General features: G+C 44.1%; 1 protein-coding gene and 1 non-coding gene across 2 annotated transcripts; one reads left to right on the top strand and one right to left on the bottom strand.

Annotated features, from left to right (window-relative positions):
- Nucleotides 1-33,452: 33,452 nt before the first annotated feature.
- Nucleotides 33,453-33,524, bottom strand: TRNAE-CUC (transfer RNA glutamic acid (anticodon CUC)). The gene has a single exon. It is a non-coding gene; the product is annotated as a tRNA-Glu (tRNA).
- A 7,236-nt stretch (nucleotides 33,525-40,760) lies between these two features.
- On the top strand, nucleotides 40,761-71,240 carry DNAJC27 (DnaJ heat shock protein family (Hsp40) member C27). The gene is made up of 7 exons (XM_049784492.1): nucleotides 40,761-40,993; nucleotides 48,816-48,898; nucleotides 51,793-51,862; nucleotides 58,065-58,229; nucleotides 59,733-59,855; nucleotides 68,623-68,783; nucleotides 70,577-71,240. Exons 1-7 carry the CDS (start codon nucleotides 40,907-40,909, stop codon nucleotides 70,707-70,709), a joined length of 822 nt encoding a protein of 273 aa, XP_049640449.1. The 5' UTR covers nucleotides 40,761-40,906; the 3' UTR covers nucleotides 70,710-71,240.
- The last annotated feature ends 598 nt before the right edge of the window (nucleotides 71,241-71,838 follow it).

The raw sequence follows: 71,838 nt of genomic DNA, 5'->3' as shown, positions 1-71,838 counted from the left end.
CAAAAATATCAACTCAATAAAAATGTATATGGATAACCCTACTTCCTGGCAAAAAGCCACAATCAAAGGGAAAAGAATAGATAATTTTATGCACAGGGAATAAAAACCATAATCTTAACTCTCAAGAGAAACTAGATATATCAAATCAAAAAGATTACAGAATTGGTTTAAACTAACAAACTGAGCAAAAGTATAATAATAAAAGGCAGCACTGGTAAAGTTCAAGAAGACAAAATTTAAAAGACTGCACAATGTTGCATTCATGTATTACTGTGATGTTTAATGAAATTTAGAAATCCTTAAATAATGATATATTAATCCTATTGTTAATAATTAATATTAACCAATATCATTATTAATAGATGTAATTGTTAATTGATATTATTAATACTACTTGATAATATTGATATTAAGATTATTACTGGGGGGTCACATCTGGCAGCACTCAGGGGTTCCTCCTGGCTCTACACTTAGCAATCGCTGCTAACAGGCTCAAGGGACCATATGGGATGCTGGGATTCGAATCACCATCCTTCTACATGCAAGACAAACACCTTCCCTCTATGCTATCTCTCTGACCCCAATATTAAGTTTATTAAACAATCCTTAAAGCTCTCATAATGCAAATATGACTGAATAATCTAGGTCACACCAACAAGATATAGGGTCTAAGGGATAGCATAGGAATTAAGGTGCTTGATTTGCACATGTTTGACCAATATTCAATCCCTGGTTACCCCAAATAGTTCCCTCAGTGCTCCAGGAGTAATCTTGAGGACAGCCAGGAGAAAGCCCTGAGCACTGACAGGTGTGACCTAAAAGCCTAGAAATAAAATAAAATAAAAATATTCACAATAAGGGGCACAGACCACATTTTTAAAAAGTATAATGTATATAGTCATTAAAAATAATGTGGAGGTGGGGCCAGAGAGATAGCATAAAGATAGGGCATTTGCCTTGCATGCAGAAGGACGGTGGTTCAAATTCCAGCATCCCATATGGTCCCCCGAGCCTGTCAGGGGCGATTTCTGAGCACAGAGCCAGGAGTAACCTCTGAGTGCTGCTGGGTGTGACCCAAAAACAAAAAAAAACTAATAATAATAATAATAATAATAATAATAATAATGTGGAGGTGGGACCAGAGAGATAGCACGGAGATAGGGCGTTTGCCTTGCATGCAGAATGGTGGTTCGAATCCAGGCATCCCATATGGTCCCCCAGCCTGCCAGGATTGATTTCTGAGCCCAGAGCCAGGAGTAACCCCTGAGAGCTGCCAGGTGTGACCCCCCAAAATAATAATAATAATGTGGAGGAGGTCAGAGAGATAGAAGGTTTTTCTTGCATTTGCCTTGCATGTAGCCAACCTGGGTTTGATTCCTTATATCGCATTCCCCAAACATTACCAGGAGAAATTCCTGAGTGCAGATCTAGGAGTAACTCCTGAGCACTACCAGCTGTGGCCTCAAACCAATGATGATGATGATGATAGTGATAATGTTGGGGCCTTAGAGATAGTACTGTAGGTAGGGCAGTTGCCTTGTATGTGGTTGACCTGGGTTCTATTCCAAGTACCTCATATGCTTCCTTAAGCCCCACCAGGAATAATCTTTGAGCACACAACCAAGAGTAAGTCCTGAGCACCATTGGATAGGCCCCAAAACGAAAGTGTGATGATTGTCAAAATGTGTATGTTTGGGTTAGAAGGTGACCTTTGAAGGGGTCTGAAGGTAGTGATTTTCCTGACTGTTCTAGTGAGGTTAGAAGAGACTTAGAGAGTGCTCTGAGTTTATGTGTTTTCCTTTTTTCTAAATTGAGAGCATAATAAAAATCCAAATATATGTGGACATAGATTATATAAAAGATAAAGAGTGATCTCTCTTTCTTGTTGCTTCCCAGGGGAGCCGTGAGGATGAATTAAAATTAAGTGGTTTGAACTTCTTAGATCAAAATATTAGATGCTTGAATGAGAGAATGGCTTGGTTCTTCCTTGGAGACATTTAAGAATATCCATCTGCCAACTTTCATGTTTTTTCCAAATAATTTAATGACATTAAAAATGCTTAAATTAAGCCCTTTTTTTAAAGCCTTTTTTTTTTAAGATCCTAAGGGGGCGTGGAGAAATAGCACAGAGTGTTAGAGTGCATACCTTGCATATGACTTGCACCTGGGTTTGCTCCAGCATTCCCAGGAATGAATCTTGAGTGCAGAGCCAGGAGTAGCCCCTGAGCACCACCAAGTATGGCCCAAAAACCAAAAACCAAACCAAACAAAACAAAAATTTAGTATTAAAATTTTGGGGGGAAGGGCCGGAGAGATAGCATGGAGGTAAGGCGTTTGCCTCTCATGCAGGTCATCGGTTTGAATCCCGGTACCCCATATAGTCCCCTGAGCCTGCCAGGAGTGATCTGAGCATAGAGCCAGGAGTAACCCCTGAGCACTGCCGGGTGTGACCCAAAAACAAAACAAAACAAAAAAATTTTGATCCCTTTCCTCTACAGAATAATTAAAATTGAATAGAAGGAACCTCCAAAACCAATATTGCATGAACCTCCCACAGGCAATTCATTTATTTTTCTGGGGCAATCTGGGTCACACCCAGTAGTTCTCAGGAACTACTCCAGACTATTCTGGTGTCTGGGAGTTGAACCAGGATTGGCTACAAAGAAGGCATTTATTTCTGTTTTTTTTGTTGTTTGTTTGTTTGTTTGTTTTGGTTTTGAGCCACACCTGGCAGTTCTCAGGGTTTACTCCTGGCTCTGCATTCAGAAATCACTCCTGGCAGGCTCCAGAGCCCATATGGAATGCAGAGGATCAAATCAGGGTGGCCGTGTGCAAAGCAAATGCCATACCCACTGTGCTATCACATGGGTCCAAGGCATTCGTTTTTTACTTCCCTTTTTTTTTCTTTTCTTTTTTTTTGGTTTTTCGGGCCACACCTGTTTGATGCTCAGGGGTTACTCCTGGCTAAGCGCTCAGAAATTGCCCCTGGCTTGGGGGACGCTGCGGTCTTTCCTTGGCTAGCTCTTGCAAGGCAGACACCTTACCTCTAGCGCCACCTCACAGGCCCCCCTTTTTCTTTTCTCTTTTGATTTCGGGGCTATACCCAGCTGTGCTCAGGGCTTACTCCTTGCTCTGTAGTCAGGGATTACTCCTAGTGGTGCTCAGGGGCCTATATGTGGTACCAGGGATTGCACTCAGGTAAGCCGTATGTAAGACAAGAGGCTTACCTGCTGTATAATCTCTCCATCCCCACTCTCCCATTTTCTTTCTCTATTTGCTTTCCCCTGCTACCCACTTACCATCCTGCCTCTATCTTAATGAATCCCACCACCCAGAAGCAGCTCAGTGGATTCACCAGTAATGACATAGTCGCATAATGAAACACTTTAAGTCTATTTTTTTCTCATGTCCTTTAATTTTTTTGTTTCTTTTTGTTCTGTTTTTCTTTGTTTATGGGGGTAGCACAGCTAGCAGTGCTCAGGGCTTACTCTTGGTGGGCTTGAGGGACCATATTGGGACAAAATTTGGATTGGCCACATGAAAAGTAAATGCCCTACCTGTTATCCTATTTATTTATTTTTTTTAGTTTTTGGGCCACACCCAGTGTTGTTCAGGGTTACTCCTGGCTCTGTGCTCAGAAATTGCTCCTGACTTGGGGACCATATGGAATGCCGGGGATCGAACCAATGTCCATCCTGGGTCAACTGCATACAAGGCGTGCAAGGCAAAGGCCCTACAGTTGCGCTATCACTCGGGCCGGTAATGTCCTTTTTATAACTTTGTATTTATTAGTATTGATGATACAACAGCCTGACCATCCACAGAACATAAAGAAATACAAAGTTGGGCCAGAGAGATAGCATGGAGGTAGGGCATTTGCCTTGCATGCAGACAGACTGTGGTTCGAATCCTGGCATCCCATATAGTCCCACCACCACCCCCAAACCTGCCAGGGGCAATTTTTTTTTTTTTTTGGTTTTTGGGTCACACCCGGCACTCTCAGGGGTTACTCCTGGCTCTACACTTAGAAATTGCTCCAGCATGCTCGGGGGACCATATGGGATGCCAGGATTCGAACCACCAACCTTCTGCATGCACGGCAAACACCTTACCTCCATGCTATCTCTCTGGCCCCAGGAGCGATTTCTGAGTGTAGAGCTAGAAGTAACCTCTGAGCACTGCCAGGTGTCACTCAAGAACCAAAAACAAAACAAAACAAAACAAAATAAAAAACAACAACAACACGGAGTTGCTAAATCACTTGGAAAATATCTTACAGGAAAATGACAAGTCTTTATAATAGAGGAGGAGCTAGAGTCGGTGTTTGGGTCACACCTGGTTTTGCTCAGGACTTATTCCTGGCTCTATATTTAGGGATCACTCCTTACATTGCTCACGGGACCATATGGGGTGCTGGGGATCAAACCAGGATTGGCCACTTGCAAGGCAAGAGTCTTGCTTACTATATTTTTAGCCTTCTAAAGGAATATATTTAAATGGCACATTTAAGCTTTTTTTTTTTTTGGTTTTTGGGCCACACCCGGCGGTGCTCAGGGGTTACTCCTGGCTGTCTGCTCAGAAATAGCTCCTGGCAGGCACGGGGGACCATATGGGACACCGGGATTCGAACCAACCACCTTTGGTCCTGGATCGGCTGCTTGCAAGGCAAACGCCGCTGTGCTATCTCTCTGGGCCCCATTTAAGCATCTTTAAAGGAGCCAGAGAGATAGCACAGTGGTAAGGCGTTTGCCTTGCATGTAGAAGGACAGTAGTTTGAATCCCGGCATCTCATATGGTCTCCCGAGCCTGCCGGGGGCGATTTCTGAGCATAGAGCCAGGAGTAGCCCCTGAGTACTGCCAGGTATGACCCAAAAACCAAAAATAAATAAATAAAACATCTTTAACATTTTGTTTATTTCATGAACTTTCTTGATTATATGACATTTCATCATATTGAGAGTTATTAAAAAGATTTCCCAATAATATGCTAAGAAATTAGAGAAATAATACTGTGGATGAAGCTCTCACTCCTGTACATGGTAGACTTAGGCTCCCCAAGTCTCTCCAGTATTGATCCCTGAGCAGAGTTAAGAATAATCTTAACTCTGGGGCCGGAGAGATGGCACAGCAGTGGGGCCTTTGCCTTCCATGCGGCCACTACAAGACAAACCCCAGTTGGATTCCCGGAATCCCATATAGTCCCTCAGCTTGCCAGAGGCAATTTCTGAGTGCAGAGCCAGGAGTAACCCATGAATGCCATTGGGTGTGGCCCAAAAACAAATCTATAATGAAATAAGTAAAGTTTAAAAAAAATGAACAAAGAATCAAAAAAGGGGGGGGTGGTGAGGTGGCGCTAGAGGTAAGGTGTCTGCCTTGCAAGCGCTAGCCAAAGAAGGACCGCGGTTCGATCCCCCAGCGTCCCATATGGTCCCCCCAACCCAGAGGCAATTTCTGAGCTCTTAGTCAGGAGTAACCCTGAGCATCAAACGGGTGTGGCCCAAAAAAACAAAACAAAAAAAAAAAAAGAATAATCTTTGAGCCCCTCTGGACGTAGCCTCTCTCTCTCACCCACAAGTTAAAACCAAACACGAAGCAAATTCCAGAATGGCAACCTATTCCCTAAAAAGAGAGAGGTCTAAAGATGTTAATTAGGTTTTAAGAATTGGAATACAAAGTTGTAGATGTGACATGAAATTAACTAGACAATCGACAAATGTCCATTCAGAAAAAGATTTTAATGATGATATTGTGAGCAATTAAAATTTTCAGCATGGAAAAAATATTTTCAGCTATATAATTTCCCCTAATTTTTTGGTCAGAAATGTTTAGCCTTGTCACAGAGACAATCAGGAGGGTTATTAATAGAAAGCAATTGCCCAGAGTCTGGAAGAAGGGCTGACGTCAGCAGGCCGACAGGGCCAAGAGGCTGCTGGCCTCCTAGCCTTTGTTAGCAACAACACGGGAGCAGGAGCACATCTAGGACCCGCTGCTCAAAAGAGGGGACCGGAAAGGGCCAAAGGAACAAATCACAACTGTAAAGGAAATGCCAGATGTGACAACATCTCATCATGATCAACTCTGTTTTTTGTTTTTGTTTTTGTTTTTGTTTTTTAGCAATAGCCCCACATGGAGGAGTAAGTTTGACTTGATCATACACCCGAGGGGCTAAGACAGGCCTCCAGGGATACAGAGTAGAGTGGTGGAGGGTAATCAAAAAAAAAAGGCAAGGGCCTCATGATTTCACTCATATATGATATATGGAGAAAGCAGAGACACTAAATTGAATCAATAACACTTTGAACAGTTAAAGTGAACACTTCACTAGAAGTGAAGGAGGAAGGTCAAAAGGGATGCCCATGTTGGTTTTCAATGCTGCTCTTCTGAAATCTACATGCTATGATGCAATGCTCCAGTAAAAATAGACAACAAAGCTGGAAATAGTGTAAGAATGTTTGTGTTTCCCTCTCCTAAACAAAAGTTATTATCTTGCAAACTTCACTGTCTCCACAATGTACTGTTTATATATATTTATAAGAGCATCTACAGATATCACACTTATCATGGACATTTAAGAGTATCCTTAGGCTGGAGAGCTAGTATAGGGCACTTGCCTTGCAAGTGGCTACCTGAGTTCAATCCCTGGCACCCTGTTTGGCCCAGGAAACCTGCAAAGAGTGACTTTTGAGCTCAGAGCCAGGAGTAAGTACTGCACACTTCCAGGTGTGCCCCAAAACAAAGAACAAACAAAACACACACACACACACACACACAAACCCCAAGAGTATATCCATAGCTGCCAGACAATATGTTAAATAGTTGGAAAAATATCTGTGTCTATAGCACATCTTCATTATACATTGAACTTAATTAAAATTTTGCTTGTACGGGCCAGAGCAGTGGCGCAAATGGTAGGGCGTTTACCTTGCAAGCACTAACCTAGGATGAATTGTGACATCTCATATGGTCCTCCAAGCCAGGAACGATTTCTCAGCACATAGCCAGAGAAACCCCTGAACATCACCGGGTGTGGTTCAAAAAGGCAAAAAATAAATTAAATAAAATAAAAATATGCTTGTATTCTGAATTACACTGGAAGTGCTAGGAGTTTAGTCCTGGTTCTGTGCTCAGGGATCACTCCTTGCAGAGATTGGGTGATTGTATGTAGTGCCAGGGCTTAAACCTAATAGATACAGGCCAGAAACTTACCCACCGGCTGTCATATCACCCTGACCCACATTGCACTGGAGGCAGACGTGGTCAGATGCACTCACCCATTCACTGGCGGAGCATGCAGTGTTCTCATCGAATGGAGACTATGAGTAAGCACCAAACACATGGTCTGCGGCCTTGCAACAGCACCCATAGTCCGGATACTCCCTGAGTCGTCTTTGAAAATTGACACCAATACTAGTTGACACGTGAATCTTAGGAATTGTTTTGGGTTTTGCTGTTTTTCTGTTCCCTCCCAAAGCCCTTTCCTCCTGGCATGAAACTGCCTTTGGCCTTGCTCAATAAATGTTCGTCTGGGCTAGGAAACTAATTCACTGCCTACAGTGCCGTTCCCAAGAGATCAATTGGCTCACAATAATGTGTGCTGTGTCTGATCAGTCCTAGCAACGTCCCACTTTTTTTGGTTGGTTGGTTTGGGAGACATATCAGCCAATGTTCAGGACATAATCCTGTCTCAGCACTCCCGGATCAGTCCTTTGGGATGCTGGGAATTGAACCTGGATTAGCCGCATGCCCGGCAAATATCCTATCAGCTGTACTATCTCTCTGGTTCCAATTGCCCTTCTTTTTGTTTTTGGACCACACCTAGCAGAACCTGAGGGCTACTCCCAGTGCAGAGGCGGCTCTTGGTACTCCTTAGGGTACTGGGTACTGGAGATTATACCTGGGAGTCCTGCTTACAAAGTCTGATCTCAGCCCATCGAACTCTCTATACACTGCACTTTGCAGATATATCACTCCTCAACTCTGCAGCATTCTCCAAGAATAGACATCCTCCTACATTGCTATATTATTACACACGAGAAAGCACATATTAATATTCCATTCCTCATCAACTTTTCCCAATTGTCCCTCAGATTTCCTTTCTAGCCATTTTAAGGTTTTAGTCAAGGGTCTCAAATCATTGCATCTCTTTAGTCTCTTTTGGTTTAGAAAGGCCTCCTCATATTTTGTTTTATTTTATCTCTCATAGTTTATTTTATTTCTGGGTTGTTTTTTTCCTCGGGACCCTAAATTGGAAGCATTTGAGCTAGTTCTTTAAGGATCAACTCTCACCCTCAGGCTCTGCCTGACTGTTTCCTCATGATCTGACTCAGAATACACGTTTTGGGAAGGAGATTGTGTCGAAGATATCCAGTGTCTCCACCTCAATCCATCAGAAGGTGTAGATAGAACATGGGCTTGAACTGGTGCACCAAACCTTTCCATTACAAAGGCACAATTCCTTGTAGAAACCTTTTATTGTATTTGGGGGGGGGGGCACACCCATTGACACTCAGGGTTGATTCCTGGCTATGTGCTCAGAAATCGCTCCTGGCTTGGGAGACAATATGGAACACTGGGGGATCAAACTGAGGTTCGTCCTAAGTCAGCGTGAGCAAGGCAGGTGCCTTACGACTTATGCTACCTCTCTGGCCCCTTATAGAAACCTTTTAAATCAAAAGAATGTCTTAGCCTCTGGGAACATCACAACCTTTGCCAAATTAGGGGTGGCAAAGCAGGGGGTTGAGAATTCTCTATTTTTTTCTGGCTAGCATCCTCTGTGAAGAGGTCCTCAGCCTATCTGCTGTCTCCCAAGCTTCCGGCCGACTCCTTCCACTCCATCTGCTGCATGCTCAATTGCAAATCTGGACACGTTCATGCCCTGTTGAAATTCCTCAACCTTAAACCTGCCAGCTTGGCACCAGCTCTTGGGGATCTGACTGTGTCTTCAAGTTCTCTTTCTCTATATCCCTTCCCCATGCACCCTGTTCAAATTCCCTATGCTTCTCCAAACACAGCTCCCCACACCACACATCCAAGAATTCTTCTGCTGGCAAGAAAATCTTTCCCACCTTCCAGCCTCATCTCACCCCACTTGTCTTTCTAGCTTTGGTTCCTGCTTCAATTCCTCGAAGTGGAAGGTTAATGAGATCTTTCACAAGTTCATACACTCTGCCCCTGTAGCCCTGTACTAAGCTGGGTTGCTTATTTCTCCCCCTGATTATGAGCTTTCTGTCGGAAGAAGGTTGTCTTCAAGTCTATGTGACAGGAATCCATCATAATGACATTTAATGAGCTCTCAGATGACTGGAGAAATTAATCAAAAGGACAAGTGCACAGTCTTGGTGGGGGGGCTGGGATCCATCCCCAGCACTGCAGGGCCTCCAGCATAAAACAGGAAGTAATCTTCCAGTTCTGGTCCCAAACAAACAAAAGTGTGCATCCAGAAAATATTTACTAGGGGCCAAAGTGATAGCACAGCAAGTAGGGCACTTACCTTGCATGCGACTGACCAGGGTTCAATCCTGGACGTCCCATATGGTCCCCCAAGTCCCACCAAGAGTAATATTCCTGAGTGCAAAGCCAGGAGTAACCCCTGAGCACCACTGTATGGTTCCCCAAAAAGAAACCCTCCAAAAGAAAAAAATATTTTAATACATTGATTCCTGTTTTATCAAGTTACAAAAGAATATGACCAGTTCTCAGAACAACCAAATTATAAACTCTTTAAAGAAAAGAAGCATACCTTACATCCCACTGTGTGACTCATTTTTATCAACTTTTTGCTTGCTAATTTAAGCAAGTAGGATGGTATTCATAAAATGAATGAGGGTCAGTCCTTTGCTTAGGCTGCCTGCATCAGTCAAATAGAGGATTCCATTCTCTTGGCTGTAATGATTGGCTCAGGTAATAGCACATGGTCTAAAGTGGGCCAATCAGTTGTCCCTGTGAGGTGTTTTTTTTTTGTTTGTTTGTTTTTTTTGGTTTTTGGGCCACACCCGTTTGAAGCTCAGGGGTTACTCCTGGCTATGCGCTCAGAAATCACTCCTGGCTTGGGGGGACCATATGGGACACCGGGGGATCGAACCGCGGTCCATCCGCTTGCAAGGCAGACACCTAACCTGTAGCGCCACCTTTCCAGCCCCTTCCCTGTGAGTTTTGATGGTGCTAACTGGAAAGACATGCAAGGGAAACAAAGCAATACCCCTTCTTGCTGGAGGTCAGAGGTCTTTCCACAGGTAGGGAGAGTCTTCTGGAGAATGAAGCCAACAAGCACAAAGAAACCAAAGACAGAGACCCCAAACTAATGGCATTATTCAGATCCCTAAGCCCAAAAACACCACGAGAGAGTCATGGTTTAGACTTCTTGATCTGTGATTCAACATATATCTTCTTTGTCGCGGTATTTTTTTTAATTTTTAAACATTTATTTATTTAAGTTTTGGGGCCACACCCAGCGGCGCTCAGGGATTACTCCTGACTCTGTGCCCAGAAATTGCTCCTACATGCTTGCTCGGGGGACCATGTGGGATGCCCGGAATCGAATCCTGGTTGTCTCGGATCGGTCGCATGCAAGGCAAATGCCCTAACCCGCTGTGCTATTGCTCCAGACCCCCTTGTCACTTTTTAAGTGGACAAAATTTTGATTAATATGAGATCTGATTCTACAAATTGTTGACTTTTGGTGAGTTAAGTAAACTGGGAATAAGAATTTCACCTCTGGGCAGGAGAGATAGCACAGTGATAGGGCATTTGCCTTGCAAGCAACCTACCCAGGACAGATGGTGGTTCAAATCCCAGTATCCCATTTGATCCCCCATGCCTGCCAGGAGCAATTTCTGAGTGCAGAGCCAGGAGTGACCCCTGAGCACCACTGGATGTGACCCCAAAACCGAAAAACAAAAAAAAAAAAAAAAGAATTTCACCTCTGTTTAGTTCCCTTATGTCTGAACTTCCAGTAAAAGAGAACCAATAAGAATATCAGTGGGTTGGGGGCCGGAGAGATAGCATGGAGGTAAGGCGTTTGCCTCTCATGCAAAAGGTCATCGGTTCGAATCCCGGCGTCCCATATGGTCCCCCGTGCTCGCCAGAAGCGACTTCTGAGCATGGAGCCAGGAGTAACTCCTGAGCACTGCCGGGTGAGACCCAAAAACCAAAAAAAAAAAAAGAATATCAGTGGAGGGCCCGGAGAGATAGCACAGTGGCGTTTGCCTTGCAAGCAGCCAATCCAGGACCAAAGGTGGTTGGTTCGAATCCCGGTGTCCCATATGGTCCCCCGTGCCTGCAAGGAGCTATTTCTGAGTAGACAGCCAGGAGTAACCCCTGAGCATCGCCGGGTGTGACCCAAAAACCAAAAAAAAAAAAAAAAAAGAATATCAGTGGAGGGGGCTGGAGAAATAGCACAGCGGCATTTGCCTTGCAAGCAGCCGATCCAGGACCTAAGGTGGTTGGTTCAAATCCCGGCGTCCCATATGGTCCCTGGTGCCTGCCAGGAGCTATTTCTGAGCAGATAGCCAGGAGTAACCCCTGAGCACAACCGGGTGTGGCTCAAACCAAAAAAGGAAAAAAAGAATATCAGTGGAGACAGATAAACAGACACACATATGCACACAGAGATAATAGATGTATGGGTAGAGATTTACCACAGGAATTGGCTCACAGGGTTAGCAAGGCCACAATCAATCTCCCACTCTGCCCTCTGCACACTGGAGCTTGCAGCTGCAGATTGGAACCAAACACCAGGAAATCAGAGGCACCAATTAAGATTTGACTTTTCATTTCTGGAAAGTTCTTAAGGGGGCCTTAGCGGAAGCGAGGAGGAAGCCTGGCTTTGCTTGAAAGCTGTCTTGAATATTTCCACACCAGGAGAGGGGAACAGGAGAGCCTGACTTGACAAAGATTCCCTCCTGGCAGCCCAAACAATACTGGCTGGGTGGTTATTTTTAGGAGAAAGAGGAAATAGCCTCGCTCCTTAAAAAGTCCATTTTCCTGACTCTAAATTTGAATGAGTTTAATTAGAAACTTTTCCCCTGCTAGGAGAAAACCATCCCAAGAGAACCACAGTTGGAATGGCATCAGAAATAGAGGGGCTATTTCATAGTCTGAACCCCCATCCCAGGAGGTCTGGCTGGATCCTGATTAAGCATCATAGGAGGATGCAACATGGGAATGCTGCAAAGAGTGATGTGTTTTGGGGAAAAGCACAGCTCAGAGTGACGGATTCTACTTTGCACCTTTGGGGTAGGCAGCCATTTTAGCCTCCATACTCTCTCACTCCAGCCACCAAACTTCCTCTCTAGGGGAGAGCTATAGAAATCTGCCTGGGAACAATAACTGGGTGGAACATACTGAATCAAGCTCTGCACACCACTTCCAGTGGCATCTCTAGGGGGCATAAATGTGCAGTAGCTTTGGGAAGCCACACCTTTTCCTAGTGGATTTTGAGTCTCCCTGCCACCCCACCTTGTACACTTGTGAAAGTGGGGAAGGTGTTCCTCTATTGTGCCCTAGACTCAGAAAGATTGTCTAATCAATTCCCAAAGATCAGCCCCCGTTTTGTTTAAACAAAACAGCATGGTGATATTTATGGCCTTTCCCAAAGATGTACATGTTTGACTGTTCTCCATTACATTAAATCATTCTTGTTGCAATAAAATGCAGTGTGTGTACATGCCCTAGGATAAACAGGCTTCTCTCCAGGGCAGAGTCTCATTGAGACGCCCAGTTAGTTTCTGGATACCCCTGACTCTGAACTGAAATAAATAAATTGGAAAAGGAATGAATGAATGCATGCAATAAAAATACTGTGCCAGTGGCCAGAGAGATAGCATGGAGATAGAGCATTTGCCTTGCATGCTGAAGGACAGTGCTTTGAATCCCAGCATCCTATATGGTTCCCCGAATCTGCCAGGAGCGATTTCTGAGCGTTGAGCCAGGAGTAACCCCTGAGCGCTGCCAGGTGTGACCCCCCCCAAAATAAATAAAATACTGTTCTAGGGGCCAGAGCGGTGGCGCAAGTGGTAGGGTGTTTGCTTTGCAAAGCGCTTACCTAGGACGGACCTGGGTTCGATCCCCTGGAGTCCTATATGGTCCCCCAAGCCAGGAGTAATTTCTGAGTACATAGCCACGAGTAACCCCTGAGCATCACCTGGTGTGGCCCAAAATACCCCCCCCACACACACACACACACAAATACTGTTCCATACTAAAATAAAATAAAACATGGTGAACAAAGGAAGGGGAGAAGGCTATCCAAGCGACCTGCTGCATGGCTGGATTCCCAGCGGGTTCCTGCATCATTGAGGTACCTGTAGCATAGCAACCAGAAAACAGCAGGAGTCGGGCGTTTCCCCTGGGGGGAACCCGGGCAGTTAGGGGTGTGCCCCAGAGTGCAGATGAGCTTCGTGTCTGCACCCGGGAGGGTTCCGAGGTGGTTCCACGGGGCTCCTCCCACGCTGTCTGCAGCCTCTTCCTGGGCCCAAGTCTCTGGATCCTGCCTTATTGAACCCGTGACCTTACATCAGGTCATCGCCTGGCTCCCTTTGAATGATGCACACACCCTCGGGCTGGCTGTGGGTTACTCTCAGAGGGTGAAGGCACCTTCAATGCAAAGTGTGGGAAGGAAAGAGGGGGAAAAGGTGAAGGTGCCAGAGCCTCTGGACTTGGAATCTCTAAAGATGCTCTTCCCCTATGACATCGACCCTCAGTCAAGTTCACATGCAACTGCCTGCGTTGCTGGTGGGGTTTGGGACCATACAAGATACCTAGGATTGAACCTAGGTCCTTGAGTGTAAAACCAATGCCTTTATATACTGTACAATTTCTGGTCCTAGTAGGGAGTGTTTTTTATTTATTTGTTTGTTTTGGGGTTGGGGCCACACCCGGCAGTGCTCAGGGATTACTCCTGGCTCTGCGCTCAGAAATCACTCCTGGCAGGCTCGGGGGACCATATGGGATGCCGGGATTTGAACCACCGTCCTTCTGCATGCAAAGCAAACAACCTACCTCTATGCTTATCTCTGAGGTGGAGTCCAGTGGAGTTTTATTTTAAAGACAAGGACTCTGGCATTTTTAAACTGGAAGCCTAATAAACACCCAAAGTGTTTCATTTGTTCCAAGACTACAAGTGTGGCCAGGAAGGACATTTAAATACATTCAACTATTTAAATTTAAATATTTAAAGAATTAAAATTTTAAAGGCTATTTAAAGAGTTGGTTTTTTTTTATAGGAAGTTATGTCCTAGGATGCATTATTTGATATGTGTTATAACTGACTGCTTGTAATAGCTTTGTATGGTAGTAAATTTAGACACACAACACGTGTGTGAAGACTGCAGCTCTACCGTCATACTTCAAAGTTTGTTTAATATTCTAGGCAGTTTTTCCTATCCTATAGGACTTAACATTAGCTTTCCATTAAATATTGATAACATGAAAGTAAAATTCATAAAGGAATAGCTCTCACATCATTTCCCCAAATTGGTATATGCCTGTAACATAAAGGAGAAATAAAAGTCAGTTAGAAGGAAATCATTTGTATTTAAGACACTACTGCTCAGGGCCTGGTAAATGAGAAGGCAGAATAAAACAGGCAGAAGCTCTTGCTTATTCATAATGAGTAGCTTGGAATAAGAGTAAAATGGGTCTAAGAGATAGTGCAGAGGGCTGGAGCACAAACTTGTATGGGAGCCTGGGGTTCAGTGTCCAACATTGCCTGTTCCCCTGAACACAGTTAGGAGTGACCTCAAAAACCAGCAGCTGTGTACCCAAACCAAAATCAATTTAAAAATAAGATGACATTCATCTGGGTACTGTTAATCTTTTATTTTTGTAGTTAATATTTAGAAATAAAGGTTAAAATTAATACGGACTTCTGACTCCATAAAACAGCCGTACATTGGACAGTCTGTTGACTCAAATCCTGGACAAATCTTATCACCAGTATTAAGATTTTATCAAACTTTTCAGAACTCTTGGTAGATTTCCCAACAAAAATATTTAGTCTCCTAATTTAACTAGTAATGGCTTTTGTAGAACAGTCAATCTAGGGTCTAGAGTGAAGATGAGTGAAATATAAGGTGCTTGCCTTACATGCTGTCAACTCGGGTTCTATCCCCTACATATCATATGGTCCTGAGTCCTACCATATGCAAGCCTTGAGCATTACCAGGTGTGGACCAAAAAACAAACACAAAGTGTAATGTGACAATGGGGTGTAGGGTGATCTCACAAATTTATTTTACCAAAAAGGCACTTTTTTGGGGGGCAGGGCACATCCAGTGATGCTCAGGGGTTACTCCTGGCTATGTGCTCAGAAATTGCTCTTGGCTTGGGCGACCATATGGGACTCTGGGGATTGAACCCAGGTCCGTCCTGGATTGATCACATGCAAGGCAAACGCACTCCTACTGTGCTATCACTCTGGCCCAAAAAAGGCACTTTTAAAATAGAGTAAAACCATGGAGATTTGGTGTGTACGTTTGTATGTTAAATAGAGCTTATGCCTGGAGGCCTGAAAAGCATAGATTTCCTCAGATTTTCTGGTGGGAGTTGGCAATTGTATATGTCTAGTGTGCATTCAGCAGGCCCAGTAACTCTGGCCTGAAAGCCACCAGCCTTCTCCCACCTGAAACAATCCCCATAAACCCACAGATTTCCAAAATACTTTCGATCTACATGGCAAATCTTCCAACATGGCTCTTTATCCATGTCTTTTTCTGCCATTCTGTGTTTCTTGAGATTTCATATGAATTTTAGGGTGGATTTTTCCACTTTGGAAAAAAAAAAAACCACTAGATTTTGATAGGAATTGCACTAACTCTGTAGAACATTTTCACTGCCACTGATATTTTAACAAGATTAAGTTAGGCTAGCTGGGAAGATAGTTGGGTCTGCATTTAATTACCAGCATTGCACTGTATGCCCCAGATTGACACTGCTAGCTGTGATCTCTATAATAAGGAAAAAGTTAAGTCATCCAGTCTAGGATTTCTTTTCATTTTTTTTTGTCCCTTGTACCTTTAGAAAAGTTTAATTATTGTATCAATTTTTTTTTCATTTGAAAAGGATCTTTTTTTTTTTTTAACATTTAGGATAAGAGGAACCAGAGTGATAGAACAGCGATGGGGCATTTGCTTTGCACAGACAACCTGGGATCGATCTGGATTCAATCCTCAGCATCCCATATGGTCCCCCGAGCCTGCTAGGATCGATTTCTGAGCTCAGAGCCAGGAGTAATTCCTGAGCAATGCCAGGTGTGGCCCCAAAACTAAAAAAAAAAAAAAAAATTAGGGTACTAGTCTAACCCTGCCCAGATTCCCACCCTTTCTCTTGGTTTTCAAAAACAGGAATTAGTGTAGGAACTATATCCAATAGTTCCCAAATTTGTATCATGTGCAAAACAGATCTCTCAGATACATACATTTCCCTGGTGGTCCTAAATGCTTCCCAACCAGTTTTTACTTCCTATCACCCTCTTTTTCCTCCTCTTTTTTCTCCTTTTTTAGACCTGGCAATCACCAAGTTTTCAAAATTTTGCTGTCATCTCTCTCCTGCCATTGTAGCCTGGATAACTCCTGGGCTTCTCATTGCTAACTACCTAACTGGTAGTCTTGAGACCATTCCCAAATGAACATTTCTAGAATGATATTGCATGCAAATCTGCTCTTCTGCCACAGAAAGTCCCATAGGCTAACTAAAATGAAAGCCACAGCTGCACAGCTTTCTCAAACCCTCTTGCTTCTTTTTCAACTTTAAGTTCTCTGGTTTACAGGGTTGTTCGCAATACAGTTGTTTTGGGATTTCAATGTTCCAACACCAATCCCACCACCAGTGTGGTGTCTCCAGTTTCCCCCAAGCCTGCCCCCTTAGAAGGCACAATATAATTTATTTTATATTACTTGTTACCACAAAATGGCTAATGGAGTTAGCAAAAAATAATCCAGTAAGAGAAAATTTGTGAAAATTGTTATCTCACTATGAGATTATTGAAGTCATTTTCTGAGGGTTTACTGAGCTGTCTGTTGAACCCTCTGTTATTGTTTTTATTGATTGAACTTAATTGGCTTCTTTTTTTTGGGGGGGCACACCCTTTTGATGCTCAGGGATTACTCCTGGCTAAGCGCTCAGAAATTGCCCCTGGCTTGGGGGGACCACCTGGGACACCGGGGGATCGAACCGTGGTCCTTCCTTGGCTAGTGCTTGCAAGGCAGACACCTTACCTCTAGCGCCACCTCACCGGCCCCTTAATTGGCTTCTATGCTCCTACTTTTCCATCTAATTTACTGTGAGTTTTGTAAAATTTGGAGGTGTCAATCCAGGCACTTTAGGATCTATAGAACTAAGATGACTTTTGATCATTCCCCCTCCTGAGAGGATTCCAGCATTGTCACCCTGAAGACCAGAGTACCTGTGAGTTTCAGTGGCTTGGCTTATTTCTCTTTTGAGATCAGTTATGAAGTCGAGCTTTTTCATGGAGGCAGTTATGGGGTGCGGGTTCAGTTGCCAGGGCTTCAGCAGGGCAGCGAATCGACCAACCCCCAGCCCAATGATAGACCATCTTGCCTATATTCCTCAACAAATATTTAAGTGTTTGTTCTGGACCAGGCCTCAAGCTACATCTGTAGGGAAATTTATGTGAACTACTGGGTCTTGGTTCTTGCTCTTAGAGCTGGCTGCCTAGTAGAGAAAAAGTTGATTAAAATAAGGCTTTTCCAGTGTAACAAGTAATCATAAAAGAAATTCATGGGGATCGGTGAGGTTCACGTCAAAAGCTCTCAGATACATACATTTCTGTGGTGGTCCTAAATGCTCCCAAACCAGTTTCTACTTTCTATCACCCTCTTTTTCCTTCTCTTCTCCTTTTTTAGACCTGACAATCACCAAGTTTTCAAAGTTTTGCTGTCATCTCTCCCCTGCCATTGTCGCCTGGATAACTCCTGGGCTTCTCATTGCTAACTACCTAACTGATAGTCTTTTTTGGGGGGGGGTCACACCCCCTGGAGTTAGGTGTCAAGCAGCTTCAGAAGCTTTTCTGTAGGGCTGGAGCAATAGCACAGCAGTAGGATGTTTGCCCTGCACGAAGGTTCGATCCCTGGCATCCCATATGGTCCCTGGAACCTGCCAGGAGCAATTTCTGTGCTGAGAGCCAGGAGTAGTCCCTGAGAGCCCTGGATGTGGCCTACCCCCACGCCCCAAAAAAGAAGCTTTTCTGTAGTACTAAGCAGATTTGTTATCATGACTCAAGTTTCTATTATAGTCAACCGGTTGTCCTAGTCATTTGGGTTTTTTTTGTTTGTTTGTTTGGTTGGTTGGTTGGTTTTTGGGCCACACCCATCAGTGCTCAGAGGTTACTCCTGGCTCTGTGCTCAGAAATCGCTCCTGGCAGGCTTAGGGACCATATGGGGTGCCGGGATTCGAACCACCATTGGTCCTGGGTCGGCTGCTTGCAAGGCAAATGCCCTACCACTGTGCCATCTCTTGAGCCCCCAAGGTCTTAGTCATTTGTGAGGTCAACCAGATGTCTCATGGCCTCTGGGGTCAATCAGATGTTCGGGGTGTGTGCATGTATAGACTCATGTTCCAAGGCTCTGGTTGGTGGTTACTGGGTTCCTCAGGGGCTTAGGGGCTGTAGTATTTATCATTTACTTGATTCTTCATCTTCCTATCAAGATAGGCAACCCACTAAGCATAGTGGCAAAGTTTCTGCCTTGCAAGTGTGAGGCCTTGAGTCTGCTCCTCAGCACTGCCTAACATGCATCAAAGCTGATGGCATTGCTGTTTAAAATGTTCACAGGACAACAAAAGTTGTGTGACCTCTCTGGTCATTGTGGCAACAAAAGGGGAAGGGGAATCATTTTTTGTTTGTTTGTTTTGGGGTCACACCTGGCAGCACTCAGGAGTTACTCCTGGCTCTACACTCAGAAATCGCTCCTGGCAGGCGCAGGGGACGATATGGGATGCCGGGATTTGAACCACCATCCTTCTGCATGCAAGGCAAACGCCTTACCTCCAAGCTATCTCTCTGGCCCTGGAACTAATTTCTTTTGAAAAGCAGTTCTATCCTACATTTCTTCCAAATATTACATTCAGAATCATTGTCTCTAAAGCCCTGGTGGTAACATAAGATGCTACTAAGATTGAGCTGTCTTGAACATATGTGCATATATGGACATGGGCACACAAGAGCACACATTGGGCTGATTCACAGAGTTAATCATTTTTTCTATAAAAACTGACAATTCCATATGCTTCAACCATATGACTTGAAAATGTGTCCTGGGGCTATTCCTGCATACCTCCATATAACTGGAAGTCACGAGGTTTACACAAGCAATTTCACATTTCCTAAGTGGAAATCCTCACTACATATTTCACAGACACATACAAACTCACCCAATGACAAACTCATTCATACACACACTCACACGCCTGATGTCACACACAGATGTATAAGACAGATGTATAAGATGCAGGTGAATCAACATACTCAGCCAATCAACCATCATACCAGACACGCTGATCTACACACAGCCGATCACACATATATCTTTGCACACATATACCTATACCCTGTTAGAGCCAGAAACATTATCCAATCTGGTAAAGCCAGACCTTAGGGAACATTTCCCTTCTTCCTCTGGCTTCTAAATGTCTTTTGGTGGACCCAGGAAATAAGGTAACAAGGCACCAAGGTTTTGCTGAAAATAACTTCTGAGCAGCAACCAAAATAGATTTCTGTGGCCAGGACAGTGATTCTGCACAAATGCACGCTTCTCACCTCCTCTTTGCTACTCTTGTTTGGGGGGGGGGGGTTATGGACCCAATAAGGACCTTTCTTGGGGCTGTGGCTACTCCACAGAGAGCAACAGAGAGGGTTATTCTTAGCATACCCCCCTCTTCCTGAGAAGGCCTTTTCTAGTGCAATGCTCTAAGGTGAACCAACTAGAAGCCAGCCCTGGGGCGACTGAGGTGACTCTGGTTAGAAGCAGACTCCCAGACACTGACCAGCAATAGTTGTTGCTCTTGCTACAGGCAAGGAGCTGTATTAGCAGGTAACTGTCTGTGGCTGGAGCGGAAATTGAATATATGTATAGTGGCGATGAGAGACACCCTTGCTGTCTGGTCGTTGGTCCCACATGCTACTCCCCAGACTCCACCTGCTCCCCAAACAAGTGTTCTCTGTCTGATTTCCATGGCCAGTTATAAATTTTCACAAAGTAGACACACCTACATAATCACCACTAGGATGAAGATGCTTAGCACAGTCAGGCCCCAGAAACCTTCACATGCCTTTTCACTCACTAGGCCTGGAGAGAAACAAGAATCCTGACTCAGAAGCCGGAGAGATAGCACAGTAGTAGGCTCTTGCCTTGCACACAGCTGACCAGGGATGGACCCAAGTTCAATTCCCAGAATCCAAATGGTCCCCCAAGTCTGCCAGGGACAATTTCTGAGCACAGAGCCAGATCACCGGATGTTATCCAAAAAAAAAACAAAAAATTAATATTAACTGAGTATCAATGAGTGGTTTGATCTGTTTTTTGATCCAAAGTTCATATACTTTGGATCTATTGTAATTCTTTTTTTTTTTTTTTTTTGGTTTTTCTGGGCCACACCCGTTTGATGCTCAGGGGTTACTCCTGGCTAATCGCTCAGAAATTGCCGTGGTCCTTCCTTGGCTAGCGCTTGCAAGGCAAACACCTTACCTCTAGCGCCACCTCACTGGCCCCGGATCTATTGTAATTCTACATTATATTTGAGAGTGGTGGCAATTGTTTAGTGTTTTACTGTAAATATATAATACAGTTAGGGTCGGGAGGTGTAGTTCAAAGGTGAAGTGTAAGTTTTGTATGAGAAAGAAAGAAAGAAAGAAAGAAAGAAAGAAAGAAAGAAAGAAAGAAAGAAAGAAAGAAAGAAAGAAAGAAAGAAAGAAAGAAAAAAGAAAGAAAGAAAGAAAGAAAGAAAGAAAGAAAGAAAGAAAGAAGAAAGAAGAAGAAAGAAAGAAAGAAAGAAAGAAAGAAAGAAAGAAAGAAAGAAAGAAAGAAAGAAAGAAAGAAAGAAAGAAAGAAAGAAAGAAGAAAGAAAGAAAGAAAGAAAGAAAGAAAGAAAGAAAGAAAGAAAGAAAGAAAGAAAGAAGAAGCAGGAAGGAAGGAAGGAAGGAAGGAAGGAAGGAAGGAAGGAAGGAAGGAAGGAAGGAAGGAAGGAAGGAAGGAAGGAAGGAAGGAAGGAAGGAAGGAAGGAAGGAAGGAGGGAAGGAAGGAGGGAGGGAAGGAGGGAGGGAAAGAGGGAGGGAAGGAGGGAGGCAAGGAGGGAAGGAAGGAGAGAAAATGTGAGCATAAGCACTTTTGATGGACTTTACAAATATTAAAATTGCATCAAGATCCATAGATGATTCATACACACATCCATGAGTAATCCAAGACAGACTGGTGTTTTTCAGTCTTCTGTCAGCTTCCCGTCACAATCAATGCAGCCCCTACATTTTGACTGTCCACAGTTCCTGTCAACATCTCTGCTGGATCTTTACCCAAACTCTTCATGAAACTTGGGTGCAAAAGCAGCACTAGATATTTCCTTCTTTTGTGACGTTTAGTTCTGTTTCTTCCTCTCCCTTCTCTTTTTTTCTTTCTTAAATTTGTTATTAGAAGGGGCCGGGCGGTGGCGCTAGAGGTAAGGTGCCTGCCTTGCCTGCGCTAGCCTTGGACGGACCGCGGTTTGATCCCCCGGCATCCCGTATGGTCCCCCAAGCCAGGAGTGACTTCTGAGCTCATAGCCAGGAGTAACCCCTGAGCGTCACCGGGTGTGACCCAAAAACCAAAAAAAAGGGGCCGGAGAGATAGCATGGAGGTAAGGCGTTTGCCTCTCATGCAAAAGGTCATCGGTTCGAATCCCGGCGTCCCATATGGTCCCCCGTGCTCGCCAGGAGCGACTTCTGAGCATGGAGCCAGGAGTAACTCCTGAGCACTGCCGGGTGAGACCCAAAAAAAAAAAAAAATTTTGTTATTAGATAACTGAGTGTCTTTAATTGCCCTGGAATATGTAAGTGGAAATCTGGGTTTGTGCCCAAAATACCTTCTTCATCGATAACCAGATCATGTTAGCTGGAGCACTTAGGGAAGACCATTTTGGGTAGAGGGAAACGAAGGCCATGGGGTTCAGATGAACTTGGCAGATTAAAAAAAAGAGCAGAGATGATATTTGGGCCCTTCAAGCAATACACCTGGGATGTCTCCCAAGGAATTAGCACATTGAGTTCCAACTTGTTGGTTGGGTTAGTAACAATTTCCTGTCTATATTAATATCAAATCTTGTATAGTCCTTATTACTACTTTCCTTTTCTTACAGTCTTGGCACTTCCAAGACTGTTTGACTACATGCTAGCTAGTTGGTATTGGCTGTCACTGGTGGTTGTGAGTAGGTGGAGATGGGAATTCAGGTCCCCTTTATGTGGCTTGTCCCTTCTGCTGAGGCTTGGTGGTTTGATGTTTGGGTTCCAAAAGTGAATATTTAAATAAATAAACAAAAAGGGGGAGCGGAGTGATAGCACAATGGCAGGGCTTTTGCCTTGTACTCTGTTGACCCAAAACAGATCCAGGTTCAATCCCCAGCATCTCATATGGTCCCCTGAGCTTGCCAGGAGTGATTTATGAGCACAGAGCCAGTAGTAACCCTTGAGCGCCACCAGGTGTGGCCAAAACAAAACAAAACAACCCAAACAAACCAAAAGAAACAAACAAGAGAAATGGAAGGAAATGGCTCTGACTACTATAGCCTTGCTGTGAAAATGGTCACTCACCTAATAGCCAATAGGTTTTGAGGAAGAGGGGACACAGAACACCTCTCCCTCATCTCCTGATTTTAGGGGGTTTTCAATCCATATGAGAACTTTGAAGGGCATGTCCTGCTCTATACCACTGATATGTAAAGTCCAAAGTAGTTAGAAAAAGAAAAAGAATCATTGATAGGAAAAATAGATGGGAAATAGGATTATTCCAGGGTTGATCAGAGGGCAAAAGGATGGATGTGTCATGGGTGGTGTTTTAGGTAGGGAAGATGAAAAGGTTTTGGAGATGATGGTGATAAAGGTTGCACAACAATGTGGATGCATTAAAATCCCCCAGAACTGGTCCCTTGAAGGGGGTTCCTGTTATGAAGGGGTTCTCTGTAGTTAAATTTTGCCATGATTCAAAAAGACTATCATGTAATTCATTATTACACACTTTGGGAAAATTCAAAATGCTGCCCAACCCTTGGATAGATAGCGGGAGGAATTCATGGAGGTCTGTATTGTAATACAAAATCCCTGTTCTTTCATGCAGTGGGCTGCACGCTCAGAACTAAAACCCTGCACGTAGATAAGCTGGCAGATTGCTAGAAAGGTCCAGGGACCCTGCAAGGCTCCAGAGACATTCATCCCAACACTCTTCCCATGCCCAGTTTACTCTGCCCCCACGTGCTTGATGTTTTCACTCTTCAAACCTCCAATAGAAGGATTTTTGTGCTTTTTTTCCCTCAAAGCTATTGCTGTAGTGAGAAAATTAATTTATAGGGATGTTCAGCTATTGTTGAGCCAGAAAAAGTGTTTGGAGGGCCAGGAAAATGGTTCAAACAACTTTGCACTTTGGAGGTCTGTATTCAGTCCCCAGCACTGACTGATTCCCCAGACACCATGCTGGGAGTAGCTTCGACCATCTAAGCAACAACAAAAAAAGAGTACAGGGGGTATTGATTACATTATCCTCTCTACTTTTGCAAAGATATACATTTGTCACATAAATTATTCCAGAGCATAAAAAATAAAGCAAAGCTTACAAATGTCTTTTTTATGAAGCAAGGATGGCATTAATATTTATACTAGCTATTTTACCAAACTTTGAATGATGAACTTAAGCCTATTATCCAGTTTTTCACATGGAAAAAAAAAGAAATATTCTTAAGTAGTTTATGAGGCCAATATTATCCTGATACCAAAACCAGACAAGGATTTCACTCTCTCTCTCTCTCTCTCCTCTCTCTCTCTTTCTCCAAATCAATATTTCTGATGAATATAGGAGCAAAACTTTGCAATAAAATATGAGCAAATTGAATTAAATGATGCATCAAGTCATCCAACATGACGAAGGGATCACATACCATCCAGGAAGGCAAGGAAAGATGAACACACATAAATCAACCAATGCGATACATGCGACCAATAAAAGGAAAGGTAAAACCAAAGTATCAGTAGATATTGGAAAGATATTTGACAGGATTCAGTAGTCACGTATGATAAAAGGTTCAATAAAATAGACATACAAGGGACATATCTCAGCAAAATAAATGCCATATAAACCCACAGATAAGTTCACATTCAGTGGCAAAACATTAAAGTTTTGGGATTTTTTTTATCCATACTGGCAGTATTCAAGGCTGACTCTACACTCCGGGTTCATTTCTAGTGGGTTGGGGGCCCATATGGGATGCCAGGAATTGAACCCAGGTCATCCTTTTGCAAAGAGAGTCCCTGAAGCAACACCTCCAAATTCTACAATACTTATGCTCTAGTAGGAACACAGCAAATTAGTTGGAAAAGTAGTATAAAAGACAACTAAGCCCAATAAACACAAATAATAGAACAGACGTCTCAACGAGCAATAAATAGCTTAGCAAATCCTCAGACAAGGACTTTAAGAACCCCAATAATGAAATATAGCAATTTTCACAATTTTTTCACCTGAAGTATTTTTTGTTAATTCCATTGGCCATTTTGTTGTAATAAGCAATATAAAAAAATTTTTTTTTGCTTACTCAGAGAGCAGACTTGGAGGATGAATGGAAAACTGGGAACAATGATAGAAAAACACCTTATGCCAGTGTCTAAAAAAAAAATTGAAAAAAAAAGAGCAATTCTGATTAAGATAAAAAAGATTGTTTTTGAAATCAAGTAACATTTGAAATCAAATGTTATTAGACTTCACAAAGTGACAGAAACTAAAATGATATTATATTGGATTAAAAATAGATATATGGGGGCCGGAGCTATGGCGCAAGCAGGAGGGTGTTTGCCTTGTTCACGCTGACCTAGGATGAACCGTGGTTCGATCCCCCAGTGTCCCATTTGGTCCCCCAAGCCAGGAGCGATTTCTGAACACATAGCCAGGAGTAACCCTTGAGCATCACCGGGTGTGGCCCAAAAAACAATAACAAACAAACAAAAAAGATACATGGAATGGAATTCATTCATACAATGGAAGAAAAAGATACTGTCCAATAAATGATTCTAGGAAAACTGAATAGTCACCTGCAAACAAATAAAGCTGGATTACTCTCTAACATCACATACAAAAATAAACTCAGAATGGACTAAAAACATCAATGAAAGGCTTGAAACCCATAAAGGACATAAAAGAGAACAGGTGGAATGTTCCATGGCAGTAGAATTAAAGACATCTTTGGGGACCCAACCCCAATAGCAAGGCAAATGAAAGTGAGCAACTGAGACTTCATTAATATGAAAAGCTTTTGTGCAACAAAATAAAATAAACAGAAAAAAAGAGACAGACTATTGAGCGAGAAAAATATTTTTGTATAACAGACATATGGTGAGAAATTAATATCTAAGATCTATAAATAATTTACTTAATTTAACTAACAACAGTAACAAAAACCAACTATTTGGGTTCTGGGAAGATAGCTCAAAGACCTAGAGCACATACTTGGCATGTATTAGGCCCCAGGTTTGATCTGTGAAATCACATGAACCCTAGAACACCAATAAGTGTAGCCCTGGTAGCCTTTAGGCAACAATAGGGCTGAGCAATCATCCTTAGATGATCATCACAGCATCACAGCACTGAGTCATCTAGGTCCAAATATTCAACCATCTTGCTCAGCTGGGCTGAGGATTTGCTATGACCTCCTGAGCATTGCTTGGGAGGCCCCATTTCACACACATACAAAGTAAAAATATGGACACTTTCCCAAAACTCTTTGCATATGGATGATATGCAATACTCATCATCACTGACAGTGGCGCTATTGGTAAGGCATCTGCCTTGCAAGTGCTAACCTAGAATGGACCACAGTTTGATCCCCTGGCATCCCATATAGTCCCCCCAAGCCAGGAGCAATTTCTGAGTACATAACCAGGAGTAATCCCTGAGCGTCACCGGGTGTGGCCTCCCCCTTAAAAAAATAACATAATGGGTTATAATCTTACTCTAAGAATAATTGACATGAATAGTAGAAATATCAATTAAGTGTTGGAGAGGGTCAAGAGGAAAAAGAACTCTCCCACATCACTGATGGGAATTGGAGCTACCACTCTGGAAAACACTACAAAGCTTCCTCAAGAAGCTAAAGATGGGCCCGGAGAGATAGCACAGCGGTGTTTGCCTTGCAAGCAGCCGATCCAGGACCACAGGTGGTCCCGGTGTCCCATATGGTCCCCCGTGCCTGCCAGGAGCTATTTCTGAGCAGACAGCCAGGAGTAACCCCTGAGCACTGCCGGGTGTGGCCCAAAAACCAAAAAAAAGAAAAAGAAAAAGAAAAAAAGAGAGAATCCACCAGAAGTGTATGAACATTTTAACACAAAGAACTATACCCCCATGTCTATTGCAGTGTTGTGTAAAATAGTTAAAGCATAAAAGAACTCCAAAACACCCATCATTAGAGGATTGGATAAAGGGAAGGCACTTGTATACAATGGAATACTATTCAGCTATAAACATGTTTTGCTATTCACAACAAAACAAAAAGCACTTGAAGGCATCAGGGAAAGCAGAGTCAGAAGGGAAGACAAGACTTGGGAAAGTTCACTTTTTTTTGGGGGGGGTGCTATATCCAGCGGTGCTCAGGGGTTATTCCTGGCTCTGTGCTCAGAAATTGCTCCTGGAAGACTTGGGGGAAGCATATGGGGTGCTGGGAATCGAAACCGGGTCTGCCCCAGGTTGGCTGAGTACAGATCAAATGCCCTACCACTGTGCCATCACTCTGGTTGCTAGTCCACTTTTTTTTTAATTTTTATTTTGATCATAGTGGCTTACATATCTTTCACATTAGTATTTTAGGTACATATTAACATTGAATCAGGGGAATACCCACCACCAAATTTGTCTTCCCTTCTTCCCCGTTCCCTTTCTGCAACCCATATCCCCCACCATCACCCCCCGGGCTGCTAGAGTAGGTGGTCCCCTCTTTGTCTAGCTTATTATCATTGATCATATATCTGTTTGGTTCTGGTGCCCTCCCTTGTTTCTCCCTCTATTTGAGAGGCTAGCTAGATAAATCGAGTATTGTGGTTTTGTCTGAGGGAGAGAAAAGCAATAGAATGGGGTAAAGAATAAGAAAAAAAATTTAAAAATTAAAATATGCTGAAAATGGGTGGAGTGCTTCTAGTGGCTATCAACCTCAGTTTGAGAGAGGACATGAAAAAGGTAATTGTGGGCCTGGAGAGATAGCACAGCAGCATTTGCCTTGCAAGCAGCCGATCCAGGACCAAAGGTGGTTGGTTGGAATCCCGGTGTCCCATATGGTCCCCCGTGCCGGCCAGGAACTATTTCTGAGCAGACAGCCAGGAGTTACCCCTGAGCACCGCCGAGTGTGCCCCCCCCCAAAAAAAAAGAAAAGGAAAAGATCATTGAAACACCATAACAATACAAAAATAAATGTCAAATTAAATATCCAGTGAGCACTACAGCAATAAAGACAAGCACCACACAATAGTCTTGGTTCTGAAATCAAATCATGCCGGAGTGCAAAAAGAAAAAGATCAGATAAAATAAAATAAAAAAGGAGACATCAACTTCAATATCTACATCAAAATAAGGACGTCAAAAAAACAATCAATAAATAAATATATATGTGGAAAAATGATTAGCTAGTTCACTTTTATCTGTGCAAAACAAAGATATAAAATTGATGAAGAGGGGCCCGGAGAAATAGCATGGAGGTAGGGTGTTTGCCTTGCATGCAAAGGGACGGTGGTTCGAATTTTGGCATCCCATATGGTCCCCCGAGCCTGCCAGAAGTGATTTCTGAGCGTAGAGCCAGGAGTAACCCCTGAGCGCTGCCGGTTGTGACCCAAAAACAAAACAAAACAAAAAATTGATGAAGAGACAGAACAAAGGAAATAGATAACTAGTGGACACTTGTAAGAGTCCAGGTCACTTAGGGATAGGGGTGTGGGAAAAGGGAGACAAGGTCACAGGGTGTAAAATACACCAGATTAGGGCCAGAGTGATAGCACAGCAGTAGGGCATTTGCCTTGCACACAGCGGACCCAGGACAAACTTGGGTTTGATCCCCGACATCCCATATGATCCCCCCGAGCCTGCCAGGAGCGATTTCTGAGCGCAGAACCAGGATCAACTCCTGAGCATCGCTGGGTGTGGCTCAATAGCCAAAATAAATAAAATAAAATAAACACACCAGGTTGAAACTAAAGATAGTACAGTGGGCAAGGTGGTTTCTTTGCACAAAGCAGACTCAGGTTTGATCCCTAGCACCCCATGTGGTCCCCTGACCCCCACCAGGAAAGAAATCTGAGCTCAGAGCCAGGTATAAATTGTGAGAGCTGCCAGGTGTGGGCCCCCCTTTCCAGAAAATGAAAGAAAATACACCTGGTAAATACGGTACAAAGTTACATAATTTGTTATTGTATTATTCAAGAGTATTATTTAAATTCAATATTATTTAAGAGCATTGATGGGAAAATTCTCCAAATGTTGCTGCCTTACATAACCAAATTAAATATGACCAATAGTTCCATTTTTTTTTTTTTTTGGTTTTTGGGCCACACCCGTTTGACGCTCAGGGGTTACTCCTGGCTATGTGCTCAGAAATCGCCCCTGGCTTGGGGGGACCATATGGGACGCCGGGGGATCGAACCGCGGTCCTTCCTTGGCTAGCGCTTGCAAGGCAGACACCTTACCTCCAGCGCCACCTACCCGGCCCCAATAGTTCCATTTTTTAAAAGAAAATTTTCCCTGATGGTACACCCACAGCAACATGAAAATAAATGCCTACAGATATATTGACTGAACAAAACTAGGTTTAGCCAATGAAGCGTTGATGCATAAAGAAGCAAGTAATAAAAAGGAAGAAAAAATGTAAGATATTTGTGAACTAATAGGGGATGCTTTACAGAATAATTAAGTGAAAAAAAGTAAACTTCCAAAGATTACAGGTTTTATGTAATAAAGGAGAAATAAGGGGCCAGAGCAATAGGGCATTTACCTTGCATATGGCTGACCTGGGTTAAATACCCAGCATCCCAGATGGTCCACTGAGCCTGCCAGGAGTGATCTTGATTGTAGAGATAGGAGTAAAGTCTTGAGCATCACTGAGTGAGGCCCCAAAACAATAATAAAAATAAAAATAAGAGGGGGCCTGAGTGATGGCGCAGCGGTAAGGCGTTTGTCTTGCACACAGCTGGCCCAGGACGGACCTCGGTTCGATCCCTGGGTGTCCTATATGGTCCCCAAGCCAGGAGCACATAGCCAGGAGTAGCCCCTGAGCGTCACCAGGTGACTCCCACAATTAAATAATAATAATAATAATAATAATAATAGGAAGAAGAAGAAGAAGAAGAAGAAGAAGAAGAAGAAGAAGAAGAAGAAGAAGAAGAAGAAGAAGAAGAAGAAGAAGAAAAGAAAACTACTTTTCTAAGTGTAGTAAAGGGCTTCATTTGACCTTGAAAACTCCTCAAATGTTTACTCTATTAAAAAAATTAGGGTCTGGGCCCAGAGAGATAGCACAGCGGCGTTTGCCTTGCAAGCAGGCGATCCATGACCAAAGGTGGTTGGTTCGAATCCCGGTGTCCCATATGGTCCCCCATGCCTGCCAGGAGCTATTTCTGAGCAGACTGCCAGGAGTAACCCCTGAGCACCGCCTGGTGTGGCCCAAAAAAACAAAACAAAACAAAAAAATTAGGGTCAGACAAGATCAGGCATATTCAGAATGGTATTATGCTGAGTGAAATAAGTCAGAGAGAGAGAGATAGACACAAAATAGTCTCACTCATCTATGAGTTTTAAGAAAATAAGGGACATTATTGTAATAATACACAGAGACAATAGAGATGAGGGCTGGAAGGACCGGCTCACAGTAAGAAGCTAACCACAAAGAGTGGTGAATGCAGTTAGAAAATAACTATACTGACAACTATCATGGCAATGATAGTGAGTGAGAGAAACAGAATGCCTGTCTCAAAGACAGGCAGGGTGTAGGAGAGGAGGGAGATAGGGGCATTGGTGGTGGGAATGTTGCACTGGTGAAGGGGGTGTTCTTTTTTGTAATTAAAACCCAGCCACACTCGTGTTTGTAATCATGGTGCTTAAATAAAGATATTTAAAATTAAAAAAAAATTAGGGTCAACAATAATGGAGCAGGAGACTGAAATCAACTACAAGCAGAAGCAAAGGAACTTAACAGCATTTAAAATGAAAACCATAACCACACCAAAGAGTATGAAACTAATTAACCTTTGTATATCATACTCAGACTATGAGAAACTGATGAATGGTATCTGGCAGTCTGTTTTGTTTTTTGTTTTGTCTTGTTTTTGACCACCAGCGGCGCTCAGAGGTTACTCCTAACTCTGCATTCAGAAATCACTCCTGGCAGGCTCAGGAGGATGCCGGGGATTGAACCAGGGTTCCTCTTGGGTTTGCAGCATGCAAGGCAAACACCCCACCACTGTGCTATCATTCTGGCTCCCACTGTTTTGTTTTGTTTTGTCTGGCAGTCTGAAATAGCTATAAACAAACACTGGACTTCAAGTCAAAGGTTTTTTGACTTTTAAAATGAACCGAGACAATTATTCTGAAACTACTTCCAACGCATATATTTTTGGGTAACTGAATAAATATTGGGGAAATGATGAAAGTCAGATTTCTTATAGTTGAAGGGAGTTATACATAGGGTGGAGGCAGCAAGGCAGACACCTTACCTCTAGTGCCACCTCGCCAACCCCAGGTGCTAGTTTCTAATTTGGAGAGTTATATATAAGTATGTATATATAAGTATATATAAGCATTTTTTTCTCAGTCAACTGAAAGGGCTCATGGTAAACACACTGTAATACCAATAAGCCCACTTACTACCTGAGTCTTGTTTTCTAAATACCAATTTCAAAAGGACTCAGGGAACCAGGGCTTTCTATTGTGCCAGAAAGCTAGAAGGTGATCCCTGAGTGGTAGGACATAGCAAAAAGACTTATGAACCACCCTGAGTCTCAAAGTAAGTCCTAGTAATAATAAAATATTCATGGAGTAAAATAAGTATCTGAATCCTTCTGATACAGCACAGGGAGGTTCTCCCTGAGGGTAGAACAACAAAAGTAAATAGGGAGAAATGATTGTTAAAAAAAAAATCACCATTTTGCATCAATATATTAATCATCTCTTTAGCCCTAAATCTCTGAATTGTGAAAAATCTAATGGTGGAAGTTCAATAAAGAAAGGTTATCAGGGACCAGAGTGATATCACAGTGGTAGGGCATTTGCATTGCATGTGGCCAACCTGGGACGGACCCACGTTCAATTCCCAGCATCCCATATGGCCCCTGAGCCTGCCAGGAGCGATTTCTGAGCACAAATTCAGGAGTAACCCCTGAGCACCACCAGTGTGGCCAAAAAAATAAAAAATAAATAAAAATGGAGAAGAAAGTTTATTCATATAACCTCAATATATGAATTACTTATGAATTGCTTACTTATGAATTACTACCAATAGTAAAAAAGACATTTTAGCAAGTAGATTAAACTAATGAATTCAACTTTACCCTTTTTGGGGAGTGGGTGTGGAGAATTCATAGCAGAAGTGCTCAACAAGGCTTATTCCTGGTTCTGTGCTCAGAGATCACTCCTGGCAGGCTTGGGAGGTGGGGCATGTGATGCAAGGGACCAAACCCAGGTCTGGCACATGCAAGAAAAGTACCTTGTCATTGTACTATGAAATGAACTATCAAAGAAATAGCTACACTAACACCTAGCATGACAATGGTAATGAGTGAAAGAAGTAGAATGCCTGTCTCAAATACAGGCAGGGGGAGGGGGACATTGGTGGTGAAATGTTGCACAGGTGAAGGGGGGGTGTTCTTTTTATGACTAAAAACCTACCACAAACATGTTTGTCATCATGGTGCTTAAATAAATATACAATTAATAAAAAAAACTGGAAAGCCTTTAAAAAAAATAAATGTGTATTTACTATACTTATTTTATTGAGAGAGAAGGAGAGAGGGAAGAAAGAAGGAAGGGAGGGAGAGAGAAAGGAATAGAGAGAATTACTCCAGGAGAATTGGTATAAATCTGATTAAGTGGGGCCGGAGAGATAGCATGGAGGTAAGGTGCTTGCCTTGCAACTATAAGGTTTGTGGTTCAAACCCCGGCATCCCATATGGTCGCCTGAGCCTGCCAGGGGTGATTTCTGAGCCTAGAGCCAGGAGTAATCCCTGAGTGCTGCTGGGTGTAACCCAAAAACCAAAAAAAAAAAAAAAAAAAAAAAAAAAAAAAAAAATCTGATTAAGTTTACCACTATTCTATATCTCTGACCCACTACTTTAACCAACAAAGTTAACATCATTAATACATGGAACAAACCAACTTCAGCAATCTTTCACTCTTTAAAACTTTTTTGTTGTTGTTGTTTCTTTTTTTTTGTTTTGTATTGTTTTGTTTTGTTTTGGGGGGGGGCCACACCCGGCGGTGCTCATGGGTTACTCCTGGCTGTCTGCTCAGAAATAGCTCCTGGCAGGCACAGAGGACCATATGGGACACCGGGATTCGAACCAACCACCTTTGGTCCTGGATCGGCGCTTGCAAGGCAAATGCCGCTGTGCTATCTCTCCGGGCCCTCTTTAAAACTTTTGACAGAGTATATTCCTGGGGGAACTCAGCCAAACAAAAAGCTAATTACAACATCCATGGAGGAATATGTGAAAAATCACTGGTGTTGGAGCCAGAGCCATAGCACAAGTGGGGAGGACGCTTGCCTTGCTCATATCTGACCTGACTGGGTTCAATCCTTGACCACCAAGTATGGTCCTCCAAGCCCCACGAGGAGTGATCCCTGAGTTCAGAGTCAGGAGTAGACCTGGAGCACTGCCATGTATGGTCAAAAGAAAAAACAGCAACAACAAAATGCACAACCAAACAAATTAAAGCCCTGGCATTTCAGAACAGAATAAAAGAGAACAATCCAAGGTAGAAGACAACTAAGCTTGGTTTCCACCCTAAACCAGGAGGAAATATTTCTACAAAAGATAGATAGCTGGGAAAGGAAGGGTAAACTTTACCAATTGTTACCAATTAAAAAAAAAGCATACATTACAAGAAAATATTTTATTCCTAACCACAGTACTGGATAATATTTATTAAAGGAACTTTCACATCTGTTGGATAAATACATGTGAAATTTTTATGTTTTCTGTTGTTGGCGATATCCTGAGGAAGCTGTGGCAGGAGCTAAAAAGTAACTTCCCTGACCGGGAATCGAACCCGGGCCGCGGCGGTGAGAGCGCCGAATCCTAACCACTAGACCACCAGGGAGCGTAGTTGATACCTGAATCTTACAACTAGATTAGACAAGGCCATTCTCATTTCCTGTTTCACGCCAAACCTAGCTTCCCATAGTCAGGATTATGTCGCCATCTATTGTTCAAATTGCAAATAACATGAATGAGAAGTTCCATCGTCTTTGCTTTATCTACCTTGAAAATTTAGAGTATAAAAGTTTTACAGATTAGCCCCCAAAAATTCACTGTGAGGCACCTCAGTTGGAGCACGAAGCAATTAAAAAAGTGTATTATGGTCAGAGCCTGTACAGTACTGTGGGTAAGGCATTTGTCTTTCATATGGCCAACTGGGGTTCAATCTCTAGCATCCCATTATGGTTCCTAAAGCATCAATGGGGGTGGCCACAAACAAATAAACAAAAAAAAGAAAATTGTTGTTTTATTTGAAGAAAAGTTCTGTATGAGTGTAGGACCTTATTTCCTTGCTTCATAATCATTGTCAAGTGCACTTTATACAACATAATTTGTTGCTATGTGAGAAGGTCTTTCATTTTTCATTCTGTAACAGAATATGAAAGCATTTGTGGATAAAGAGACTCACTGCAAATTACTCAAGTGATTCTGGAGAAAGTTCATATTTGTGTATAAAGATGGCAGACAGTTGATACTATGCGGCGAAGTGTTAACAGCTGATAAATCTGGGGAAATTAAAAGCAGTAATTCACACAGCTGCAACCTTTGGACAGGGATGTACTTCTAAAGATTAAATGGAGGGTTAAGGATATTTTTATTTCTTTTGAGAGTTTCCTCCCTAGCAGTACTCAGGGGGTCCAGGGGCCACTTTCAGCAATACTTTTGAGGTTCTGACATTAGGTAGTTGGTTCCAGCAGTGTAGGGGGCCACCAGAGCCACAGCTATCAGCTCTGGGCTGCGGAGCAAAGGATCCAGTTCAACACTTGCTAAGTGCATTTGCTTCAGCCCTTGGAGTTAGTTTCCAGCCCTGATGTTTTACTTCTGTTTGTTTTGGTTTGGGTTCATACCCAGGAATACTCAGGAGTTACTCCTGCTTTGCTCTCAGGAATTACTACTGGCAGTGCTCAGAGGACCACATGGGATGCCAGAGATCAAAACTGGGTCAGCCTCATACAAGACAAGCTCCCTTAACCTGCTGTACTGTTTCTTTGGCTCCATGATATTTTATTTCTTTAGCAAGGTGGTGGATGAAATATTGATTAGACTATGTTTCTTACCATTAAGTAGACTCAACATATTTCACGATTTTTTTAGGTGAGGGGCACATCCGGAAGTGCTCAGAGGTTAATCTTGGTTCTGCATTCAGGAATTACTTCTGGTTAGCTCCTGGGACCATATGGGATGCCAGAATCCCATCGGCAAGCTCCCTATCCATTGTGTTATCTCTCCAGCCTCTCACAATTAACTTTTACATTTGAAATATGTAGGATCTTTCTTAATATCTTAAAAAATAAAGGCCACGAGTAAATGAGAGTGTGACTGCCTTTTTTTGTTTGTTTTGTTTTGTTTTGGGGTCACACCTGATTGTGTTTGGGGCTTACTTCTGGTGCTGTACTCACAGGGATCATCCTGTTGAATTTGTGGGAGGAAGGAATCCTATGGGGTGCTGGGGATTGAATCCATGTCTGCCACATGCAAATAAAATGCCCTGCTGTTGTAGTATATCTCTTCAGGCCCAGAAGCATGACTTTTTTTAATTAAAAATTATTATTTAAAAATATTCATCACATAGTTGACATAGTTAATCGTAATACATTTGTTTCCAGATAAGTGAAAGCAAAGTTGTTGAAAAATAGAGAGAAAAATTAAAAGAAGAGAAAAGAAAAAGTACGGTAGCAAGCTAATTTGTGAAAATTATTGTATGACCAATGATGTCATTAATATAATGGCAGAGTTTTAGTAAGCTCTTATTGTTATGTTCTTGTTATAAGTCCAGTTGGGGTGTTCCTTTAGGAATGACAACATCAAACAAGTGAAATGTGTCCAGAAATTCAAAGCTATGAATTTTAGGGGTATATATATACTCAGCTGTAGGGTCTTCTAGAAGAAGATCCAGTTTGAACATATTTGTAGGCATGATTACAGCTGCCAAGCTTTCATGGAAGAAAGGAGATATGGAGGAGAGTGCCCACACTTGCTCCAAAAAATGCCTTGGTGATATCAGTCCAACACCTGCCATATCTGAACTGTGCTAAGCTCAGTGTTCTCCAGAAAATTGTTAAGTGTCAGTGATGAGGCAGGGCCAACGGAGAAATGATGATTCTGGGTGAAGAAGACAGCAAGCGTGGCTTTGGCAGGGTTGGGGCTTGGCTCACCCTCTCCTCCTGAGATGGTTGGCTCTGTGCTGCATGGGTGGTGTAGTCATAATCTTTTGTGGCTTGGTTTACATCTCGTTAGAGAAAAGAGTGAATCTATGAAGTAGGCCTGGCTTGAACATGACCAGCATGGCTGTTATTTATTTATTTATTTATTTATTTATCTATTTATGTTTTGGGGCCACACCCAGCAGTTCTCAAAAGTTACTCCTGGCTCTGTGTTCAGAAATTTCTCCTGTGGGGCCAGAGAGATAGCATGGAAGTAAGGTGTTTGCCTTGCATGCAGAAGGACGGTGGTTCGAATCCTGGCATCCCATATGGTCCCCCAAGCCTGCCAGGAGCGATTTCTGAACGTAGAGCCAGGAGTAACTCCTGAGCGCTGCCGGGTGTGACCACACCCCCCCCAAAAAAAGAAATCACTCTTGTGAGACTCAGGGGACCATATGGGATGCTAGGGATCAAACCCTGGTCCGTCCTGGGTTGGTAGTGTGTAAGGCAAACACCCTCCCTGCTGTTCTATCGCTCTGGCTCCAGCATGACTGTTTTTTACTGTAGGGTTCTCCTGCTGCCTGCTACATCCTTGCCCCTACTGTGTTCTGTGCCCTCTTCACACCAGCATCAATATTACAGGGATGCACCAGAGCTCATGCTTCTGCCCATCCTCTCCCTCCCAGTTCCAGCCCACACACACAGCTATTACAGGTATGTTCTCTGAAAGGCTGAGAATAAATGTTTGCTTCCTTGTTCTTTTTCCGATTACAAACTGATTTAACATACTCAGTCAAAAATATGGCTAGACACACTGAAAGCTTGAAAACATCAATATGGAAAATTGGTACTACATTTTCATTTCTGGCATGTTTTACTGCTCTTATGCTCAGGGCACTCTACTCAACCAGTCTTTAATCATAGGCAATCTGACACTTGGCAATTATTGTCCACAATACCAGTTCTCTTACTATCAAAATATAAATGCTTATTCACTTGACTTATTTTATTGAGAGGGAGGGAGGGAAAAAGAGAGAGGAAGACAGAACAGCCGCAGAAGTATCATTATAAATTCAATTAAGTTTTAAAGTTCTAACCAAAATTTATTTTTCATACAACTGAAGAATGAGTGGCTTCACTTTTATATTACTTGTTCATTGGGAAAATAATCTAGAATAAGATATCACTTTTTTTGGGGGGGGGGCCACACCCGGCATTGCTCAGGGGTTACTCCTGGCTGACTGCTCAGAAATAGCTCCTGGCAGGCACGGGGGACCATGTAGGACCCCGGGATTCGAACCAACCACCTTTAGTCCTGGATCGGCTGCTTGCAAGGCAAACACCACTGTACTCTCTCTCTGGGCCCAAGATATCACTTTTTATTTTTCAAAAAAAAATATATGTAGGGCCAGAGAGATAGTACAGGAGGTAAGTTTTCCAAGTGACAGCAGTTTTGACCTTGGTTCAAGGTTCAAATCCCCTATGATCCTGAGCCCTGCCACCGGTTGTTCCTGAGTGACAATAAAATAGCTCCTAATGGGCCGAGAGATAGCATGTAGGTAAGGTGTTTGCCTTGCATGCAGAAGGTCGGTGTTTTGAATCCTGGCATCCCACATGGTCCCCGGAGCCTGCCAGGAGCGATTTCTGAGTGTAGAGCCAGGAGTAGCCCCTGAGCGCTGCTGGTATGACCCAAAAATTAAAAAATAAATAAACTAAAATAGCTCCTAAGCACTGCAGGGTGTCATCTAACACCCCAAATAAAAAAGCTTTGATTTGGGGCCGGGCGGTGGCGCTGGAGGTAAGGTGCCTGCCTTGCCTGCGCTAGCCTAGGACGGACCGCGGTTCGATCCCCCGGTGTCCCATATGGTCCCCCAAGAAGCCAGGAGCAATTTCTGAGCGCATAGCCAGGAGTAACCCCTGAGCGTCACAGGGTGTGGCCCAAAAACCAAAAAAAAAAAAAAAAAAGCTTTGATTTGTTCCCTGTCTCTTTGTTACTTTTGTGATGGCCAGAGGCCAACATGAATACTGGGATGGGGGGAGGGGCGCATTTAGCTGTGGTCTTCACTGGCACACACTTTGGTACACTGATACACCACATTTTGTTGTACCAGGAGAATCCCAAACTGCCTATCTGCAAGTTCCCTCTGGAGTATGTGACTATGGTACCCCAGGATTGAAGCACCTACCTCCCCTGCCTTGGGCTTGCAAGAAAGACACTTTTGCCACTGAGCTGTTCCTTAGGCCCCAAGTTTTTCTGATTTTAAAAAAATTTACTATTTCAGAGGGCTAGGGGAATGACTCCATGGGTTGAGCACATACTTTGCTGCAGGAGACCTGGGTTTCATTCCTGGGGAAGCATATGGTCCCCAAGCTCAGAGCTAGAAGCCCTTGAGCACCACCAAGATGGCCCACCTAATTTAATGTTTTAAAAATAAAACATATGGGATCGGAGATATAGCATGGAGGTAAGGCATTTGCCTTGCATGCAGAAGGTCATTGGTTCAAATCCCGGCATCCCATATGGTCTCCCAAGCCTGTCCGGAGTGATCTCTGATCATAGAGCCAGGAGTAATCCCTGAGCGCTGCAGGGTGTGACCCAAAAACCAAAAATAAATCAATAAAACATATGATAATCTGATTTAAGGCACTATGATGTTTTAAACCTTTATTCACTCTTCCTCTGATATTCTGGGGTGAGGATGCAGGGAATTAAATCCAGCACCACTTGCAAGCAAAAGCATGGGCTTTGCCTGTTAGAAATGAGGGGGATTGTTAGAATCTTATAACCCAATAAAAGGAGCCTGAGAGTCAGTAAGGGGGTCATCATTTTCTAATTAGGGGCGACCCCAGCATGCTGGTAAATAAACTCCCATGCCTTATTGCAGTGCTGTTCATCTCCTTAGTGGTCTTCATGGGATGGATCTCGAATTCGGAGCTAACGTGCTTCATCTCCATCACCAACTCTACACAGCTTCTCTTCTGAAATGTTGGAAGCTCCAGAGAGCAGAAGGTTACCTTACCTTCGTGATTTACTGGGAAATTGGCAAGCAGTCTCTTTTCAGGGCACTAAATAATCATTTGTCAAGTTCTATTTATCTTCGGTGACTGAAGATATTGACTCAAAAAAATTACTGCCCGCTCTGAGCGATTTTTATTCAAGTAGATGCTTTTCTCATTCTCTGGCATAAGAAAAGTGGTTCTAGGGGTAAGAGGGAGATGGGAGGCATTGGTGATGGGAATGTTGCGCTGGTAAAGGGGGGGTGTTCTTTTTATGACTGAAACCCAACTACAATCATGTTTGTAATCATGGTGCTTAAATAAAGATTTTATAAAAAAAAAAGTGGTTCTCCTGGATTTCATTACTCCAACTGAATCACCTCAGCCAATGGGAGCTGAGAACAGAAGGTGGGAGCATGTTTGGATGAGAGGTACAGGAGCAGAGTAAACAAGCCTAAAGAACTTACACCTACCAGGGCAAACACCCGGGCCAGAGATGGAAGAACTTAAGGACCACCTAGCTTGATTTTCCACCTCCAGATAAGAACTATGCAGCTGAAGAGCCAGGACTAAATGAAAACCTATTGACTCTAAGTGGACTATGAGGTGCTAAAGGAGGGGGCTAGGGGACAGAAAGGCACTTCCAGGAGTGCTTGGGGGACCAGGGATGCAGGGGGATCCAACCAGGACCTCCTGCACCAAAAGCTGCACTCCAGCCCTTCCAGTCATCTTCCATAGTATCTTAATCTTATTTTGATTTTTAGAGTTTTTTTGGTGTTTGGTTTCTTTTTTTTTTTTTAATGATAGGAAAAGCAACCAATCTTTTCCAGTCTTTCCTAAAACATCTTTTCCAAAACCTAGGTCTAATTTCCTTACTTTCCAAGTTCCAGATCCCTCTTCTCTGAGCCCAAACAATGGGGGAGGTCCTAATGGAGATGGTGTGGGGAGAGAGAACTGACTTGAGTGAGACCCAAGAATCTAGATATAAAAACCAACCCCCAAAGAAAATTTAGTTAGTTAGTTTTTGGGTGACACCCGGCAGCGCTCAGGGATTTCTCCTGGCTCTCTGCTCAGAAATCGCTCCTGGCAGGCTCGGGAGACCATATGGGATGCTGGGATTCAAACCACCTTCCCTCTGCATGCAAGGCAAACGCTTTACCTCCATGCTATCTCTACCCCAAAGAAAATTTAGGGCTGGCACTTGCACTAATAATGCACAATTCCAGATATTCCAGTCCTGAAACAGCCAAAACACTTGATCCCCTCAGTTAAGAAGTGGTTGAGCTTAGTTAAGAGAGACGACTACTCTATCTGACAATGTTAATGAGTAGTGAGAGAAACAGAATGCCTGTCTCAAACACAGGCAAGGGGTGTGTGGGTGTGGGTGGAGAGAGATGAGGGTGCATTGGTGGTGGGAATGCACTTGTGAGAAGGTGGGGGTGTTCTTTCTGTAACTGAAACCCAAGGATAGTCATGTGTATAATCACGTTCATTATATATATATATATATATATATATATATATATATATATATATATATATATATATATATATATATATATATATATATATATAGGGCCGAAGAGATAGCATGGAGGTAGGGCATTTGCTTTCATCCCATATGGTCTCCCGAGCCTGCCAGGAGCGATATCTGAGCAGAGCCAGGTATCATATTATTATAGTATATATTATATTGTATATATATATACAATATATATATATATACAATATATATATAAAGAAAGGGAACCATCTCCTGTCACCCCAGAAGCACAAGGCCTATCCCCCAAGACTAGGACTCCACCCTCCCCAGGTGGAGCAGAGCAGCAGCAGGCCAAGGGCCCTGGGGTGGGGGGGGGGGGGAGAGGGACCAGTGATGACGTCATGAGTCCCGGAAATATCGCGAGACTTCCGTCTCCCGCCCCCTCCCAGTTCCCGGCGCTCACACCCGTCCGCGCCCGCTGCCAGGCAGTGGCGGGGATGGCCAGGCGCGGAGCCGAGGCGGTGCCGCCATTGGCCGAGGAGGCCTGAGGGACGGGTGTGAGCGAGGAGACGCCGGCGAGGCCCCGAGAGAGCGCGGGCGATGGAGGCCAACGTGCCGAAGCGGAAGGAGCCTGGCAAGTCCCTGCGCATCAAAGTCATCTCCATGGGCAACGCCGAAGTGGGGAAAGTGAGTACCGCGAGGGGAGGGGCGGGACCGAGGGCGGGCGGGGCGGCGTGCTGATTGGCCGCGGACACCGTCATTCAACTGCTCGCGGCCCCGCCCCTGTACCGTGATGGGAGTGGCGGGACCGAGAACGGCGGGGCCGCATGCTGATTGGTCGTGCCTGCCGTCACTCAACAGCTCGTGGCCCCGCCCCTACGCCGCGATGAGCGGGGAGAGAGGGGCGGGACTACGTGTTAATTGGCCTCGCGCGCCGTCACTCAACTGCTGCTGTCTCGCCTCCTTTTTGCCCCTGTATCACGATGGGAGGGGCGGGACCGAGAGCTGCGGGGTTGCGTGCCGATTGGCCGCGTGCGCCGTCACTCAACTGCTCGCGGCCCCGCCTCCTGCCCAGCCCCTGAGCCGGCCTGGGTCCTCTCCTCCTGCTTGCTGCTGCTGCTCCACTTTGACCTTTGGGGTGCCCCTTTTTCTTGATGTCATTCTCCCTAAGAAAGAGTTAGAGAAGGCTTCTGAGCCTCCAAGGCAGCCCAAACATTTGGTCCAGATTCAGATGCTTCTTCCCCTCTGATCTGTGCTTGCATTCTAGGTCACAGTCCAGGACTGGGAGATAGAGGAGAAGAGTAATCATCACACACCCCCAAATGTTTGGGAACTGAAGGGAATTTACTGGGGGGTGTGCCTCTGGAGGGCTGGGATTTTTGTGAAATGTTTGTTGCACAGCACACATAGAATTCTGCAACCCTGAATTCTGCATTTCCAGCAGGCGAGAGGAGAGCCTTACCATACTAATGAGTTTTCCCCTGCAGGTATGATGGAGGTCATAGGAAAATAAGTGGATATGCTGCTTGTCTTTCTGGAAATGTCCCTCGGTCTGTCCTCTGAATGAAACTGGAGCTCCACTTTCTTTATTCTGTGCTCTAACTCCAAGCTCATCCCTACTGGGTGGTAGGGAAGAGGTGATGGATCCAAAGCCTTTACCCAAATGAATTCTTTTTTTTTTTTTTTTTTTTTTTTTTTTTTTGTCATTTTTGGGTCACACCCGGCAGTGCTCAGGGGTTATTCCTGGCTCCATGCTCAGAAATTGCTCCTGGCAGGCACGGGGGACCATATGGGATGCCGGGATTTGAACTGATGACCTTCTGCATGAAAGGCAAATAAATGCCTTACCTCCATGCTATCTCTCCGGCCCCTCACCCAAATGAATTCTAAGATGCTTCCTCTGCATTCAGGTCATCACTTCCTCATGTGTGAAAGCAGTTGGTTAAGAACTCCCCTAGGTTTTAACTGGCTATCGTGACAGACAGGCTTAGAACTGGGTCTTCATGCTTCAACCTGAAAGCTCTTCCCTTGGGGCAAATTCAACTTGAGGTCGGATCTACAAGCCAAAAGAACGTTCCCTGCAAGTAATGATGCTCAGTGAATGTCCTTTCTTTCCACTTGGCATTTTCTTGTGTACTTTTATGAATCTCTTTGCATGTAGTTAATGTAAATATACTTTATCAGCATCTGTTGAATATAAACTATATTCTTGGTATTAAAAGTAAAAGTCATAGGGCTGGAGCTATAGCATGCGGCAGACTTAGGTTTCATCGCCAGCATCCCATATTGGTCTCTGAGCATAGCCAGGAGTAAGTACCACTGAGAATAGCGCTAAAATAGAAACAACCCCCCAAAAAAAGTAATAGCGTTGGGGCTGGAGAGATACACTGTGTACAGGGCACCTATCTCGCACGCAGCCAACCTGGGTTTCATCTTGGCACCTCGTATGGTCCCTTGAGTCTCGCTAGCAGTGATCCCTGATGGGTGTGCACTCCCCCCCCCCCCCGAAGAAAAACCTCTTAGAAGTTATGTACTAAATTGACTCAGTAAGCATACTGTGCTTACTGGTCTAATATTAGAAATATCCGGGCCGGGCGGTGGCGCTGGAGGTAAGGTGCCTGCCTTACCTGCGCTAGCCTAGGAGACGGACCGCGGTTCGATCCCCCGGCGTCCCATATGGTCCCCCAAGCCAGGAGCGACTTCTGAGCGCATAGCCAGGAGTAACCCCTGAGCGTCACCGGGTGTGGCCCAAAAACCAAAAAAAAAAAAAAAAAAAAAAAAAGAAATATCCTGAGGGATCATTGCTATAGTGTAACAGGTAAGGATGCAACCAATCTGGATTTGATCTTCAGCATCCCATATAGTCCTCCACATCTACCAGGGGTAAGTTGATTGCAGAGCCAGGAGTAACCCCTGTTGGGTGTACCCTCCCCCAAGAAATAGCCGGATATATTCAGTATCACTAAATTATTTAATATTGTTTTTTTTTGTTTTGTTTTGTTTTGTCTTTTTGGGACACACCTGGCAGTGCTCAGGGGACCATATGGTATTCTAGAGAACTAACTCAAGGCAAAAGTTCTACCCACTGGGGGATGGAGCGATAGTGCAGTGGTAGGGCGTTTGCCTTGCACACAGCTGACCCAGGACAGACCTATTTTCGATCCCCAGCATTCCATATGGTCCCCCAAGCCAGGAGTGATTTCTGAGCACATAACCAAGAGTAATCCCTGAGCGTCACTGGGTGTGGCCCCCCCAAAAAAAAGTCTTACCCACTGTACTATCATTCTGCCTCCTTAACACTATTCTATATTTATTAGGCTAGAGAAAGAAATAAAAAGCTGGAATGGAAAAGGTAAAATTATGGTTATTTGCTAATGATATTTGCCAGGAGTAGTCCCTCAACATGGATCTAACAATAAGCCCTTGGCATCATGGTGTGGCTCAAAACAGAAAAATAAATATGAAGAAATGATCTAGTAATCAGTCCTTGGATTAAAAGGCAAATAAATCAAATGAGAAAATAACTAGAAAGCAGTGAAAAAGAAAGAAACCTTCAGGATAGCTGCCTTCAGGATAAAATTAAATCAAAGGGAAAAGCATTTATTGTCTTAGGGACATCAAAAAAAGAGAAAGAAAAACAGCTAAGGCACTTAATGATTATACAACTGTGGATGGACTGAAAGCTACAAATTATATATCTCTTAAGCGTGAATTTTATATTATGGTATATAAAAATTAAAATGTTAAAACATTAAGAAATGAGCATGAAAGAAAGAATTCTCTGGAGCCTATTGAAAAGAAAAAAAATATTCCTTTTTTGGTTTTTGGGCCACACCCAGCATTGCTCAGGGGTTACTCCTGGCTGTCTGCTCAGAAATAGCTCCTGGCAGGCACAGGGGACCATATGGGACACCGGGATTCGAACCAACCACCTTTGGTCCTGGATCGGCTGTTTGCAAGGCAAACACCGCTGTGCTATCTCTCCGGGCCCAGAAAAAAATATTTCTGAATAAGAGAAAACAAAAAATTACAAGACTAGGGATAATGCAATAGTACTTGCCTCATGTGCAGCTGGCTTGGGTTCAATCCCTAGCATCCCATATGAACCCCTAAGCACTGCCAACAGTGATCCCTGATCACAGCCAAGAGTAAGCCCTGAGCATCACTAGGTGTGACCCCAACATAACTTTTAAAAAAGATTATAAAAAGATTTTATATTTTCTGTGGTTGGAGAGATAATACAAGTAGGTGCTCGCCTTATACACAACTAACCTGTCATGAAAATGCTGATTTAATCCCAGCATTTCTGGGTGTTGCCCCCCCCCCAAATACAAATATTTTTTCTGAAATGTATTTGGTTTTTTTTGGGGGGAGGACAAACCTAGTGGTACTCAGAAATTCTGGCTCTGCACTCAGGAATTACTCCTGGTGGACTTGGAGGACCATATGGGATGCCAGGGATTGAACTCGGGCCAGCTGCATACAAGGCAAGCGTATTACTCCCTGTACTATCTCTCCATCCCTCCTTCTGAACTTTTTAAACACAAAATCAGAATCAAAATTTGAATGTTCTTTAAGGAAGATAAGGGTCCAATTTGTTTTTTCCAGCTAGATATTGAATTTAATATTTTATTAAACAACTCGTTCTTTCCCCATTGGTTTTAAGTACTGTCTTCATCCTTTTAAAATTTTTATTTAGATAATGGAATCTCTTTGGGGCCTCTCTGTTCTGTTCTACTGACCTACTTGTCGATATTGATGTCAATATTATAGTCTTGATCGTTTGGTTGTATTCCAGACTTTAATTTTGTATGTCAATACAGATTTCTTCTTATATATCCTGCTCTGATCTTCTTCACACTTTAGGAGTTGTTCTTTCTTTCCCTCCCTCCCTCCCTCCCTCCCTCCCTCCCTCCCTCCCTCCCTCCCTCCCTCCCTCCCTCCCTTCCCTCCCCTCCCTTCCTTCCTTCCTTCCTTCCTTCCTTCCTTCCTTCCTTCCTTCCTTCCTTCCTTCCTTCCTTCCTTCCTTCCTTCTTCCTTCCATATTATAGTCTTGATCATTTGGTTGTATTCCAGACTTTAATTTTGTATGTCAATACAGATTTCTTCTTATATATCCTGCTCTGATCTTCTTCACACTTTAGGAGTTGTTCTTTCTTTCTTTCTTTCTTTCTTTCTTTCTTTCTTTCTTTCTTTCTTTCTTTCTTTCTTTCTTTCTTTCTTTCTTTCTTTCTTTCTTTCTTTCTTTCTTTCTTTCTTTCTCTCTCTTTCTCTCTCTCTTTCTCTCTTTCTTTCTTTCTTTCTTTCTTTCTCTCTCTTTCTTTCTTTCTTTCTGTCTGTCTGTCTGTCTGTCTTTTTTTCTTTCTTTTCTTCTTCTTCTTTTTTTTTTTTTTGGTTTTTGGGCCATACCCAATGATACTCAGGGGTTATTCCTGACTATACACTCAGAAATCACTCTTGGCTTGGGGAACCATATAGGACATCAGGTAATTGAACCATGGTCCGTCCTAGGTTAGCAAGCAAGGCAAACGCCCTACCACTGCACCACTGCTCTGGCCCCTGGAGTTGCTCTTCCTTAAGAGTCTTAGGTGAGGTGAGGGGAACCTCAAACCTATGAAGATTTTAGTAGGAATTGCACTTAAAAGAGAATACTAAAAATCTATTCAAGAAAAATAGAAAAGGCAAAAACAGTTCTCTTTATATTTGTACTTAAGCTTATAAGAATTGGAAGCTGGAGCCTTATCTTTTTGTGGTTACAGAGAATAGTTACTAATCCTATTAATTAAATGTGCATCTTTTTAAATACTTAGGATAATGTTTGAAAAGCATACTAGAGCAAAAATACTTCCAGTCCCTTTCACCTCATGAATAATTGAGGAAAAGGCTATATTTATTTTTCTGGGATATTTGGAAAGAAAACATTGGAAAGTGCTTTCAAGCTGCGAATGGTTTTTACAATGTAGCCTCTTAGCAGGAATCACTCTTAGGACATTTTTTCTTCAGTTCACAATGGAATGTATTTTATTTTAGGGTGTGTGGGCTCTCTGGGGGTGCTCAGGAAGCCCCTTTTCTCCTAGCAATTCTCAGCCCATTGGGCTGATGGTGCCATGCACAACACAGCATGTGGTGCTGCTTGGTCAAGGCTGTGCCCAGTAAATGCCCTAATCCCTGCCCTGTTTCTTGGGTCCTGAAAGTCTACTTTAAATGTTTTGCTCATGAGGGGGCCCACACCCAGTCCTGCTCAGGACTTACTCCTGGCTTGGCCTGGGGAAAAATGCATAAAGTTAAGTTGCCTGCATGAAAGGCAAGTACCATCTCTCCAGCCCTAAGTCAAGTACTTAAAAAAATGTATTTATTAGTTTATTTAGGTTTTGGGGCCACACACAACTGTGCTCAGGGGTTGCTTCTGCCTCTGTACTCAGAAATCACTCTTGGCAGGCTCAGGGGGGTATACAGGATTCCAGAATTTAAACTTCAAGCTGCCTGCATGGAAGGCAAGCATCCTACCTGTTGTACTATTTCTCTGACCTCCTTTTAGAACTTTTTTATTTGTTTGTTATTTTGGAGGGGGGTAGCACACCGATAGTACTCAGGGGTTACTCTGGCCTTATACTCAAAAATTACTCCTGGCAGGCTTGGGGGACCCTATGAGATGTAGGGGATCCAATCAAAGTTGGTCCTATGCAAGGCAAATGCCCTTCCTGCTGTACTTTTGCTTCTGCATTCTTCTTTTAGTACTTTGAAAAGTAGCTGAAAAAGTTGGATTGGAGAGCTAGTACAGTGAGGAGAGCATTTGCCTTGCTTGCAGTCAACCCAGCTTCAATCCCCAGCATCTGATATGATCCCCCAACATCACCAGAAGTAATTTCTGATTACAAAACTAAGAGTAACCCCTGAACACTACCAGGTGTGCCCCCCCCCAAACAAATAACAAATGAAAAAGTAACTGAAAAGCCTCCTTTTGGTATTTTTAAAAGCAACTGACTTATTTGATTTGTATTGGGGTTCACCATAACAGGATGAATAAAGTATACTCTATATGAGCACTTCTAATACATTTTAAGTTTCATATGACAAAGGATTACATTAATATGTAATTCTCTTAAGATCAGATTTCCTGTGGCACTGAGCTCATTGCCACAAAAGATACCAAGAGGTAAAATGCTGGTGCTCATTTTCAAGTAGCTGACTTCTAGCTGGCTCAAAGTTTGTTGGAGACCTGAAAGGAAAAGTATGGTTTGGAAAGAAGCTCATTCATTCCTAGCAAAGAGAAAGGTAATGAGGAAAGTCAATAACTCTGGTATTTTCTAGATGTGGAGAGTTTAGGTCATTGTTTCCTCCCTAGCCCACAGTCTGCAGCAATTCATAAGGAAACTGGACACCACGATTTACACTTTTCCAGGCATACAGGGCCTATGGACAGACAGAGGGAGCCTCCCAAAGCAGCCCGCCATCTTCCAGGACTTCCAAGAATTTGATTTTAAGACCCCAAAGGAGGGCTATTGAGGGCATCTAAGAAATGACCCTTTCTGAGAGTAATGTCTCCATCTGATGGAGAATCCTGTCTGATGCGGTGATCAAGATGAAGATGCAGAGAACCATTGTCACACTATGTCCAGAAGTGCACATGCTTTGAGCAGTGCCACGAGAATGTGTCTGGGCATCTGTCCCCCTGCTTGAGGGACATGCAGATCATCAACACTGGCCCAGTGAGCTGATGCCAGGCTGTACCCTTCAACATCCTCAAGGTGACCCAGGCACCAAGACACAGTTCCAGAAGTTCTGATTCCCTGTTCCCCCCACAGAATAAAGTTTTTTTTTTTTAAACACAAAAGAATCAGGGAGTTTATATGGGAGGGTTTAGACAGAGAAGATGAATCAGGACAGATTATGAATTGGACTTGGGCCTCTTTTTAATAAAAACCCTGGAAATGATAAACCACTGGAAGATTTTAGAGGTATGGAAATTAATAACTTTAGTGTGCAGTATTGATGAAAGCTTGAAAGCTGGAAAGAAACAAAGGCCAAAAGACATCTCCTTAAATTGTCTGGTAATAGAAGATACAGACCTAAACCAAAATAATCTCAATGGCATGTGGGATCAAGAAGAAAGATGGAAGAAACAGTCAAAATATTTAGAAAGATTCCGAATTAAGGTGGCTTTAAATTTGTATCTGTTATGAAAGGAAGGCTAGTGTTTCCACAGAATGAGTTTGTTAGCAGGTAGGCTGTTAAGGTGATGAGCTTGTTTGGGACTGTGTCAAGTCTAAACGAGAGCATCTCAGGAGAAACTGGTCTAGCCATGCTTTGAAAGTTGGGCTGGTCTCCCCTGTCTTGGTGATGTTGTGAATGTCCTCAAAGGCCTGAGCATTGAACTAAACATGATAGCACCCATGTGTGGTGCTAAGGGAGAACGTAAGAATTACCTTTTCTGTAAAGTTCTCACTTTTGTGAAGACCGTTTACTAAAGGTATGCTTTCTTTGTTGTTGTTTTTTCTCCCCTTTCTAGAGTTGTATTATAAAAAGATACTGTGAGAAAAGATTTGTGTCAAAATACCTCGCAACAATTGGAATTGACTACGGAGTGACAAAGTGAGTAGATTGTTTATTTGGACTTACACACTACCTAGAAATTCAGAGCTCTTCTAAACTGGTCCGTCTTCATGGGCCCTGCGGCCCCTGGGACACTGGTCTTGAAATAGAGTCCGAAGATAAAGGGGAAAACTGGTGATGAATCCTCAACAAATGCTTGGGATGTGGCTCTTCACAAAGCTGAGCATGCTCTGGGCTTCCTGGGAGTTGAGCCAGGAAAGTAGTTCAAAGCACAGCTTTGCACACAGAGCCCTGGGTTTGACTCCTGGCACCACACGGTCTCTAGAGCACCCACTAAGTGTAACTCTCATTTCTACCCCCAAAGAAAGCACACTACAGAGTGCTGGATTTATCAATGATATAAAAGGATTTCCTAGTTAAAACTGTTTTTGCTTCACATCTATGTAAGCAGCTAGTTTATTTAGGAAATGAGAATTGCCGTCATATGCCCTAAAACTGTAGTTTATTCAGCCGACTGTTCACTGTCCCCAGGTGAGTGAAGAAGATAAAATGGACAGAAACCCAACTTAATCCAACTTGGGCTCTTCGTTTATTTATTATTTTGGGATTTGAGGTTATGCTCAGCAGCTCATAGACTATCCCCAACCTGATGTTTGGGGAGTACTTTCTGCAGTGCTCAGGGGACCATATTATGGTTCAGGGTTTGAACCTAGACCTCTTGCATGCAAAGCAGTCCTCCAGCCTTTGAGCTAGCTCCCAGCTCAGGTTTAAAAATAACAATAAAAAGCTTCCTAATAATTTATATTTTTTAGGGGGAGGCATGTTTATGTCACACCTAGTGATGCTCAGGCAGTTACTGGCTCTTTACGAAGGAGTGTCCCCTGCCAGTGTTTTGGAGACAGTGCAATACTGGGGATCAAACCAGGGAAACCCATACATATGGCAAAAACACCTTAACCCCTGTACTATCTTTTCAGTCCCAGTAATTTATTTTGTAATTCAAGTATAAGGACAAGATTGAACCTCAGACACACTATAGCATACAGCTAAGTCATCTCTCTCTCTTTTCCTCCCTCCCTCCCTCTCCTACTTCCTCTGTCCCCTTCTCTCTCTTTTCCCCTCTCTTCTCTCTGTCTTTCTGTCTCCTCTCCCCTTCTACATTCTTTGTGCAACAGCCAGAAAGCTCTCAGGCTTTGTTGTTCAGGTGCATTTCTTCAGGGGATCAGATCCAAGTTTAAGACTGCAGCAATTTCATCAACATTAATGACGTTCTAAAATAATTGGGATAACATGTATACTTCCATTATTGTATTTGTCTTTAATGTTTGAATTATGTTCTATTCTTTTGTTTTTTTTCAAGGGTACATTTATTTATGTATTTACTTATTTAGATCGCACCAGGCAGTATTCAGAGCTTATTCCTGGCTCTGTGCTTAGGGATCACAGAGTGGAGCTCGGTGGGTCTGATGGGACACTGAATACTATCACATAAGCAAATGTTCTACCTGCTGTACTATCGCTCTGGCCTCCAATTTTATTTTTAAAAAAAGGGGAGATGGAGGCGGGGAGATAACTCAAAGGGCTAAATGAGGGCACCTTCCCAGCACCACGTGTATCTTCCCTGGCACTGCTTGGCATGGTCTCGGTGGTCCCTGAGTCTTTCCAGGGTGGTCCTTATGACCCAGTACCACCTTGCTTGGGCAGGCGTAGAAAGGGAATCATCCCACAGAGCACAGGGTCAGGAGCCTCAGGGAGGGCGCCCAGGCACATGTTCAAAAAGAAAGAAGTACTAGAAGCAAATGTGGGACATAAGCCATAATTCACTCTAATGTGAATGGTTGTTGTTAATGTTTTTGTCCTTTTATGTTTTCAAATTTCTGGAAACAAATGTTTGGCCTTGAACCAATGAAGATCACATGAAAATTCACCAGATGTTGTTAATAATAAACATCTTTGTTATTGCACTACATGGTAACCAAGCATAACCAGTACTAATGAAGATGTCTTATAAGCGAAATAAGACATCTTGTTTTCTTTCAACTTCACTCTCACTGGTCCCAAATGAATGTTCTTAGCACTGTAGTAATGGCTGCCATTTGTATGGACAGAAGTTGGAGTTAAATGAAGGGGCTTTATTCGAATGGGTTCATTTGTTTGTTTTTTGTTTTTTTGTTTTGTTTTGTTTTTGGTTTTTTTTGGGTTTTGGGTCACACCTGGCAGTGCTCAGGGGTTACTCCTGACTCTATGCTCAGAAATCACTCCTGGCAGGCTCAGGGGGCCATATGGGATGCCAGGATTCGAACCACCAACCTTCTGCATGAAAGGCAAACGCCTCACCTCCATGCTATCTCTCAGGCCCCGGGTTTATTGTTCTTAAAGTAAGGCAGAGTCATCTGGATTGGCTGGTTGCTGTGTTAAAGATGATTGGGATAGGAGTCCAATGATAGCACAGTGGGTAGGGCTTTTGCTTTACACACAGCCTACCTGGGTTCAATCCCCAGCACCCTATATGGTCTTCTGAGCCTGCTGGAACTGATTCCTGAGCACAGAGCCAGGAGGAACCCCCAAGTGCTGCAAGGTGTGACCCCCCAGAAAACAAAAGAAAACAAAAATGACTGGGATCAAGATGAAACTGGAGGAAGTGGGCCCGGAGAGATAGCACAGCGGCGTTTGCCTTGCAAGCAGCTGATCCAGGACCAAAGGTGGTTGGTTCGAATCCCAGTGTCCCATATGGTCCCCCGTGCCTGCCAGGAGCTATTTCTGAGCAGACAGCCAGGAGTAACCCCTGAGCACTGCCGGGTGTGGCCCAAAAACCAAAAAAGAAACTGGAGGAAGTGTTGATTCATGGTCACACATGTGCCCTTAGATATCTGAGATAGGATCCTGCGTGCAGAGTCCATGACCTTTGGGACTGTCTCCTTTTGATGTTTCAGGGTGCAAGTCAGAGATAGAGAAATCAAAGTGAACATCTTCGATATGGCCGGACACCCCTTCTTCTATGAGGTAAGAAAGCCTTTTTTTTTTTTTTTGATAAAACCTATACTCAATACCATCAACGGGTTTAGGGACAGATCCTGAATGAAATAACTCACAATTCAAGTCCTGTATAAAATAAGTAAATTTACTTGCTATTTGTGGCTTCTCTTCTGCTCTCTTGTTTGATGGCTGCCTGTTGGTCTCTTGTGCTGTCCCCTCAATAAGGGGTAGGAAATTTGATTGCTTGTGTTCCAAACACTTAGAGAAGATTTTCACTTTCAAGTTCTTCTTGAAGTTGCTTCTCATTTGGTGCCTTAGTCGAGTATATGAAAGGAGAGTTGTGTTCACTCTTGGATGTGAGCCTTGGATGATCTGACTTCTCTCATGATGGCACTAGAGGGTGCTAGAGAGCTCTCCTCCTTCCCCAAGGGGAAGGGTTGGGGTCAGGGGGCTGGACCCTCTTAGTTTTCTTTCATCTGCTTTTCAGCTCCGAGCAGTCTCAGAATGTGTTTTCCTGACCAGTCATTTTTGCTTTCTCTCCTGTTTATTGTTGTTTGTACATAGCTCTTTAGTCTAGTTTGGCCATTTCACTTCACTGGCAGTTATTACTTCCTCCATGCATTGGGTTCTTGTGCCATTCTTGTTCTAAGTTCCAAGGGTAGGAGCTGATATTCCTGACCTGATGCCTTTCTCTTTGCTAATGTGTGCATTCACTGTTACAATCCCCCCTCTTGACTCTGCTTCCACGTGTCCACAAAGGTTGATATGTTCTTCTCATTCACAGTCCTGGGTACTGTTTGCTGGAGGTGGCGACACTTCCTGGCCCTGGTGCTCACACATGCTTTAGTGATGCTCACTGAGTCACACCCATTTGAGTAGTGCTCATACATACCTAACTTGGTATAGCCGGAAATGCCGCGTGCTGCCAGGATCAGAGACCAGTGCAGAGCAGAGTTGTCGGGATTGCTCACAGCTACTGTTGGGGACCTGGAGTCGCATTCATGGCCTCATACTTGGAAACAGGCATTCTGCTACATTAAGCCATTCCCACAGACTACAGGTCAGGTTTTAAATCTGTCATCCCATGTTCTTTCTGTTAGACCATCTATGTAAAGTAACAGAGTAGGTTAGGACTCTGCCATTTTATTTTGTTTTCTCTTTAGATTACTTCATTTTCTTGTTCCTGTCTTCCTATAGGTTATTCACCCACTTCTTTACTTCAGTATTGATTTATATATGGTATTTATTTTAAAGATAGTTCTTTTTCCCCATTTTTTTTTGTTGTTTCTTAGACCACTCCTGGCAAAGTTCAGGGATTGCACTCAAGGATCACTCTTGGCAGGCTCAAGGAACTATAAGTGATGTTAGGGATCAAAACAGGGTTGGTTGCATGCAAGGCAAATGCCCTGCCTGCTGTACTCTCTCTCTCTCTCTCTCTCTCTCTCTCTCTCTCTCTCTCTCTCTCTCTCTCTCTCTTGTTCTAGAAAGATTTCTAGTATAGCTCTTTAAGTGAATGTCCTAGTTTACTACACTGTTTAATTGATCACTGTCTAATTTCACCCTTGTAACTTGAAAATTCTTCCTTAATGTTGCTTCATCCTTGTTTCTAATTTTATCTACATAGTGAATTATGTCAGGGTTTAATTTTTGCCAATAAAACACAATTTAGAAAACTGAATAGACATCATCCATATTTTTGCTGACCTTTCACCCTTTATGATGGGTCAAGGCTTTCTTTTATTGAGAACCCCGAGTCCTGAACTATAAGAGACGGGCTCTCACTGTTGTTTCCCAGGCTGAGACTGTTTCCTCATTCTGAAGAGCAGTTCTGCAGCCTTACAGGACTTGAACTTTCTTGTCCTCTAGCCCTTGAAGCAAAGGTGCTGTTCTCTGCTCCCTGACTCTGAGATCGCTGCTGGCATCAGGGGTGTTGTCTCCTCAGAAGAGGGAGCATTTTTCTCTGGCGGTTTTCCTCGTTTCCTTTTGCCTTTAATTTTCAGAGATGATCCATATGTGTTGATATGGATTTCTCAGAGGCTTCCTGTTGGATTTTTCTCAGCTTTGTAAACAATGATTTTCTTTCTCTTGCCCAATTGAGTGGATTTTCAGGCTCCCCACCATATCCTTTCTCCTCTCCTTCCCAGCCTCTGATCTTCCTTCCTTCCTTCCTTCCTTCCTTCCTTCCTTCCTTCCTTCCTTCCTTCCTTCCTTCCTTCCTTCCTTCCCTCCTTCCCTCCTTCCTTTCTTCCTTCCTTCCTTCTTTCCTTCCTTCTTTCCTTCCTTCTTTCCTTCCTTCCTTCCTTCCTTCCTTCCTTCCTTCCTTCCTTCCTTCCTTCCTTCCTTCCTTCCTTCCTTCCTTCCTTCCTTCCTTCCTCCCTCCCTCCCTCCCTCCCTCCCTCCCTCCCTTCCTTCCTTCCTTCCTTCCTTCCTTCCTTTCTTTCTTCTCCTTCCTTTCTTCCTTCCTCCTTCCCTCCCTTCCTTTTTTTGATTTTTGGGTACACTCGGCAGTGCTCAGGAGTTACTCCTGGTTCTGGACTCAGAAGTCACTTTTGGCAGGCTCGGGGGACTTATGGGATGCCGGGATTCGAACCATCATCGGTTCTGGATCAGCTGCATGCAAGGCAGACACTCTACTGCTGTGCTATCACTCTGGCTCTGTGGTACAATGATTTTTTTTTTTTTTTTTTTTTTTTTTTTTGGTTTTTGGGCCACACGCGGTGGTGCTCAGGGGTTACTCCTGGCTGTCTGCTCAGAAATAGCTCCTGGCAGACATGGGGGACCATATGGGACACTGGGATTCGAACCAACCACCTTTGGTCCTGGATTGGCTGCTTGCAAGGCAAACGCCGCTGTGCTATCTCTCCGGGCCCTACAATGATTTTTATTCCTGCCAGTTAAACCCATCTACATCCTGTGTGGGTGACCACTAGGAGCCGGCAGGTGCCTTAGATGTAAACTGAGTGAGGCAGAGAGTGTCTTTCTTTTCTTTTTTTTTTTTTTTTTTTTTTTGGTTTTTGGGTCACATCTGGCGGTGCTCAGGGGTTACTCCTGGCTGTCCGCTCAGAAATAGCTCCTGGCAGGCACGGGGGACCATATGGGACACTGGGATTCGAACCAACCACCTTTGGTCCTGAATCAGCTGCTTGCAAGGCAAACGCCGCTGTGCTATCTCTCCGGGCCCGAGAGTGTCTTAATAAGAAACACCCTGAGTGTTCTGCTACTTTCTCTCCATAGACAGCAGACATTTGTTCATACAGCCTAAAATTGCAATCACTTATTTTCCAGAGGCTCTTAAAAATATGAGTGTAATAGAAGCTCCTTGAACCCATCACTTCTGAAGTCCTTTTTCCTGAAGTCACCTGGACCACTCCTTCTTTTGGTCAAACATATACTGCTAGTAGCTCCAGCCTTCTTTTTTTGTTTTGTTTTGTGGTCATATCCAGCGGTGCTCAGAGGTTATTCCTCTGCATTCAGAAATCACTCCTGGCAGGTTCGGGGGACTAAATGGGTTGCTGGAAATCGAACTCAGGACCATTCAGGGTTGGCTACATTTAAGACAAATACCCTTTCGCTGTGCTATTGCTCTGGCCACTCCTTTTTCTTTCTTTTTCTTTCTTTTTTTTTTTTAAATAAACCCTCACCTTCTTTGTGCAGCATCAAAGTTGGCAATGCTCACTCCTGAGAAAGACACCATGGCCCCTCTCACGATCCCCTAGGTTCCTGGGGCGCCCTACATTCTGGGTAGCTGTCTCAGGAGCTGCTGAGAAAGGGCAGGCTGCTCAGAGGAATGGAGCAAAATGTCCGAGACAGAACTGTGGGGACCCAGCGTCCTGGGTCCTGGTTCTGGCTTCACTGCTGTGCACAAGTGAACTCGGCTTCATCAGCATGAGCTAAAGCTTCCGTAGAACTGTCTGTGCCCGGCTGATACTCAACTCTTAGTGGTGCAATTTGCTCTTCTGCTTGAGGGATGGAATAGCCTTCATTCCCTCAGTATCCGTTTTAATTACACATTGGTTGCAGCAAATCTGCCGAAACTTGTATTAGAAAGCTGTTTGGAACTAAGAATAGCAGAGTTTCAGGGGACGGGTGACACGCCTGCTTTGAGCTTCTCATTTTACAAAGGAAGAAGAAAGACTTGTAACAATAAAAATAGGAGTAAATGAGACCGGAAGATAGCATGGAGGTAAGGCATTTGCCTTGCAGTAGAAGAACAGTGGTTCGAATCCCGGCCTCCCATATGGTCCCCCGAGCCTGCCAGGAGCGATTTCTGAACATAGAGCCAGGAGTAACCCCTGAGCACTGCCAGGTGTGACACAAAACAAAACAAAAATAGGAGTAAATAAATAGTGCTATAAGCTTTCTTTTTCTTTTTTTTTTTTTTTTTTTGTGGTTTTTCTTTTTTGGGTCACACCCGGTAGTGCTCAGGGGTTATTCCTGGCTCCAGGCTCAGAAATTGCTCCTGGCAGGCACGGGGGACCATATGGGACGCCGGGATTCGAACCGATGACCTCCTGCATGAAAGGCAAACGCCTTACCTCCATGCTATCTCTCTGGCCCCAGCTATAAGCTTTCTTAGCTCAGGCTGGGGCAGGGGTTTAAAGGACCCCAGTACCTACTTTGTACAGGAGCCCTGATTTTGTATCCCAGAACTATAGGGACCCCCCACCACTGTCAAATAAACCCTCTTCCTCTGAAAGAATGTTTACAAAGGTAGCTAGTGGCTGGCCCCAAATTTGGCCTTGGGTCTCTTAACAGAGAAGTTCATTGAATTCATTTTTCTTTTAATACACAAATTTCCTCTCTGAACAGCATGTTGTGTGCTTTAAAATTATTTTCCCTATTGGCCTTATTTTTGTTCTTGACTAATGCACTTTCAGACTTTCAGATAAAAAGTGTATTAGAGGGGCCGGTGTGGTGGCGCTAGAGGTGAGGTGTCTGCCTTGCAAATGCTAGCCAAGGAAGGACTGCGGTTCTATCCCCCTGCGTCCCATATGTTCCCCCCAAGCCAGGGGCAATTTCTGAGCGCTTAGCCAGGAGTAAACCCTGAGCGTCAAACAGGTGTGGCCCAAAAAAACAAAAAAAAAGGTGTATTAGGAACTTCTGCCTGCCTGGCCCCTATGGGTAACAAATTCCTATTCTCATATGGCTTAAAGTCTGGTAAGATATAATGGACCAGGTCACAATATATATATATATATATATATATATATATATATATATATATATATATATATATATATATATATATATATATATCATATACTATACTATAAACCAACAGTAAAGCCATAACATTTTATTTAAAAAGAGTTTTAGGAGGGTGACTGGAACAGTCATTAAGTGGATAGGGCATTTGCCTTGCATGTGGCTGATCTGAGTTCAATCCTTAGCACCCAATATGGTCCCTCAATTTAGGAATCACTTCTTGCCAGGAGTGATCCCTAAGTACAGAGCCAGGAGTAAACTTTGAGCATCACTAGGGATGGCCTCACCCTCCACCCCTCTTCAAAAAGAATAAGGAGGAGGGGCCGGAGCTGTGGTGCAAGCGGTAGGGCGTTGCCTTGCACACACTAACCTAGGATGGACCGCAGTTCGATTCCCTGGTGTTCCATATGGTCTCCAAGCCAGTACCGATTTCTGAGTGCATAGCCAGGAATAACCCCTGAGTATCAACAGGTGTGGCCGAAAAAAAAGCAAAAAAACAAAACAAAACAAAACAAAACGAGGTTTAGGAAAGAAGTAATATCTGTGGTTAACCTGTTCAGGAAGTCTGAAGGGAGAAGGCTAGAGTTCTCACACAGTTGTGCAGATCAGTGTGGAGTCACAGGGAGACGCTGCCTACTGCCAAGGCCAGCCATGTTCACAAGCATCTGCCTGTCACTAAGTCCTGTGTCGTTTTTTTGCCTCCACACCTTCTTAGTTGTCTGCTCACTTTCTTGGTACTTCAGAAGAAGGTCCTCATTCTAATCTGTGTTCTTTGAAGGTCTCCTCGCAGTTAAAGATTGGTCACCTCTGGGGAGAGGACTTAAGAGATAAGGTGGATGGTGTGTGCCTCGAAGTCATGTCACTCTGATCGCAGTTAAAAATTCCTGAAGTTGAGTAGCTACTGCTATTATGGAAATAGCAAACACTCTGTACACCCCAAAGTGGGGTTAAGTTAATGGCTGTGAGATACATTTTTATGAGGTCACAAAACCTACGATTTGTATATCTGCTCTTTTCTGCGAAGGTTCGTAACGAGTTTTACAAGGACACACAGGGCGTGATCCTTGTCTATGATGTTGGGCAAAGAGACTCCTTTGAGGCCCTTGACGCGTGGCTGGCAGAGATGAAGCAAGACCTCGGACCTCAGGGAAACATGGAAAACATCGTATTTGTAGTGTGTGCCAACAAGGTAACTGCTTGTGGAATGGTTTGCTCAACTTCTGGACTCATTAGTCTTGTGTGTCTTGGGAACAAAAAATATCCCCCATTTTTTAATTTTTTTGTTTTGTTTTGTTTTTTGGGTCACTCCCGGCAGCGCTCAGGGGTTACTTCTGGCTCTACACTCAAAAATCGCTCCTGGCAGGCTCGGGGATCATATGGGATGCCGGGATTCGAACTAATGAAAGGCAAACGCCTTACCTCCATGTTATTTCTCCGGCCCCATATCCCCCATTTTTAATAGTCTTTTTTTGTTTTGTTTTTGGGCCACACCCTGTGACGCTCAGGGGTTACTCCTGGCTATGCGCTAAGAAGTTGCTCCTGGCTTCTTGGGGGACCATATGGGACGCCGGGGAATTGAACCACGGTCCGTCCTAGGCTAGCGCAGGCAAGGCAGGCACCTTACCTCCAGCGCCACCGCCCAGCCCCCATTTTTAATAGTCTTAATATAGAAACCAACAATCTTTTAAAATGTATGTTGATAAAACAAAACCATTAAAAACATCTATTAGGAATTTGATCCACTTTCATTTCTGGTGATGTGCCCCAGGAAGGATCTGGTGTGGCGCAGGAGAGGAGTCCCCACTAATGGTCCATAGTTAGGGACAGCGAGGGGCAGTGTGAGTTGTGGAAGGGCCAGGGACACAGGCCCAACTGTTTTTATAGAAAACCAGTCTTTTGGGGCCAGAGCAGTGGCACTAGAAGTAAGGCGTCTGCCGTACAACAGCTAGCCTAGGATGGACCGCTCTTCGATCCTCTGGCATCCCTCATGGTACCCCCCAAGCCAGGAGCAATTTCTGAGCGCCTAGCCAGGAGTAACCCCTGAGTATCAACGGGTGTGGCAAAAAAAATAGAAAACAGTCTTTTGAGGGAGACCACAGCCAGTAGTGCTCAGGGTTTATTTTTGGCTCTGCACTTAGGATTCATTCCTTCGGGGACCATATGGGATGAACCCAACAGGTTGAACCCAAGTCATTTGCATGCAAGGCAAGTGCCCTACCTGCTTTATTATCTCTCTGGCCCTCTCTCTGCACTTACTGTGCTTTTGTCCTTTTGCTCTTAATAAGTTTCTAATTGATGGTTCATAAAGGACAGTGTCATATCAAACTTTATCATATAGATAAAGTTTGGGGGCTGGAGAGAGAGTACAGTGGGTAGGAGTACTTACTTACCTTACACAAGGCCAACCCAGGTTCAATCCCCAGCATCCCATATGGTTCCCTGAGCACAGCCAAGAGTGATCCCTGAGTGCAGAGCCAGGAGTAAGGCCTGAGCACTGCTGAGTTGTGAGCCAAAAACAATTAGATTAAAAAGAGTGGAGAGAGAAAACTCCAGGGCTAGCCAAGTTTGGTGCTCTTTGCCAAACACCCCCCCCCAAAGCTTTCCCAAAGTTCGATAGTAGTTTTGTATTTTATTTTTTAATTAAGTCTTTATCAATTTACTGCTTTACAAGTCCTCCAACTTTCTCTTTTAGATTGACCTTACTAAGCACCGTAGTGTGGATGAAAGTGAAGGGCGCCTTTGGGCTGAAAGTAAAGGGTTCCTGTACTTTGAAACTTCAGCCCAGACAGGAGAAGGAATCAATGAGATGTTCCAGGTAACCTTTGTGTGAGGCTGTGTGTCAGGGTCATGGGAATTTCATGTAGAATGAGCATGAGTGTGTGTGTGTGTGTGTGTGTGTGTGTGTGTGTGTGAGTGAGTAAGAAGAGAGAGAAAGAGGAGACAGGAGGGGAGAGAAGAAGGAAAAAAGAGAGGGGATAGGGGCCGGGAAGGTGGCGCTAGAGGTAAGGTGTCTGCCTTGCAAGCGCTACCATAGGACGGACAGTGGTTCGATCCCCTGGCGTCCCATATGGTCCCCCCAAGCCAGGGGCAATTTCTGAGCGTATAGCCAGGAGTAACCCCTGAGCGTCAAATGGCCCAAAAACCAAAAAAAAAAAAAAAAAAAAAAAAGAATATTTCTTTGGGCCTGGAGAGAGCACAGCGGCGTTTGCCTTGCAAGCAGCCGATCCAGGACCAAAGGTTGTTGGTTCGAATCCCGGTGTCCCATATGGTCCCACGTGCCTGCCAGGAGCTATTTCTGAGCAGATAGCCAGGAGTAACCCCTGAGTAATGCCGGGTGTGGCCCAAAAACCAAAAAAAAAAAAAAAAAAAAGAGAGAGAGGGGATAGAGAGAGAGAAAGAGAGAAGAGAGAGAGAGAGAGAGAGAGAGAGAGAAGGAAGAGAGAGAGAGAATCAAAGTTTCTGAATGTATAGCCAGGAATAAGCCCTGAGCACAGCTCAGGCCCAAAATCAAACAAACAACAAAACCCCAAAATGTAGATGGCTAGTCCTGGAAACTTAATGTTGTATTGAACTCCACAATCTATATTTTCAAGATACTTGTCAGGATCATGATCCAGTTTACAGATATTAATTTTAATATATATACTTATGTGGGAGAAAGATCTTGGTTTGGTGGTGTTCCATTTGTATCCATGACCAGATGGAAAATTCCTTTAGCAAAATTGCCTGCCATAGCAAATAAGATCTTTTGTAGCTCACTGGGGTTCAGTTACAGAATAGGAGATATATCTTTCAGAACCCAGTGAGTCACACTTAGAAATTAATTATTTGTCTTTGTTTTTGGGTCACACCCAACATTGCTCAGCTCTTACTCTTGGCTCTGCATTCAGGGATTACTCCTGGTAGGACTCGGGACAGTGTGGTATGTCAGCTTTGAACGTGGGCCAGCCGTGTGCAAGGCGAGTGCCCTACCCACTGTACTATCATCGCTCAGGCCCCAAAATTAATATTTACCATCAGGTAGGCAGTAGAAGTGTATATACTCACAGTGCAACCTAAATAGATGATCATTTTTAAAAATTGACTAATCTAAAAAAAAAATTGACTAATCTAGGGACCAAAGAGATAGCATGGAGGTAGGGCATTTGTTTGCATGCAGAAGGACAATGGTTTGAATTCCAGCATCCCATATGGTCCCCCGTGCCTGCCAGGAGTGATAGCTGAGTGTAGAGCAGGAGTAACCCCTGAGTACTGCCAATGTGACCCAAAAACCAAAAGAAAAAAAAAAAAGAATTAACTGATCTTGAGTAATTTTATGGGGAAGAAGCTTTTTAAAACAAATTAAAAAGTCAAGTCAACTCAATTATAAATATATTTAAAAGTAAGTGGTGGCATGAATAATGTATATTTTTTCTTATGAATATATCTGATATATTGGCAATTGTCAGCATTTTAAGTAATGTAGCTATACTATAAAGAGTTGTTCTTAATGATTGAGTGGGATTTTATTTCATCTTTTATGCTGAACTTCCTTCTCAGAAGATGTCCTCCCTCCCAGTAGGAGACAGGCTTCATCCTGGGCTGACAAGTAGAATTTGGGGCATCAGGAGCTTTTAGTTCAAGACCAAATAAGGCTAGTGTCAGTTTGCCAGGCTTTTTATCCTTCAAATGCAGAGGCCTACGTACCTTTGTAACTCTACATGCAAAGATGACACTCAACCCTTTGAAAAGAATGTCACAGTTCTTTTTGTTTTTGGTTTTTTGGGCCACACCCGTTTGCTGCTCAGGGCTTACTCCTGGCTATGCACTCAGAAATCGTCCCTGGCTTGGGGGGACCATATGGGGCGCCGGGGGATCGAACCACGGTCCATCCTAGGCTAGCGCTTGCAAGGCACACGCTTTACCTCTAGCACCACCTCTTCGGCCCAGAATGTCACAGTTCTAAAGGAGTTTACATGTTTCATTACATTTGAGACTCTTAAAAACGGGACTGTTATTACTCTCCTTTTAGATATGAGGGCATCTAAGAGTAGTGTTGATTTGTCTGAGACTAAATAGTCACAATTAAACATGAATTGTTTTAGTGCTTGACTGATGTAGATCTTGAGATAGCCACACTCTAATTCTTTTATTAAAATAGTGTGTATTTCCCACTAGCTACTTTTAGATTGAATTTCTTTTTTTTGTTTCTTCTCATATATGTGTGTGTGTGTATATATACATTATATATATTTATATATGTAAATCTTTTTTTTTTTTAATTTTTGGTTTTTGGGTCACACCCAGCAGCACTCAGGGTTACTCCTGGCTCCACGTTCAGAAATCACCCCTGGCAGGCACAGGGGACCATATGGGATGCGGGGATTTGAACCACCGTCCTTCTGCATGGAAGGCAAATGCCCTACCTCCATGCTATCTCTCCGGCCCCTAAATCTTTATTTAAGCACCATGATTACAAGCATAAACAGTCATAAACAGAATACCCCCCTCACCCACCATCAAAGCCCCGCCTCCCCTGCCCCTGCCTATATTTCCGACAGGCATTCTACTTCTCTTATTCTTTAACCAATTTGGGGGAAAATGTAAATAAAACAACTATTAAATAAAACCACACTTAGCTTTGAAAAAACAAAAGTAAAGAGAAATTCTTGCTGTTAGAGAAATAACTACACTAACAACTAGCAAGAATTTCTCTTTATCTTTGGTTTTTCAAAGCCAAGTGCGGTTTTATTTTAATAGTTGTTTTATTTATATTTTCCCTCAAATTGGTAGGAAGATATTTCTCATCCAACTTGGGAACCATATTTCTTCAGATTTATCTCTTTTTCTCCTTGTTTATTATGATTAACATGGATATTATCATTTTATTTTTCACCCATAATCCCTGAAGCTTTATTTTTCTTCAATTTTCCCCCCTCTGTTTTTAGATTACATCATTTCTCTTGACTAAATTCAATCTTTGCTGTTAAATCATCCAAGTAAAATGTTTGTTTCTGGTTTTTTTAGTGAGGGGCCACAACTAGTGATTCTCAGGATTTATTCCTAGCTCTACACTCAGGAACCATATGGCTTGGGGATTGGCCTCATGCAAGGCAAACACCCTACCCACTGTACTGTTACTCTGGTCCCCCAAGTAAAAACGTTACATCAGCCTTTCAGTTCTTAAATGTGCATTTGGATTTTGAGGGTTTGGGGGTTTAATTTGGTCAATCTTGGTCCCAGTTCTCCTCTGATAGTTTGTATCTGTTCCATTAAAAGAATATTTTTCCGGGACCAGAGAGATAGCATGGAGGTAGGGTATTTGCCTTGCATGCAGAAGGATGGTGATTCAAATCCCGGCATCCCATATGGTCCCCCGAGCCTGCCAGGAGCAAATTCTGAGCATAGAGCCAGGAGTAACTCCTGAGTGCTGCTGGGTGTGACCTAAAAAAACAAAACAAAACAAAACAAAAAAAATAAATAAAAGAGGAAAAAAAAGGAAATGAGAGGGGCCAAAGAGATAGCATGTAGGTAAGGCATTTGCCTTTTATGCAGAAGGACGGTGGTTCAAATCCCGGCATCCCATTTGGTCCCCTGTGCCTGCCAGGGGTGATTTTCTGAGCATGGAGCCAAGAGTAGCCTCTGAGCACTGCCGGGTGTGACACCCCCCCCCAAAAAAAAATGAGAGCTTTTGGCCGGAGAGATAGCATGGAGTTAGAGCATTTGCCTTGCATGCAGGACAGTGATTTGAATCCTGGCATCCCATATGGTCCCCTGAGCCTGCCAGGACTGATTTCTGAGTGTAGAGCCAGGAGTAACCCCTGAGCACTGCCAGGTGTGACTCAAAAACCAAAAAAAAGAAAAGAAAAGAAAAGAAAAGAATGCTTTTCCTTATGAGGAGGCCAAAATTCATTTCCTCCTTATAGAACTTATAACAGTTGCTGTTAAATTCAATGTTTAAGGGACCAGAAAGATAGAACAATGGGCAGGATGCTTGCCTGGCATGCGACTGACTCAAATTTGATCCCTGACATGGCATGGTCCTCTGAGCACCACTAGGACTGATTCCTGAGCATAGAACCTTTAGTAAGTCCTGAGCACACCAAGCTGTGACTTTAGAGCAAAACAAAACAAAAATAGTTCAATTTTGATCAGTTTTGTTATTTTTCCTAACACATTATTTTGCTTCTTTATGTAAGTAGTAATTTTTGACTAAACATCAGCCATGTGAAAAATACATTGTAGAGACTACAAATTATTTTCCTAAAAGGATGTTGATTCCTGTTTTAGCAGGCAATTCAGTTATGGGCAGTTTACTGAACTAGTGTAAGCTTGATTTTTTTTTTTCTTTAGAAAAAGCCCTTCTGATTTGGTAAACTTAGCCCTCAAATTCTCTCTCTCTCTCTCTCTCTCTCTCTCTCTCTCTCTCTCTCTCTCTCTCTCTCTCTCTCTCTCTCAAAAGCCCTTCTGATTTGGTAAACTTAGCCCTCAAATTCTGTCTGTCTCTCTCTCTCTTTCTCTCTCTCCTCTCTCTCTCCTCTCTCTCTCTCTCCCCTCTCTCTCTCTCCCCTCTCTTTCTCCCCCTTCTCTCTCTCTCTTCTCTCTCCTCTCCCCTCTCCATCAGGGTTGCTGAGGTCTCAGAACAGCTCGAGCCTGCAGCCCTGACAGCCGTGCTCTCTCTGACCCTAACAGACTTGAACATTTTTATGCCCATGTTCCTTCCCTTACCCCCTTTTGTTCTTATGGCACCTGGAATCCCATGCAAGTGTTGCCTGCATCTCCGTGGGTGAATGGGGTGCTCGACTCTGAACTCTGGGGACCAGCACTGAGCCATCCCAAGGGCTCTTGACAGACTCACAATTGGAATGCTCATGCTGTATGTCCCACACCTTGGCTGCTCTTCCTTCTACAGATGTGTGTGCTCCCAGCGGCTGCTCAGGAGCCAGGCTTCTGTTTCAGTCAGCTGGACTAACTGAGCAGCCTAATACAGCACTGAGCAAATGCCCCTCAAGTGAGTGCTTCCTGGGTAGAACAAGCAATGAATGCAACAAAACTATTCTGTAAGGAAACACTTAGAAAAAGGTTTCTCTGGGGCCCAGAGAGATAGCACAGTGGCGTTTGCCTTGCAAGCAGCCGATTCAGGACCAAAGGTGGTTGGTTCGAATCCCGGTGTCCCATATGGTCCCCCATGCCTGCCAGGAGCTATTTTTGAGCAGACAGCCAGGAGTAACCCCTGAGCACCGCCGGGTGTGGCCCAAAAACCAAAAAAAAAAAAAAAAAAAAAAAAAAAAGGTAAAAGGTTTCTCTGCAGATTCAAGTTAATACTTCCCTTGTATCCTGTTCCCTTTGCCCCTCCTTGGCACTGAGGATAAAGATATCCAGATCCCTTGTGCAGACTTGTTGTATTACTGTTGTGCCATGTCCCAGTCCTTTCCTATATTCCTAATAGGTTCTTGTGTCAGGAGATTACTCTGTACCCAGGAATCGCTCCCAGCAGGTTTAGGGGATCATATGGGATGCTGGGGATCGAACCCAGGTTTGTCCTAGGTCAGTCAGTGGTAGGCAACCTTTTTTTTTCAACTGAGCCAAATCTGGCCAAAACCACGATTGAAATTTACTTTGAGAGCCACACAGGGCGCACACTGACAGAGGCTAGGAGAAGAGTCCTGACTCCTGGAGCGGCCGCCCAGCACACAGAAGAGCCAAATTAAAAGTGTAAAGAGCCACATGTGGCAGGTTGCCGACCACTGTCCTAGGTCAGCAGCATGTCCCCATTAGCTGTTTCAGGAGATAAAAAAAAAAAAAAAAAAAAGAGGGATCTTGGGACCAATGCCATAGCACAGCAGGGTAGTGTGTTTGCGCTGCATGCTGCCAGCTCAGGCTCAATCCCAAGCATCCCATATAAGTCCCCTGAGCCTGCCAGGAATGATTCCTAAGCACAGAGGCAAGAGTATCCTCTGAGCACTACTGGGATCTGAGTGAAAGATAAAATGGAAGGAGTATGGAACAGGTACCACAGCTAGGACGTTTGCCTGAGCCCCATGACTAAGGGACCCCACAGCCAAGAGTCTCTTTAGGCACTACCAAGTGTATGTATAGACCTTGGCCATTTTAGCAACAACAACAGCAAAAAGGGGAAAAGGGGGACCGGAGAGATAGGTAAGGCTATGGGATGCTGCATGCATCCTTGCATGCAGAAGGATGGTGGTTCAAATCCCAGCATCCCATATGATCCCCCGAGTCTTCCAGGAGCGATTTCTGAGCGTAGAGCCAGGAGTAACACCTGAGTGCTGCCGGGTGTGACCCAAAAACAAAAAAGGGGGGAAGGAAGTAACTGGGAAAAGAAGAGTTTCACTGAAAAACAAAAGTAGGCAGAGAATGGAAACCAGGTAGGTACAGAAAGCCGGCGAACATTTGAAAAGCCCATAGCTGCAAGGCAAGGCGGCCACTGGGTGGCGCGAGTGAGGCAGTGGCTGGGGGCCTGAGTGAGGATGCTCACACTTGCTGATGCTGAGGGACGGAGGACCAGGCAGCCCAGCCAGCAAAGCTGTGTCAGCCAAGCAACCCTTTTGTGCCAGAGCTGTCAGCGTCAAAAAACGCACAGACACTTATCACATAGCTGTACTTTTAGAATTCTTCACAACCAGTGAGGAGAGAGACATTACATGATTTAACTAAGCAAAAGACAAAGCACTGTTGTAGTGGAGGACTGGAAACAGTTGGCTGGTCCACCGACAAGAAAGTAGTTCAGCAAGCTCTGAAAACGGAATAGTCGTGAGAAAGGATGGGAGGAGGAGACAATCCAGCAGGCTCCAGCAGGCAACTAGAGAGAACCTGGAGTGTGAGAACACGCAGACACCAAACGGCATGCTTGTCTCTCATTTATTTGTTTGTTTGGTCTGTTGGTTGGTTTTTGAGCCACACCCGGTCATGCTCAGGGATTACTTATGGTTCTGCACTCAGAAATTGCTTCTGACAGGCTCGGGGAACTATATTGGATACAGGGATCAAACTTGGGTTTGTTCCGGATTGGCCATGTGCAAGGCAAACTCTCTATCTCTACTATTGCTCCAGCCCATTTTTCTTTTCTTTTTTTCAGTGTCTCATCTAATATCCAATAGATAGCTCTGTGCAGAGAAGTATGTGCTGGCTGAGTTTTTTTTCTAAAAGGGTATTTGAGAAGCTGTGGACCATGGTTACTTGAGGACAGATAGTTTTAAAGGACACACTTCATTTTACACTTCTTATTAGAAAAATGTTTAATTTTTCTAGCAATGTTCATTTACAACGTTTTTTATGCCAAGCTTGTTTGGCATATGATCCATTTAAATTGTATATATAATTTGTATGTGCAAATATATATATGTAGTTTAAAAGAAAAAATCGGAGGGGGGATGAGACAATGGAAAAGGGAAATACTCTGGTGAGGAGGAATGTGATTGGAACATTTTATTATCCATAATATTGTAAGTCACAGTGATCAACTTTTAGTTTTGTTTTGGTTTTTGGGCCACACCCGGTGTCACTCAGGGGTCACTCCTGGCTATTCCCTCAGAAATCGCCCTTGGCTTGGGGGACCATATAGGACACCAGGGGATTGAATCATGGTCTGTCCTGTGTCAGTCGTGTGCAAGGCAAATGCCATTCCACTGCACCATCACTCTGACCCCTCAACTTTTTATTGTTGTTGTTTGTTTTGTTTTGGTTGTTTTTTGAGTCACACCAGGCAGCGCTCATGAGTTACTCTTGGCTCTGTGCTCAGAAATCGCTCCTGGCAGGCACGGGGGACCATATGGGATGCTGGGATTCGAACCACTGTCCTTTTGCATGGAAGGCAAACGCCTTACCTCCATTCTATCTCTCTGGCCCTCGACTTTTTTTTAATTTAAAGAAAGGGATAAAAAAAAAACTTTCAAAGAACATACAGCTTTATTTTTTTATTTTTATTTTTTGGGCCACACCCGGTGGTGCTCAGGGGCAGGGTAATTCCTGGCTCTTCACTCAGAAATCGACCCTCGCAGGCTCAGGAGACCATATGGGATGCCAAGGACTAAACCGTGGTCAATTCTGGGTCAGCAGTGGGCACAGCAAATGCCCCACTGCTGTGCTCTCACTCCAGCTCCAACATATTGCTCTTTTTTTTTTTTTTTTTTTTGGTTTTTGGTTTTTGGGCCACACCTGGCGGTACTCAGGAGTTATTCCTGGCTGTCTGCTCAGAAATAGCTCCTGGCTGGCACGAGGGACCATATGGGACACTGGGATTCGAACCAACCACCTTTGGTCCTGGATCGGCTGCTTGCAAGGCAAACGCCGCTGTGCTATCTCTCCAGGCCCCAACATATGCTTTTTTTAAGACTTATGGAGAAGTGTTTAAAATTCCTGAAGTTGGGGTTAGAGTGATAGTACAGTGGGTGAGGTTCTTGTCTTGCACGCTGCTGACAAGGACCCCATGTGATTCCCCCAAGCCCACCAAAAGTAATTCTTGAACACCACTTGGTGTATCCCAAAAACAAGAATAAAAAAAAAAATTCTTGAAATCATTGCTTCAGAGAAATTTCTGTTCTCACAGGCCCTGCCCTAATCAAGCCCTTTGTTTTCCACAGACCTTTTACTTCGCCATTGTGGATTTCTGTGACAACGGTGGGAAGCGCCCAGTGCCCGGCAGCAGCGCCACCTTCACCAAAGAGCAGGCGGACACCATCCGCCGAATCCGGAGCAGCAAAGACAGCTGGGACATGCTGGGGCTCAAGCCCGGGGCTTCACGGTAAGAGAACTCGGGGACCCCCTGCCACCTTCTCTGATGGCTGGAAGTGCAAAGATGTGTGGCAATATAGGTGACGTAATAACTCTCCTTCCTCCAATCATGCACACCCCCAAGAAATGGAACAAAGGGCATGGCCTGAGCCCGTGGACCCCAGAGAGGTACAAGGATTCTTTCCATAAACCAGCTCTGCCGATCTCTGTGGGCTATCGTGGCACCTTGATACCAGGGAGGGGGGCAGAACCACTCTGGGACCTCTACTGAGGAGGTGAAGGAGGGTACTGCAGGGCCTCCCTGCCTTCTCCCCTCTCTCCTGCTTGCAGGACCCCCACTCTGACCATTGGGAAATAATGTCGGGCTCCTCTGCCTCTGGTCTTGGGTAGCAGTGCCCCTGCCCCCGCCCTTTCATCTCTTTGTTTCCAGTGTTCCCTGGTGCACTTGCACAGATCCTGATCCCAACTCCTACTAGACTCAACCTGGGCTTATTGTAGCCACTGTGCCCTCATCTCCTGACCTCAAACATCAGCTTTCCTAGCTTGGCTTTGTCCCAAATAACGGATCGTTCTTGTTTGTCCGACTGGACCTTCTTTTGGTTGTTTTGCCACCAAGACCTTTGTCTTCCTGACTCCTGAACCTTGGCCACTGTCCCATGTACTTTCTAGTGCGGGTCCCGTGGGACACTCCGGACGAGCCTCCTGCAGCCCTCTCTCCACCACTTCCCTCTCTTGGCTGTTTCCCTACCCATTGGTGAACCTCTGAGCCCCCTTTCAGAGCCCTGTCAGGGACCTGTCCTGGGGTTTCAAACCCCCCATTCCTTCAGGCAGGCATGAGTAGCTGTGCTCTAGGGCCAAGTGCCCTTGTTTGATCTACTCTCCTCCTGGGCAAGCCTTGGGGCCATGTGTTGCCTGGCATTTTCTTCTTTTGATTGAATGACAAAATGATTGAAATGCAAAGTTAAAAATGTTGTGGATGAGGGGCTGGAGTGATAGTACAGCAGTGGGGCATTTGCCTTGCATACAGCCAACCCCGGTTTGATTCCCAGCATCCCATATGGTCTCCCAAACCTGCCAGGAGCAATTTCTGAGTGCAGAGCCAGGAATAACCTCTGGGTGCTGCCAGGTGTGGCTCATAAACAAACAAACAAACAAAAAGTTGTGGATGGTTGAATTTAAGTGACACAGTGTCTCCAACTTCCATCTCTTCACCAGTGGTCATTTCCCACCTCTAATGTCTCCAGTTTCCCTGTTAACACACCTTGCCACTATGGCAGACACTTTATTCCTACATACATTTTTTTTTAATATCCTGCAAATGACTGTGATCATTCCATCTGTTTCTCTACCTCTGCCTCATTTCACTCAGCATGATCCTCCACATGTCTAAGCTTATTTCATGTCTAAATCTTTCTTCTTCTTTTTTTTTTTCTTTTTTTTTTTTTTGGTTTTTGGGCCACATCTGTTGACGCTCAGGGGCTACTCCTGGCTATGCTCCCAGAAATCACTCTCACTCTTGGCTTGGGGGACCATATGGGACGCCAGGGGAATCGAACCGCAGTCCATCCTAGGCTAGCCAGCACAGGCAAGGCAAAGGCCTTACACCTTGTGCTACTGCTCTGACCCCAAGCCTTTTCTTCTTGCTCGTAGGTCACTTCTACTTTGTTTTCTAGTCCTCTTGTACCACCTTGGGGGGAAAGCAGCCCTGGAGGTGGGATCTGTGTTCCTCTGGAGGGCTGACCCACCTGTCGCCATGGAGCACTCTTTTCTGCCTTTGGAGCTAAGCACCTGCTCTCTTTGCAGGGAGGAAGTCAACAAGGCCTACCGGAAGCTGGCGGTGCTGCTGCACCCTGACAAGTGTGTGGCACCGGGCAGTGAGGATGCCTTCAAAGCCGTGGTGAATGCCCGTACGGCCCTCCTGAAGAGCATCAAGTAGGCAGACCCAGTGAGGACCCTGCCTTGAAGGCTCCAAGTCATGCTGTGGCAAGACCCAAGCGCCTCTAAGTCCACCCCCTCCCATCTCCGTCTTGCTCCCTGCACCCAGCATTTCACCCCTTCACTATCCGCTCCGGAGCAGCGTCCCATTGGCCCTCAGATCTGGGTGTTTCGGTTCTTGGGTCCCATGGAACTTCACTCAGGAACGCCGTGAGGTTTCTAGAGGGTGGGCAGGATGCCCCTTATCTACTCTGTTTCATCATTCATTGAAGGGGATGCAGTGACCTCTCAGCACACACCCGCACACACACACCTGCAAGTGTGGGGCACTCGCTTTGACCCAGACCTTTTGTTGGGGACCTGGTGGCCTGCAGCCTCTGGCAAGTATGACAAGAGCTGAGTGTCCTGAATCACAGGGCACAGTCTCTCTTCCCCTTCTCTCACCATCTGAGAGAGAGACAGGCCTGGGCAGAGGAAAGGTGGGCACCTGGGTCCTGCCACTATCTTCCAGCCCGGGCATGGGGATGTGTGGGAGCAACAGGGACCCCAATGGTGGGGAGTGGGAGCACAGGGTCTCAGGAATTGGGGCCCAGCAGCACCGCTGACATTGTTCATCCCAGGCCCTGCCTCTGGGTGTTCCAGGTCGAAGAGGCTGGGCTTTCTCATCTGCCCTCCTCTTTTCATTTGTTTTTGTTTGGGGGCCACACCTGGCAGTGCTCAGGGGTTACTCCTATCTCTGTGTTCACAAAGCATTCCTGGTAATGCTTGGGGGACCGACCATATGGGATGCCGGGGATTTAACCCAGATTAACTGTATGCAAGGCAGGCGCCCTCCTCACTGTGCTATCGCTCCAGCCCTTCTTAGCATGCGACATCACAGTCTCATCTCTCATCTTGCTCTCTGGAGTCCAGCCGCTGCCCCGCTTCCTCCCTCTAGTCTTGGCCGAGTGGGTCTGTCAAAGGCCAGGCCAGGAGCCTTCAGGTGGGGAGGGAACCCATGTCCTCATTGCTTATGCACCTCATTTCCAAACTGCAGCATTTTAAACTGCTCATACGAAGCTGACCTCACCCAGAGAGCTGTGTCTTGTGGTCATACTCCCATCTTTGTGACTAAGGATCAGGGGTGGGCT

This window comes from Suncus etruscus, chromosome 12 (assembly GCF_024139225.1).
Source record: "Suncus etruscus isolate mSunEtr1 chromosome 12, mSunEtr1.pri.cur, whole genome shotgun sequence".
In the NCBI taxonomy this organism is placed as follows: Eukaryota; Metazoa; Chordata; class Mammalia; order Eulipotyphla; family Soricidae; genus Suncus; species Suncus etruscus.
The sequence above is the reverse complement of the archived record's forward strand: the minus strand, read 5'-3'. Positions and strand labels throughout refer to the sequence as shown.

Excerpts from the sequence above, each read along its gene's own strand:
- DNAJC27 (XM_049784492.1), top strand. The coding sequence starts at position 40,907 with ATGGAGGCCAACGTGCCGAAGCGGAAGGAGCCTGGCAAGTCCCTGCGC. Across the intron at positions 40,994-48,815 it reads GCAACGCCGAAGTGGGGAAA|AGTTGTATTATAAAAAGATA; the intron begins GTGAGTACCGCG and ends TCCCCTTTCTAG. Across the intron at positions 51,863-58,064 it reads GACACCCCTTCTTCTATGAG|GTTCGTAACGAGTTTTACAA; the intron begins GTAAGAAAGCCT and ends TTTTCTGCGAAG.